The following is a 72,089-nucleotide window of genomic DNA, read 5'->3' as shown; positions in this document are numbered from 1 at the left end:
GATCAGAGGTGTACAACTGTACCCACAAAACACAGCCCCACGACACATTCCCGTGCGCCGACATGCCACCACGACATGCCGGAAAGAGGCCGTTACAGGACCCTTCGCATAACCCCCTCTAACCGATCGCACCACACCTTAGGGCTCGCCCCTGTCCCCAGCAAGCAACGGGCAGCTCCCCTTTCGTGCCGCGGTGAATCCGGAAGCCGATCAACCGGACACCCCAGCCGACCCAACTCCATCACACCCACCCTCGCCTGGGTACGTCGGCTAGAGAAAAGCTACACTACAAGCCCAGCCGTTGCCCACGCTGGCTTGTGGTAAGCACGATAAATTCTTCCAGGGTTTCCCGCGAACCGGTTCTTAATCGCCATTGGGCACAACTAGCAAAACCATGCACCCACAGCCCACCATGTAGTGTATTTTAATTAGCCAACACCATTACGGTGGCACTAATCCAAAGCTATTGCCAATAATCAAAGTCTATGCTTTAATGTGATTCCCCTTTTGTGTACTAGTAGAACTAAGCATGGCTAAGCATTTCCTAAAACCAACATCTAGTCATTTTAATACCCGAGTTATCAATGGCATAAGGTAAACAATATATGGCTGAGTAGTAGGACCCATCCCACATGATATTGTAAAACGATGCAATATTTAATAGAAAAGCGGGACATTTGTAAATTGGGTACAATATGATCAATTATAATGCATGACTTGCCTTGCTCTCGCACTGATGAGACCACAGCAAAGTCTTCGAGAAACCGTGGATCGACGAAACGGCCGAAATCTACGCGACAAACAAAGCACACAAGCAAAACATGCTATAAGACTACTGAAACAGTAAACAAAACCATTTTTAATGGATTCTACACATTTTTATGAATTTACTGAGACTTGAATGGACTTAAACGGAGCTCGGATGAATTAGATATGAATTTTAGAAGATTATCTGTGTTTTTACTATTAAAGAAAAGTCCTTAATGAATTATTGCGCAATAAAGCATCCCAGGGCTGACGTCAGCACAAGGAGGGGTGGCACCGACACGCGGGACCCGCGGGTCAGTGACTCAAGGAGAGAGAGGGGCGGCTGGCAAGCGGGCCCCACCGACCGCGGCTCCAAAAAAAAGGGGGAGGGGGCGGCGTTTACCGGGCTCGGCTCGGCTCCAAGCCGGCCGGCCGGTTAGGCGAGCGGCGGCGGCAAGCGGCCACCGACGGCGGCGACCGGCGAGAAGACGGCGGCGGCCGGCGACGCGGGCGACGGCGTATCGCGGTGACGCGCATGCGGGGAGAAGCGGCGCGCGCGAGAGGAAGAGAAGGGGAGGGAGTTCTCACCGGGGTTCGGCCGGCACGGGAGGAGACGACGACGAACGGCGATGATGAGCGACCGGAGGGCGACGTCGAACGGCGGCCGAGCTCCAGGACACCCTAAGAGAGGAAATGAGAGAGGTTAGAGGAAGAGAGGGTGTCCACGGCGAGCGAGAGCCATGGCCGACGGCGGCGGCTATGGAAGGGCTCACCGGCACGCGACGAACAACGGCCTCTGATGGTGGAATTCGATGGAGGAGGGGTGGACGAGGTAGCCCTTGTCTGTGTGAACCCGAAGATGACGACGGTGCGGCTCGGCGGCGGCGGGTGTAGCGGCGCGGGAGCGATAGAGGGCACGGGAGGGAGCGGTGGAAAGAGGAAAAAGGTGGAGGGGAGTGGCGGGAAGCTTTATAGGGGCTCGAGAGGGGCGGACACGACCGGGAAACCCCCCGATTTGGCCGGCGATGTGGGGGAGTGGGGAGAGAGAGTTGGGGGGGATTCAAACCGAATCCCGCCCTTGCGGGGCACGCGCGAGAGCGGGAGGAGCGGAGAGGGGGCGATGACGTGGGCGCGGCAAGGGCGGGAAACGGCGGCGGCGCATGCGGTTTTGGCGGTTGCCGGCATGGGCGGCTGGAGGAAGGGGAAAGGGCTGACAGGTGGGCCCCACCTGTCAGCGCCCGAGAGGGAGAGGGAGGCCGGTGAACTTCAGGAGTGGGAGGGAGGAGCGGGCCGGCGCGGAAGAAATGGGCCGGCGGCCCAAGAAAAGAAAAAAAGGAGGGAAAAGAAAAGATAAAAGAGAAAAAGGGTTTTCCCAGGGATTTAATATTGCACTTTGCTTATTTTAATTGGTTAAAATTATTTATTGAGCTCTGAAAATTCCACTAAAAATCCTGTTAGCATATTTTGACATGTAGAATCCAAGAAAAATTTCATATGCTGATTCCGATTATTTTTTGCATTTATTAAATAAGGATTCAACTCTAGGTTAAATTAAATCATTTCTTCGGACGATTTATTTTATGAATTTAAAGAAAGGGAGGGGAACTTCAGGGCGTGACAAAACTCTAACTCAAAACTCAACTCAATTGCTCTCGAAGGCTATACTAGGAAGCCTCACGCTCCCCCTCTATTTATACCCGAGGTAGGCAGCCTAAAGCCACGAACCAAACTTATACTAAGAGTCCTAAACACCTTAGGAAACCCTCTAGTACAAGAAACAAACTTTACATAACCAATCATATCAAATTCGGACTCCTTCCAAATTAGACTCCGCATCCCATACGCACACAATACCTCCATCGTATGCCATATGGAATCTCCATAACCACGTGCATCAACTCTAGCCTAAGTATCCCGCATGATCTCTGACCACCACGGACGTCGTCTTATCCCCAAGCCGACTCCCGGTCCGTCACCGCAAATACTCTCCCAAGGCATCGAGTCACCTACACATGAAATAAACAAAGAAACCATATTCCGACACCAAGCTATCTCCAACTTGACTCATTTGTAGCAAGCAACAGTATTACATACGTATAGTATCCATCTAGAAGCCATAATGATGAAATAATGATGGATATCCAAACAAACAACCCGAAACCGAAACCGACAAAGAGTCGGCCGGTCAGACCGCGGGCTGGCCAGTCTGACTGCGCCAGTCCTTACGTGCGTGTATTATTCCTTGTCCCAGGAGGCAAGGTACACCAAAAGTTGATACATTTCAGAGTTTATCAAGCGGAAGCGTAAATAGTTAATTTATTACATAGGCGGCGAAGGCCCAGCACATAAGAAGACAAACGAAAAACAGCGGAAGACTAGGACGACGACCACAGGCGCTTGACGGCAGGCACGAGCTAGACACCAAAGCCTTCATCATCCAGGGGCTCCTCTTCTGGGTTTGGGAAAAAATTGAGCAAGACTGAGTACAACCACCGTACTCAACAAGACACACCCACAAGTGCAGAATAAATGCAAGGGAGTACAAGGGGGTTATAATATAAAGGGTTAGGGTTTGCAGTAAACAGCATTAAAAGACACTAACTTGGGTACATTGCTCGGCTTGCCCATAACCGAGGGCGCGGCTATTCGAATAGGTTATACTCTGATCAGAGGTGTACATCTTTACCCACAAGACACATCTTCCTCACGTGTAACCACGTGCCACAAACCACCACAGTATACGGACGGAAGACATGACATAGTTTCCAACCCATCCTAGCCATAGACAAGAGTACCGACCCAACCCCACCTACGGCCGGAACCCCCGGGACAGGTAGGCAGGACTGAGCCCCTAGCAGCAGGACACCAGCCCTGTGCCATGACATCTCGACTACCGGGCCGCAGCCCGTGTAGCCTTCATTTGCCCTAGAAATGTCCATCGATCCCCGACTTCGTCCATCTCCATCCGTGTACTTTTGTTTATAACCAGACTGAGCCACAAACTAAGCCTTACCCACTAGACATGTGGAAGTATGGTAGTGCTTTGCAACAGAGGCCCGAAGACCGGTCCTTATATGGCCGAGGTGCTACTATCAAAACCATGCACCCCAAGCCCAGCCTAAAACCATTTTGAGGATTTTGAATAGAGGGGGAGGTGTGAATCCCATTCCACAATAATCCAACCATTCCATAGTGTCCAGGTGATATGAATATTCCCAAAGTCTAGAGTTGTAAAACCACCTAATGTTACCTAATTAAGCGGCGAAGCATCTACCTAGACTCATACTAGTGGTACCATGAGTAGAGTGTCCACTAGTTGGGGTTTTGTTTAATCTAGGGTGAACAAGGTAATAATAACAATAACAATAATAAGGTCATAACAAAGGTAAATAGGCATGGCTAGATAAAACAGTGATAATGTGGGAATTTAAATAAAGTGATAATGCAATAATTTAAATCAAAATAATTTTATAAACTGGGATTCAATATGTTCAAGGATGATGTGACTTGCCTTGCTCGCTTTCCCAAACGTCGGCCTCAACCTCCACGAAGAGCGGATCTTCCGAAGCTGCAGCGTCTACACGACCAACGGAAAAGAAAAGGCTTTTACTCTAATAAACTCCATATAACAAGCAGGAACAAAGCACAAAAATGGGTTCTTCACTTCTTAATGAAAAATTAGAGACTTGAACGGTCCAATTCCGAGTTCAAATGGCCAAGTTATGGCCATTTGATGTTTATATGCTCTTTAAATGAATATTTACGAATTTCTTCATTTAAATTTTTAATTTAAAAAGGGTTTGTTGCGTCAGCCGAGGGGGAGGGGCGCGCGGACCGGGTCCATGGGAGTGGAGCCCACGCGGCAGCTTCACGGTCCACGGTGGACCGGGCGCACCCAGGCTCGCACCGGCCGGCGCCGTGGGCCCCACGTGCAACCGCACCCAAGGGCGCGGGCGGCTGACGACCGGGCCCCACGCGGCAGCCACTCGGCGCGCCCGAGGGCGGCCAAGCCGGCGCGGCCGGTGGGAGGCGGCGCGCCCGTGCCCCTATGGTCGCCGGCGGCGGCCATAGACACGGCGGAGCGGCGGCCGAGAGAGGGGAAGGAAAGGGGGAAACGAGGCGGCGGACCACGGCTCACCCAAGGTTGACGGCGACGACGGAAAAGGCGACCGGAGCGGAGGAAGGCGGCGGCGCTTCTCGGGTGGACGGGGACGGCGGCGCTCCATTGGTTGGCGAGGTCGACGAGGGGGCGGACGGGGACGGCGGCGATGCGGCGAAGCCGGAGGAGGCGACGCCGAGGCAGGAGACGGTCCGGGGCGACGACGGCAGCGGACCGGAGCTCGGCGGCAACGGCGGAGAGAGAGAGCGACGGCGCGAGCTCGAATCCGGCGAGGAGGAAGGGCGGCGAGAGGCGGAAACGAACGGAGGGGGTGCGGGGAGGGTTTAAATAGGGTTGGAAGGGGGAGAGAGCGGCCGGGGTGGAAGGAAATCGGCGCGGCGTTCTCGGGCTCCATCAATGGCGCCGGCGGGATTAGGGGAGGGTTTCCAAACGAATCCAAGGGAGAGAGGGAGGGAAAAATGGGGGTACAGGGAGAGGGAATCACGGGGAATAATTCCCCCCTATTGATTGCACGCGGGGACGACGGGATGCGGCGGATTCGGCGGCGGCGGCGGCGCTTGGCGCGGGCAGAGCGGCGGGAGCGGCGGGAGGTCGGGGATGACGGGTGGGCCCTACCCGTCAGCGAGGGTGGCGGGCGGGCCCACCCGTCAGCGGCGCGCGCGCGGGGAGGGGCCGAGTGGGCCGCGGGGAGAGGAGAGAGAGAGAGGGGGGGAGAGGGATGGGCCGGGCCGGCCCAAGGGAGGGGAGGGGGACTTTTAGGGTTTTTCTTTTTATAAAACCTTTTTAACTTTGTTTATTTCTTAACAATTATTATTTGTGCTCTCAAAATTCCACCAAAATTTATTTACACATTTTAGGCTTTTAGGAAATATACAAAAATCCTCTAAGCCTTATTTGACTTTTACTTTGCACATTTTAATTTTTGGAGGCTTTCACAAGGATTTTAATTATTCTAGGCATAATTTAAAGGATATATTTTAGAGTCGTTTTGGGACGTGACAAACCTACCCCCCTTAAACGGAATCTCGGCCCCGAGATTCGGAAGAACTGGCGAAGAGATCGGGATGGGCTGCCTTCAGCTCGTCTTTACGTTCCCAAGTAGCTTCTTCCTCAGCGTGGTTGCTCCATTGGACCTTGCAAAAACGGATTACCCGGTTCCTGGTCCTGCGCTCCATGGTGTCCAGGATTTTCACTGGCCTCTCCACGTAGGTCAAGTCTTCGCGAACTTCAATTTGCTCTGAATCGGCCTGCTCGGATGGCACTCGAAGACATTTCTTGAGTTGCGACACATGGAACACATCATGCACGTTGTCCAAGGATGCGGGCAGCTCCAACTGGTAAGCGACTTCTCGCGTCGAGCAACAATACGGAAATGACCCACGAACCGAGGTGCGAGCTTCCCTTTCATCCGGAACGTGTGTACGCCCCGCAATGGCGTGACCCGAAGGTACAAAATCGTCCACTGCAAACTCCATGTTACGGCGTCGGTTATCTGCATAACTTTTCTGCCGGGACTGTGCCACCTTTAGATTATCCCGAATGGTTCTGACCTTCGCTTCAGCTTCTCTCAGGATATCAGTCCCAAACACTTGGCTTTCCCCAACTTGGTCCCACAATAGCGGTGTCCGACATTTGCGTCCATACAACGCTTCATAGGGTGCCATTTGTATGCTGGCTTGGTAGCTGTTATTGTAGGAGAACTCAGCATAGGGGAGACTCTTATCCCAGGTCTTCCCAAAATCTAGAACACAGGCACGGAGCATATCTTCTAGGATCTGATTTAGACGCTCGGTCTGTCCATCTGTTTGCGGGTGATACGCGGTGCTGAAATTTAATCGGGTACCCAACTCTTCTTGGAGCTTCTTCCAAAAGTGAGAGGTGAATTGGCTTCCCCTATCAGATACAATTTTCTTAGGAACGCCATGGAGACTCACGATCCTAGCGAAGTAGAGTTCGGCTAGTTTGTTCCCTCCATAGGTGGTCTTCACAGGAATAAACCGAGCTACCTTGGTTAGTCGGTCCACAACTACCCATATAGAATCATATCCGCCTTGGGTTTTTGGAAGTCCGGTGATGAAATCCATCCCAATTTCATCCCATTTCCACTCTGGTACTTGGAGAGGTTGTAGAAGTCCAGCCGGTCGTTGGTGCTCTGCCTTGACACGCTGGCACACATCACAAAGGGCCACGAACTCTGCAATTTCCCGCTTCATACTAACCCACCAGTATTTCTCTTTCAAGTCTAAGTACATCTTCGTACTGCCAGGGTGGATGGAATAAGGACTTTCGTGAGCTTCCTGAAGTATCAGCTGTTTAAGTTCCTTGTCATCCGGAACGCATACCCGATTTCCGTTCCATAGGGTTCCGTGTTCATCCTCTGTGAAACCAGCGGCTTTACCCTGTTTCATATTTTTGAGGATCCCATGCATATCTGGATCATTCTTCTGAGCATCGCGGATTTGATCGAGCAAGGTAGGCTTGGCTTCCAGCGTAGCCAAGGATCCACGACTAACGATGCTTAGGTTCAGGGCTTCCATCTGTTGATTAAGTTCCGGTGGAATGCCACGGACGCCATGAGTGTTGCAATGGCTTTTTCGACTTAGTGCGTCGGCGACCACGTTGGCCTTACCAGGGTGATAGTGGATTCCCACATCATAATCCTTGATGAGCTCTAACCATCTTCTCTGCCGAAGATTCAGATCCGACTGAGTGAAGATGTATTTCAAACTCTTATGATCAGTATATATTTCACAGCGATTCCCAATGAGATAGTGCCGCCAGATCTTTAGAGCATGAACCACAGCGGCTAACTCCAAATCATGGGTAGGGTAGTTGCCTTCATGAGGCCGAAGCTGGCGTGAGGCATAGGCTACCACATGACCTTCCTGCATGAGCACGCACCCTAATCCTTGGCGCGAAGCGTCACAGTACACCAGGAAGTCCTTGCAAGTATCCGGTAAGATCAACACTGGCGAGGAAACCAACTTTTCTTTGAGAGTTTGGAACGCCTTCTCGCATTGCGGGCTCCACACAAATTTTTCTTCTTTCTTCAGCAACTGTGTCATGGGTCGAGCGATTTTGGAGAAGTTCTCGATGAACCTCCGATAGTATCCTGCCAAACCCAAAAAGCTGCGAACCTGAGTGACTGTCTTGGGTTGCTTCCAATCAGTGACAGCGGTCATTGTTTCGGGGTCCACAGCAACTCCTTTAGCGGATATCACGTGCCCTAAGAATTTGACTTCGGACAGCCAGAACTCACACTTGCTAAGCTTGGCATACAATTGATGTTCCCGCAACTTTCCCAACACCAGACGGAGATGCTGCTGATGGTCTTCCTCTGATTGTGAGTACACCAGGATGTCGTCAATAAAGACCACCACAAACTTATCCAAGTATTCCATGAACACTTTGTTCATTAAGTTCATGAAGAAGGCAGGAGCATTGGTCAGACCGAACGACATCACCGTGAATTCATACAGTCCGTATCGAGTGGTGAATGCGGTCTTCGGGATATCTTCTTCACGAATACGCAATTGGTGATATCCGGAACGAAGATCGATTTTAGAAAAGACAGTGGCACCTTTAAGCTGATCGAATAGATCATCGATCCGGGGAAGAGGGTACTTGTTTTTGATAGTAACTTCATTGAGAGCTCTGTAGTCAACACACATCATCTTTGTCTTGTCCTTCTTTTCCACAAAAATCACGGGAGCACCCCAGGGGGAAGTGCTCGGCCGTATATACCCCTTTTCTTTCAACTCTTCCAACTGTTTCTTGACTTCGGCCAGTTCATTTGCTACCATACGGTAGGGTCGCTTGTACAGAGGAGTGGTTCCTGGAGCAAGATCTATCCGGAACTCAATCTCTCGCTTGGGCGGCATACCGGGTAGTTCTTCCGGAAACACATCTCCGAACTCACTGACTATGGGGGTTTCCGTCAGTCCTATCTGATGAAGTTTGGAACTGCTGACAGAGGTTGGGGGTGCAAAGAAAACAATTGGTTGTTCCGGCCCTCGGTACAGAGTGACAGTGCGCCTTGCGCAATCCACTACTCCTTGGAATTGAGCCAACCAATTCATCCCGAGGATCACATCCAAGTTCTTGGTGTCCAGAAGAACCAAATCCGAGGGTAAAGGGATTCCCTGGATTTTTATAGGAACGGCAGGGCTAAAATACTTTGCTGTCATAACCCATCCAGGGGTGGTGATGAGCAGAGGGTTCCTAAGCCTTTCTCCCCCAACTGATTTCTCCCCACGAATGGCACAGATATAAACGAGTGGGAAGCTCCAGAGTCGAACAAAATGGTAGCAGGAATAGAATGAATGAGAAACGTACCAACGATGACGTCCGGAGTCGTCAGCACATCCTCGGCAGTCACGTGGTTCACACGACCCCGAATGACATCCTTACCGCCGTTGTTGGGGCGGGGAGGCGCTTGGCCGTGCTGGCGCCTCGGCTTTGGGCATTTGTCCGCAAAGTGCCAAGGCTCGAAGCAGTTGAAGCACAGACGCTACTGACCTTGAGCGTCTCTGCGGCCTTGTCCAGGCTGCACGGCTGGCGTAGGAGGACGGGGTGCACGGGTCCCTTGCTGACTCTGCTGTTGCTGCGGTTGTGGGACGCGCAGCACGAATTGAGGTCGGGGCGCGGAGCGAGGTTGCTGCTGCTGCTGCGACTGCGAGGAGGATCCCCCTGGGTAGGGATTGGTGTAACGGACCCTTTGGTTAGCCCCCTGTTGATTGCGGAAATTCGCCACGCGACGCTTGTGCGACTCAAGTTCCTTGTGCTTGGCTTCCAAGTGGATGCTCTTGTCCACCAGACGCTGGAAATCCGGATAATCCCCGGAGACCAGACGCACGGACAGCCCAGGGTCCATTCCTGCTAAGAACTTCTCCTGCTTTTCCTCATCTTCTCGAACATCCTCCGGGGCGTACCGGGCCAAGTTGTTAAACTCATGCAAATACTCCATCACGGAGCGGTTGCCTTGCCTCAACTCTCGGAATTCCCTTTTCTTAAGGGCCATGACTCCGGCGGGCACATGGGTCCTCCGGAAAGCGGCGGTGAAGCGGGCCCAAGTAATAGGCTGTCCCTCTGGCTGCGTAGCCTGGAAGTGGTCCCACCATAGAGATGTGGGCCCCTACCGTTGATGGGCCGCAAAGATGACTTTCTCCTCATCGTTGCACTGCACGATGTCTAACTTTTTCCCCACGGCATGCAACCAATCCAAGGCATCCACGGGGTTATTGGAGCTAGAGAAGGTAGGCGGACGGATGTGGAGGAACTCGGCGAGTTTAGAGTGTTGTGGGGGTGGTGGTGGAGGTGGAGCATTATGCTGTGGCGGATTTTAGATGTGATGGAGGAAAGCAGCCATCATGTTGGCCTGCTGGGCGAGGATTTGGGTGAGGATGGAGTTGGTGTCTTGTGGTGGTGGTGGAGGCGGGGGAGGAGGTGGAGGTGGGCTGCCATGGTTGTTGTGGTTGCTGCCTTCGGGGTGACTGCCTTCACCGGTAGCAGCACTTCTCCTGGTTGTCACCATCTGAAAATCCCACACAGAACCAGCAAACAGAGAGAGCTGACTATTAAAACTAACCACCCACGACTACCATAATTCTTTAATTTATTGCTGCTATTAAGTTGGTTCATTAAGGTTCAAGTTGCTTAAGCAAATAAAATAAAGACAGGCTCCGACACAGTTATACCACACACCGGTATAACCATGCCCCACACGACTCTAGCAAAAAAACAAACGAGAAGAACACACGCGCAAGCCTACTAACTGCTCGTCTACTCCTGCGACGGGCCAGGGCAGAAGGTGAGCAGCAGCGCATCCTTCGTGCTACCGACGCTAGAGGCTCCTTCCTCCTGAGGAACCACGGGAGCGGGCTTGGCGCGAGGGGTCTCAACGAAGCAGGTCCACGCCAGGGACTGACAAACGAGCTCAGGCCTGGAGGTACTCTTGCGGACGGTGATCTTCTGGCTGCGGCAGACGCGGCGGCGCTTGGGGCGACAGACCTCTCCCTGGGCGATCTTGAGCTGACACAGCTGCGCCTCCACTGCGTCTAGGTCCTTCTTCAGCTGCAGATTCTCCTGACGCAGCTCCAGGATCTTCATGTTGTTCTCGACCAACCCACGGTGCACCATCTGGTGGAAGTTGATACGGGCCGCGTCGTACGCCTCCACCATGCGCGCCAGGTGCATGATGGTAGCGTCATCCTCCGAGCTAGCATCCCTGAAGGTGGCGTAGTCACGGGCTCCTCTGCGATGGGGGTGGTAGCGGTAGGGCGAGTGCTGCAACTCGTCCGAGTAGCGCTGGTGAAGAGTGCCGATGGCGAAGAGTGCGGCGTTCTGGCAAGCGGCGGGGAAAGAATCTCCACCCGCGGTGACTGCCAACGAGGTCCTCTCGGGTGAGCCAGTGAGGATCACTACTGTGACCTCCCAAGCAGCGTGGGGCTCTGCATCGTCACCCTCCTGCTCCGGGAGTTGCTTGCCCTAGTAGTCCACTCCATGTGGATACCCCAGGACAACGCACATGCCCCGCAGCTCCAAAATGAAGCCAGTCAGGTCCAGACCACGACGGTTGATGCTGCCGGCCATCTACAAACAAAAACAAAAGAGAGAAGCAACATTTTAAAGATCAGATTTTGACGATAAATGAAGCAGCAGGACAGAGAGAGACTAGAGGATTTTCACAAATAAGGAAGGGCTTTTATTTCGAAAATATTGCTAAGGCTTGAGATCTAAGGCTCGTCCTAGGGCCAAGGAGGCTCTGATACCAACTTGTCACGACCGGAAATAACCCAACGGGCGTTCCTTACGTGCGTGTATTATTCCTTGTCCCAAGAGGCAAGGTACACCAAAAGTTGATACATTTCAGAGTTTATCAAGCGGAAGCGTAAATAGTTAATTTATTACATGGGCGGCGAAGGACCAGCACACAAGAAGACAAACGAAAAACAGCGGAAGACTAGGACGACGACCACAGGCGCTTGACGGCAGGCACGAGCTAGACACCAAAGCCTTCATCATCTAGGGGCTCCTCTTTTGGGTTTGAGAAAAAATTGAGCAAGACTGAGTACAACCACCGTACTCAACAAGACACACCCACAAGTGCAGAATAAATGCAAGGGAGTACAAGGGGGTTATAATATAAAGGGTTAGGGTTTGCAGTAAACAGCATTAAAAGACACTTAGTTGCTCAAAGCTATTTTGTAAATACGATCCTAGAGCTATACAAGATTATTAATCAAGGCCGTGAACCCACACGAACCTGCCTTAACCCAAGGCCTACGATGATTCAGATCGAACTGGCAAGCCGACCCTGGGTCCCAGCTCGTCCCAAGCCAACCCAGGCCAACCAATCCACATGTTAGTTGTTAAGCAGGTTTTAAGAATTAAAACACTAACTTGGGTACATTGCTCGGCTTGCCCATAACGGAGGGCGCGGCTATTCGAATAGGTTATACTCTGATCAGAGGTGTACATCGTTACCCACAAGACACATCTTCCTTACGTGTAACCACGTGCCACATACCACCACGGTATACGGACGGAAGACGTGACATAGTTTCCAACCCATCCTAGCCATAGACAAGAGTACCGACCCAACCCCACCTACGGTCGGAACCCTCGGGACAGCTAGGCAGGACTGAGCCCCTAGTAGCAGGACACCGGCCCTGTGCCATGACATCTCGACTACCGGGCCGCAGCCCGTGTAGCCTTCATTTGCCCTAGAGATGTCCATCGATCCCCGACTTCGTCCATCTCCATCCGTGTACTTTTGTTTATAACTAGACTGAGCCACAAACTAAGCCTTACCCACTAGACTTGTGGAAGTACGGTAGTGCTTTGCAACAGAGGCCCGAAGACCGGTCCTTATATGGCCGAGGTGCTACTATCAAAACCATGCACCCCAAGCCCAGCCTAAAACCATTTTGAGGATTTTGAATAGAGGGGGAGGTGTGAATCCCATTCCACAATAATCCAACCATTCCATAGTGTCCAGGTGATATGAATATTCCCAAAGTCTAGAGTTGTAAAACCACCTAATGTTACCTAATTAAGCGGCGAAGCATCTACCTAGACTCATACTAGTGGTACCATGAGTAGAGTGTCCACTAGTTGGGGTTTTGTTTAATCTAGGGTGAACAAGGTAATAATAACAATAACAATAATAAGGTCATAACAAAGGTAAATAGGCATGGCTAGATAAAACAGTGATAACGCGGGAATTTATACGCTCTTTAAATGAATATTTACGAATTTCTTCATTTAAATTTTTAATTTAAAAAGGGTTTATTGCGTCAGCCGAGGAGGAGGGGCGCGCGGACAAGGTCCACGGGAGGGGCTCCACGCGGCAGCCTCACGGTCCACGGTGGACCGGGCGCACCCGGGCTCGCACCGGCCGGCGCCGTGGGCCCTACGCGTGAGCCGCACCCAAGGTCGCGGGCGGCTGACGACCGGGCCCCATGCGGCAGCCACTCGGCGCGCCCGAGGGCGGCCAAGCCGGCGCGGCCGGCGGGAGGCGGCGCGCCCGCGCCCCTATGGTCGCCGGCGGCGGCCATAGACACGGCGGAGCGGCGGCCGAGAGAGAGGAGGGAAAGGGGGAAACGAGGCGGTGGTCCACGGCTCACCCAAGGTCGACGGCGACGACGGAAAAGGCGACCGGAGCGGAGGAAGGCGGCGCTTCTCGGGTGGACGGAGACGGCGGCGCTCCGGTGGTCGGCGAGCTCGATGAGGGGGTGGACGGGGACGGCGGCGAAGCCGGAGGAGGCGAAGCAGGGGCGGGAGACGGTCCGGGGCGACGACGGCGGCGGACCAGAGCTCGGCGGCGACAGCGGAGAGAGAGAGCGACGGCGCGAGCTCGAATCCGGCGAGGAGGAAGGGCGGCAAGATGCGGAAACAAACGGAGGGGGTGCGGGGAGGGTTTAAATAAGGTTGGAAGGGGGAGAGAGCGGCCGGGGAGGAAGGAAACTGGCGCGGCGTTCTCGGGCTCCATCAATGGCGCCGGCGGGATTAGGGAAGGGTTTCCAAATGAATCCAAGGGAGAGAGGGAGGGAGAAATGGGGGGAAAGGAAGAGGGAAACACGGGGAATAATTCCCCCCTATTGATTGCGCGCGGGGACGACGGGATGCGGCGGATTCGGCGGCGGCGGCGGCGCTTGGCGCGGGCGGAGCGGCGGGAGCGGCGGGAGGTCGGGGATGACGGGTGGGCCCCACCCGTTAGCGAGGGTGGCGGGCGGGCCCGCCCGTCAGCGGCGCGCGCGCGGGGAGGGGCCGAGTGGGCCGTGTAAAATCCTTTTTAACTTTGTTTATTTCTTAACAATTATTATTTGTGCTCTGAAAATTCCACTAAAATTTATTTACACATTTTAGGCTTTTAGGAAATATACAAAAATCCTCTAAGCCTTATTTGACTTTTACTTTGCATATTTTAATTTTTGGAGGCTTTCACAAGGATTTTAATTATTCTAGGCATAATTTAAAGGATATATTTTAGAGTCGTTTTGGGACGTGACATGCGCGCATACCGCCGGCCTGACCGGCACACAATGCCCGGTCTGACCGATCACATAAAATGACAGCACCTATAATTCACCTGTAAATCCAATCATCTCCAAAACCACTTCGTAAATAAATTCCAAATATCAAAACCAATAATCTCCGATGCCAATTGTTCATCACAAAATAATAATCAAAAACACCTTTGATTTTACAGTGAATATATAATTGATACCTGTACGTACTATTCAAATTTAAACTTTAACCACTTATTTCCTTTTTAAAATAATTTAGAAACATTAAAATATGTGATATTCTCGAAGTATGTAGTAACATCATAAATATATATACCATACAATATTCAATTATTATAATATAGCCATTCAGATTTGCTTTGAGGTGGATGAGAGAGCTCGGGAATAGTTATCTAAGCTTACTTATCCTAAGACTGCATACAACCATTTTAGATTTACACCCTACCAAATAATTATAGTACACTACTGGAGAAGAGGTGGTGTTTGGAGGGTCGGCCGATTTCCACAATAGTCCCGGTTCCAAAACGAACTGGGACTAAAGTGGCTTATTAGTCCCGGTTTGTAACACCAACCGGGACTAAAGATGACAGGGCATGTCAGACCTCTGTCGGGGGGCTTGGGATATTTAGTCCCGATTTGTATTACCAACCGGGACTAAAGATCATCTCTTTAGTCCCGGTTGGTAATACAAACCGGGACTAAAGTGATTTGAGATCTTTATATCCGGTTGGTGTTACCAACCGGAACTAAAGTTGCACAGCTTTATATACCCCTTCTTCCTCCTCCAGCCCGAGTCATTGCTTCAAAATTAAGCTTTGAGGGAGGGAGGTGCTGCCAAAATTTTAAGAGAATTTTTTGGTGGTAATATACAAATTTGAGGTTTTCAAAAGGTTAGCAACTTCATCCTACTATTTGTTTTGCTTAGCATTTACATTTGGAGCTATTTTTTTTTACATATTTTTCCCTCTAGAAAATGTGATGGAAGATGATGACAGAGAAAGTGTGTGTAGGGAATAAAGAAGATATGCAACTTGTTTATCTAGAATATTATAAATACTTGTTTGAATAATTACATATAGTTTTGTATGAAAATATAAAACTAAGCTAATTTAAAATTAAAATAAGAAAAACATATTAAATATTTGTTTATAATGTAATTAAAACATGAATAATATGTACAATGGATTTAATAATAATGATTGTATGAATAATTATATTCAATTATTGTATTATTATTTAATTACCTTGTAAATATTGGATTTTATATATTTACGATTTATATGTATTTCATATAGATGGATCGGCAATGGATGTACGCGGATCGGCGGTCGAAAGAGTTTATTGACGGCGTACAATATTTTTTGGGTGTGGCCAATGATAACAAGCATAACGGTTTTATAAGCTGTCCATGCAACAAGTGCAAAAACCAGAAGGAGTATTCCACCACACGAACTATTCATGCCCACCTGTTACAGTCGGGGTTCATGCGTAGCTACAATTGTTGGACCTCGCACGGAGAGGTTGGGGTTGCAATGGAAGAAGATGAAGTAGAAGATGAGAACATTCCGAACTGGGTTCAGTATGGCGGATTTGAAGAAAACACAATGGGCGAGGCGGAGCTGGATGTTGAAGGGAATGACGGTGCTGATGAACTTGGTCAAATATTGCGGGACTTATAGGAGGAATGTGAAAGTGAAAAGGAGGTGCAGAAACTGGAGTGCATGTTAGCGGACCACAAAACAGCGTTGTACCCAGGTTGCGAGAAGGGCTACAAAAAGTTGAGTACCATCCTAGAATTCTTGCAATGGAAGGCTAAAAATGGTGTGAGTGACAAGGCATTCGGCGAGTTATTGAAACTCGTAAAGAACATTCTTCCGGAGGGGAACGAATTGCCCGAAAGTACGTACGAAGCTAAGAAGACAGTCTGCCCTCTAGGTCTGGAAGTACAGAAGATACACGTGTGTCCGAACGACTGTATCCTGTATCGCGGTGAGTACGAAAACCTGGAAGCATGCCCTTTTTGCAAAGCACTACGATACAAGATAAGACGAGATGATCCAGGTGAAGTTGACGGACAGCCTTTGAAGAAGAGAATTCCTGCCAAGGTGATGTGGTATTTCTCTACAATACCAAGGCTGAAGCGGTTTTTCAGGAAAAAATCACATGCTAGAATGATGCGGTGGCACACAGAAGAACGTAAACAGGATGGGATGCTGAGACACCCCGCTGACGGGTCGCAGTGGCGAAATATCGACAGAATATTTAAAGACTTTGGCGAGGATGCACGAAACGTGAGGTTCGGTTTAAGCATGGATGGAATGAATCCGTTTGGAGAGATGAGCAGTGGCCATAGCACCTGGCCAGTCACCATGAGCATCTACAATCTTCCCCCTTGGCTATGCATGAAGCGGAAGTACATCATGATGCCAATTATTATTCAAGGCTCGAAGCAACCTAGTAACGACATTGATGTGTACCTAAGACCATTGGTTGAAGATCTAAAAGTGTTGTGGAGGAAAGAGGGCGTCCCTGTGTGGGATGAGGACAAGCAGGAGCAATTTAACCTACGAGCGTTGCTATTTGTTACAATTAACGATTGGCCTGCACTTAGTAACCTATCCGGACAATCAAACAAGGGGTACAACGCTTGCACTCACTGTATGGATGAAATTGAAAGTACGTATCTGAAGCATTGCAGGAATGTTGTGTAGATGTGCCATCGTCGATTCCTTGCTGCAAACCACCCTGTACGGAAAAAAGGCAAGCACTTCGAACAGAAGGCAGACCATCGTACTAAGCCTAAACATCGCAACGGGAAAGCAGTGTTCGAAATGGCGAAGGATCTGAAAGTAGTATTTGGAAAGGGGCCTGGTAGCCAATTTATAGAGAGCGAAGATGGTCACGCGGCGATGTAGAAGAAGAACTCTATTTTTTGGGAGCTAACCTATTGGGAGGTCTTGGACGTTCGCCACGCAATCGACGTGATGCACCTCACTAAGAACTTTTGTGTAAACCTACTGGGCTTCTTAGGTGTATATGGGAAGTCCAAAGATACACTCGAAGCACGCAATGATCTCAAGCATATGGAACAACGCGAGGGCCTTCTTCCGGAACCAAATGAGAAAGGAAGCCATTACTTGAGTCCGGCGAGCTACACCCTGAGCAAGGAAGAGAAGGAGAGTATGTTTCAATGCCTAGAGAGCATCAAGGTACCATCCGGATACTACTCGAATGTAAAGAGAATAATAAGCACGAAGGATAAGAAGTTCACAAACCTAAAGTCTCATGACTGTCACGTGCTTATGACACAGCTGCTTCCTGTTATAATTCGTGGTATCCTTCCTGATAATGTGCGGGCAACAATAATGAAGCTTTGTGCTTTCATGAACGCAATTTCACAGAAAGTCATCGATCCAGAAAGTTTAGCCGCCCTTCAGCAGGACGTGGAGCAATGCCTTGTCAGCTTTGAGTTGATCTTTCCACCGTCATTCTTCAATATAATGACGCATCTTCTGTGCCACCTTGTAAAAGAGATCAGTATTCTCGGCCTTGTGTACCTACACAACATGTTTCCTTTCGAGAGGTACATGGGCGTTCTAAAGAAGTACGTTCGTAACCGTTCTCGTCCGGAAGCAAGCATCGCAAAGGGGTATGGAACAGAGGAGGTCATTGAGTTCTGCATAGATTTTATTGAAGACCTCGAGCCAATCGGGGTACCCGAATCAATCTATGAGGGGAGACTACGGGGAAAGGGCACACTTGAAAGGAGAGCAATTATGACTGTAGACAACGATTTATTCCGTAAAGCACATTTCACGGTTTTGCAACAATCTTCATTGGTTGCTCCTTACATCGATGAGCACCTGGCGATTGTTCGCTCAGAAAACAGTGGCAAGTCCGATGCCTGGATTACACGCCATCATATTGATACTTTCCCCGCTTGGCTGCGAGAACACCTCCTGGGCAACGAGACGATTGACCGACAACTTGCCTTCTTGGCTAGGGCACCCTCCGGCTCGGTAACTACATTCCAAGGTTATGATATCAACGGATACACTTTTTACACAAGAGCCCAAGACAAAAAGAGCACGAACCAGAACAGTGGTGTTCATATCGATGCCATAGGACACGATGGTCCAACTAGCACGTATTACGGTGTCATCGACAACATATGGGAACTAGAGTATGGACCCCTGAAGGTCCCTCTGTTTCGGTGCCAATGGGTTAGGCTGACTGGTGGAGGCGTAACGATTGATGACAACGGTTGACCTAAACAAGGTTGGATACTCAGATGAACTATTCGTTCTAGTCAATGATGTAACGCAAGTTTTTTACGTGAAGGACATGGATAGCAAACCAAAGAAGGGGAAAGGGCCCGATGAGCCAAGACGCCACATTGTTCTCCCAGGCAAGAGGAAAATCGTTGGAGTCAAGGATAAGACTGACAAAAATTACGATCTGTTTGAGGGGCAACCTCCGTTTGCAGTGGCGGTTGACCCAAGCATCGTACTATCAAAGGAGGACACGCCGTACTCACGCAACGATCATAGCGAAGGAAGCATAGTGAGGAGAAAGTACGTGAGGAAGACAGTGACATAGGTTGTTTGATGGAAGATGTAAATTATTTGTATTGTATTGAAGGTCGAACAATTTGGATCAATATATCATTCTCAACTGCTTAATTTGTAGTGTATTACTATTTTTCAACCATTTAAATAGGTCATATGATATTTATAAATGGTTACTTCCATTTATTTACACTTTGAATACAATTAATTCGGCAATATGTTATTTATAAATGATTATTGGTATTTATTTACACTTTGAAAACAATTAAGTAGGCCATATCTTAATTATAAATGATAATTTCTATTTATTTACACTTTGAATAGAATTTAATTGGCCTTATGTTAATTATAAATGATTATTTCTATTTATTTATACTTTGAGACCATTTACTTAGGTATTATGTTAATTATATATGTTTATTTCTATTTATTAAAATTTTGAAAACATTTAATTCGGCCATACGTAAATTACATACGATTTTTGGTATTTATTTGGACTTTGAAACCATATAAATCGGCCATGTGCTAATTATATTGCATTTATTGGTATTTATTTCGACTTGTAAACAATTTAAAAAGGCAATAACTTGGTTTTGTGCAAAATCTTTAGTCCCGGTTATTAACAGTAGCCGGGACCAATATAAATTTTGGAATAGCGGGAAAAAATCTTTCGTCCCGGTTCGTGGCTTCAACCGGGACTAAAGATATCTTTAGTCCCGGTTGGTAGTAACAACCGGGAGGAAAGATTTGTTCTTTACTCCTGGTTGTTACTACCAACCGGGACTAAAGATATCTTTAGTCCCGGTTGAAGCCACAAACCGGGATGAAAGATGACCGGGTATAAATATCCACTGCATCGTCTTCCCCGCGCCGCACTTAGACTTCTCCCCACGATCCATCTTCTTCCTCGCGCGCCATCACCATCCGAGACGCCGCCGCCGCCTCCACCGTCGTCGTCGTCGTGCTCGCCGCGCTCAGCCGCCCTCGCCAACGCCACCGGCAGCGTCACGTCCCTCAAGGTAAGGTCCGCAAATCATGCGCCTCCGATCTCGCATTCTCTCTCTCTCTCGATCTTGACACGCGCCGGCCGACCGGACCTCGCCGCCATCGTCGTCGCCAGCACCATCGTCCTTGGCCATCGCCGTCGCCGACTCCACCGCCGCCACCGCGCGCCGACTCCACCGCCGGCCGCGCGCCGACTCCACCTCCACCGCCGCCACCTCGCGCCAAATCCACTGCCGCTGACGCTGCCGCGCCCCGACTCCACCGCCGCCAACCGCATCGGCCTGCACAGCCGCCGCTGCGCGCCGTCGACGCCGCCAACGCCGTCACCGCCGCCGACACCGCCGCCGCCGACACAGCTTCAATGAAAACACTAACGGTCGAACGTTTGAACGAGAACGTTTTAGCGAACGACGACATATTAACGAGAACAATGACTTAACGACTTAGCGACTTAGCGACTTTGATGAACGACGACTTAGCGACTTAGCGACTTAACGAGATGGACGACTTAGCGACTTAGCGAGAACGACGTCTTAGCGAGTTAGCGACTTAGCGACTTTCACGAACGACGACTTAGCGACTTTGACGAACGACGACTTAGTGACTTAGCGACTTAGCGAGAACAACGTCTTAGCGACTTAACGACTTAACGAGAACGATGACTTAGTGAATTATACATGTATACTTGTAGGGTTTAGATGTATGACCTATACATGTTGATGTGCATGACCTCACTGTCTTTTTTTCATTGCACGCACAGATGGCAGACCGCGATGACGAACAAATCCTGTTAGACATGATCGCAGAGGGCAGCAGTCAGTACTGGGTGGATGAGGAGGGGAACGAGGATCCCAACCAATACCTGAACGAGGAGGGCAACGATGAGGGTAACCTGGAGGCTAATCAGGAGGGGACCGAGGAGGGGACTAATAGTCAACCGTCGGCCGGACAGAAGAGGCCACGCGGGAAAAGAGGTCCCGCGAAGAAGCTGGAGGGAAGGCACATCGTTACTGAGATTGCCCCAGACGGCGATCCTGTAGCCCCGGCGGGTATAGGACGAAAGTTTGTAAATCATTGTGGTTGGGTCGTGAGAGACAACGTCCCCATCAGCATAGTGTACTGGCGTCGAACCAGGTCACGCGGGGATGAAGATAGCTTTCTCCCTGACACAGAGAAGGACATGTTGTGGACCACCATGCTGGAGACATTCACGATCCCTGAGGCAGATCGTCCCAGATGCAAAGAATGGACCCTGAAGAAAATGGCAGAACTATTCTAGAGCTACAAATCAGATCTGTACAAGAGATACATCCTCAAGGGCTTGACACCTGATTTCAATGTGCATAACAAGCTAAGGGATCACTGGGATGCGTTTGTGGCATACAAGACTGGAGCGCAAGGGCAAGCATGTAACATCCTGAAAATTCCTGACAATAAAAATCACTAAAATTTCGAACTTTTTAAAACTTTTGCATCATGCTGGTTGTAATGATTGTTATGGCTTGCCAAACCGTAAATGATCACAAAGAAAGTAAAGAAAAGATCTACATTTAAGCAAGAGATATAATTTACGAGAATATATTTAACCCTACAAATATCTATGCACAAGATATTAAAATCAAATAAAAGAAAAGTTATCATTAAGCTATTTCATCAAATATTAAAATATTTGAATAATGTAGGTGGGTGCCATAATATAAGTACACATGAAATAATAATTATTCGCATAAACGAAGCTCTTTATATGAAATAGAATTATGGGAGTATTTAATTCGATATGTAGATCAATATTGCACCAAGTTCCAAATTGCATTTAGGGATTGAAATTTAATAGATTAAACCCCTCCATACAAAATAAACTAACATCTAAATAAATTGAGCTAATGTGCTACTATGTTAACAATGGTCTCATTAAAAAATTATAGAATCTTTAATAAGTCTTAAATATTGGACAATATTAATTTTGGACAAATTCATATTTGGACACTTAATAGGAGCACTCAAATGCACTGGTGAAAATACAAATTTAATTTGCAACTTTTCTCAATTTATAAATCAACCAAAGCCCTAAACGTTGGAAAATAGGAAAAATTAGAAAAATATATAATAAAAATAAAATATGGGTAATATTAATCTATGGTAAATCCTTTGGTTAGAATAACATGAATATTGGGTAAACTCCATTTGTGTGAAAATTAGGGTTTATAGAACAAGATTTGAAAAGGAAATCAATCAAATAGGCAAAATAGGAAAAAGTCACTATTCATTAGCCCCTAGGTGTTTGATGTGGTCCCCTAGCCCTTCCCCCTCCTCTGCCACACCGCGCCTAGCCGTCCTCGCGCCCCGCGCCGCCGTGGGCCGTCACCGTCGCCGTCGCCTCACTCCGCCGCGCGCCGTCGCGCCGCCTCGCGCCCCGCGCCGCCGTCGCCGTCGCGTTCCGTCGCCGCTCCCGCGCCGCGCGCTGTCGCCGTCCATCGCCGCCGACGTCCCGTCGCTGCGAACCTGTCCCGTCGGCCCCACACCCCGGCCCCGCCACGCGCCTGTCCCGCCGCCGTCGCGTCGCCATCGCCGTGCGCCACGAGCCGTCGCCGTCGCGCTGCCATGCCCTCGAGCCCCGCGCCCTGTCGCTGCCGCGCCGCTCGACAGTCGCCGTCAGCCTCGCGCCCCGAGCCGCCGCGCGCCGTCGCCGTCGTCTCGCCCGTCCCATCGCTATCAGGCCGACCACCTCTCCCCACGCCTATATAAACCCCTCCCCGGCTGCCCATTGCTTCCCACACTACCCTCACCACCTCCCCTCCCTTTTCCCTCTCTTTCCCATCCCCGGCGTCGCCGCCTCTTTGGAAGCCACCGCCGCCGCTGAGCTGACGCGCCCCGCCGCCGTGCTGCGCCTCGTTGCCGCACCGTGCCCCGCCGTCGACCCCGCCGCCGGTCCGGTGAGCCTCCCCCTCCCCCACCGCTTGTCGTCGCGCCGCGCCGTCCGCTGGTTCCAGCCGAGCCACGAGAGAGAGAGGAAGCAGAGAGGTAGCAGAGAGAGAAGAGAATAGAGAAGAGAGGTTAGAGTGGGCCCCACGTGATTAGTAAATAGTAATCCCCTTCTTAATCTTTATTAGTTAAGTATATTACATGTAGGTCCGGGTGGTTAGAAATCTGATTATGGAAAGTTTATAGTTTCGAGTCTATGACATGTGGGCTCCACTTGTCATTAGCTCATCCTATTTCCCTTTCGAAAATTAATTCGGTAGAAAATAAAGTAAAGGTTTGACCCCACGTGTCAGCAGCTGTTAGAGTTAAGAACAGACTTCGGATGAAAAATAAATCATTTATGAACAGTAGCTTTTCACAATTTCTCGGATTAATTCAAATTTGAATCTTTACACTAGCATAACTTATTCATTTTAACTCGGATTTGAGTGAAACTTGAACCTAAATTCATCTAAATTCATAATCTTTCCAATGATATATAAATCACTATTTAATAAAATATATTTATAATTATAAATTAATTAATATCAAATTATTAGATAATAGTTAACCTAAATAGTGTGCCAATAAATAAAAATGGATATTGTACAGTAGCATAATTATCTTTAATACGTCTTGTCACTGTAGCAACCACATAAATTAGTTATAATCAATCCTTCAAATTAATGGGTGTATAGGAAAATATTAGTGCCATTTACTAGTCTATGTCCAAATATAACTAAATCCATGACTTATAAATTATTTACATAAAGTTTAGCCTCATATTTTGTAACTAAGATATAAACACACATAGATGAATCCTTAACTTGTTTAGGAGAGTAATCACAGAGCTAGTTGTATTTGGACCACTTAAAAATTAGTCGATACAATGTCATGTGAAGTAGAATATATATATATAGTCGGTTGATATCCATTAGTTAACCAAACAGAGCCATCTTAAAATCAACATGTATTGTATAGCTTACATTAAAAAGCAACTACTCAAATATATGATCCAATAATAAGATATTGTTGCTTACACATATACTATACATCCCATTATAGTTGTACGGTATAGTATTAATTTGCGTATTGCATATATTAAATTAGAGGGAGTATATGACAAACATGTATATTAATAAATACTAGTTATAAATCTTGACCTCATATAATTATAATTATAGTTCAACTGTAAATTAGGATTATTCATTGTAAAATTATGTGAAGGGATAATCTGTAACCATAATATGATTAACCTAAACAACTCTAACATACAAAGCATGGATAATTATTAACCTTTTATAATTTATTGTGACAAGTAAAATATGTTCATAATTAAAGTAAAGCCTCCATCAATTAAATAATAATACAAATGATTCATTATTTGATTGATCCTAAATCCATCTAACAATAGAACCTCTGGTATGTAACCGTGCTATTTAGATAGATGCATATATAGCCATAATCCTTCCATAGCCATTTGATAGACTAAACCACCGATTAGCCAAATATATATGTATACCATAAATGCTATGTTGGTTAACTCCTAAATAGACCGCGATGACAGTAGAAAGATTAAGAAACTTTAGCCCTTAGCATGATTGGAATCCATTAGCAAACACGAATAGTACATTTTGTTGCGCATATTTGATTGTTGTTTGAATATTGGTTTTTCTCGCGTATTATCGACCTTGTGTATCGGTTAGTCGTGAGGCAACGTCTGCAACTTCCAGGAGGTGAAGGTTGATCAAGATTATATCAATAATAAGGATTATTCTGAGCAGGCAAGTCATCACTATTCCTTGAACATGTTGATCCCAATTGCGAAATTGTTTTGTTTACAAATAAAATTGCATGCAATGATGAACATCCTACTTGTGATTATGCCATGCCTTGATTATTGTTTACCCCTTATTCCTTCGTAACCATGTTTACGTATGAGTCCCTAGTCAATTATGACAATTACTTAGAAATGCTATTCTAGAATCATGCATACTCATATTTATCAAATGCTATATGCTTGGGCAATTACCTTTGGGAAGGTAATTGAGATGCGGCATGTGGAGACATGAGCGCCACATTGCCATGAAATTGATGACATGATTTGTGAAAGGAAAATAAAGTGAAAACAACTGTTTTCGACTGGGGCGGACGGAGGATTTGGGTGGTATCTGGAAAAGGCTAGTACCGTTCCCGGTCAATTAAGGACCGAGCCATGAAGTTAAGCATGAAACGACCCCCGTACAACCGCACTTCTCGTATGGGTATAGACCTAGCGGATTAGATAGCCGAGCGGAGGCAGTATCCCTGCATAGATGGTTCACCTCTGAGTGAGGCAGGTGCGCTACGGTGGGACAGCCGTTGAGGTAAGGCTGAGAGGCGTGCCCTACATCGGTGTCGCCATTGGTAGGACTGCCATGAGTGTGTGAGAGAGAAACTAACTTAATGAGAGTGTGAGACTTCTCTTTCCCGGGAGCGCCAGAACTCCTCTCACTGCTAGAAACATGGATGCCTAGAGTGCATGAGGATTTAAGTTCATGGAGCGGGTATTGCCAATGCTGGGACGAGGCGCGTGACGCGTCTCATGTGTTGGGACGAGGCTCATGTGTTGGGCAGTCGCGGAGTGCGGGTAAAGTGTACATCCACTGCAGTGTGAGTAAACTAAATCTATTCGAATAGCCGTGCTCACGGTTATTGAGCACCGGGACGTGTATTACACTTGGCTAGACTCAAAATTCTTAACTTGTGTGGGATGGGATATTGCATGATGATTTTTATGCTATTGGAGTCACTTCCTGAGAGGAGGGAAGGTGGACGTCCTCAGAAAACCATGACGACTCAATGGCGGGAAGCTATCCTTGGGATCACAATGGATGGTGGACAGAACCGTCGTTGTTTAATATGAACACTGGTATTAAAACTTGATCAGTCTATGCTAGGTCTTAGGCTTGTGAAAAGAATTGCAAAACTAGCTTTATACAAAAGAACCTGAAGCCATTCCTTGAAATACCCTCTATCATATGCATTGTTGTTGTGGTGGCTTGCTGAGTACGGTTGGTACTCACCCTTGCTATTTATATATCTTTTAGGAGAGTGTTGAAGAGAAGCCCTTGTCGGTATGCTTGCGCATCCAACAAGATGATCGGAGTGCGGTCTTGTTCTAGGTCTCGTTCCCCAGTAGACTGCCTGTGGCATGTTAACCGGGCCCTTATATTATTTTGTCTTCCGCTGTTGTTCTCTGATAGTTATTGGCCTACCTGGCCCTAATGTAAGTATTTAACTCTTTTAGCCTGAATTCATTCGTGATATGTTGTGATCCAACTATGTATGTGTGTACCAACTAGTGATCCAGGGATTGGTACGGATAAACACAGAAGATTTCCAATTTCCAAAATTGGGGATCTACAAAGCACAGATAGAAAAGAACAAAGCCAATGCAGCTAAGAAGAAATGCCATCACCGGCTTGGGTCAGGCGGATATGGAAAGGCAATCCCCAAGTGCGACAAGTTGGAAGCCGACTTGATAACAAGGGGTATCGAGTCGGCCACGGCTAATTGGCCTGAGCGATCAAGGAACTGGTTCTATGCACACGGTGGATCGCTCAATCCAGGTGATGGCTCCCTCAACAACTATCTCTTCTGTCCGGGGTGCAGGCACGACGGAGCCGCGGAGTGGCGACCATCAAGCTTCAGCGGATGCCCTAGAAGATATAGGTCGCATTCCTCCGCACCCCTGGGAGGCTCCTCCCCGAGCTACTCGCACGCTTCTCGCTCAGGGAGAAAAACTAGACATGGTGGAAGAGGAGTCTTCCGACCGGCTGGTGAAGGAGCTCCTAGAAACCCTGGCGAGGGCCAATACGCAGATTCAGGTACGTTTGATGACTACTAATTGGAGTTTGCTGGTCGGGAGGCTTTAACACAGTGTGTGTAGGAGATGATGAAGATTGCCGAGCACCGGCGTCGGCAGTTGGAACGGGCGGGGCCCATAATGGATGATAACAAGTCGCTCCGGGCCTCTGTAGAGGTGCTGGAGGGAAACCTTGCCGTGGCCCGTTCGGAGAATGACGAGATGCGATCTCGTCTTGGTAGAATTGGTGACGAGAACTTCGAGCTCGGCATCAAGCTTGCTAATGCCGAGACCGAGGTCATCCCACTGCGGGAACGCCTCGCTGCTGCTGAAGAGCAGAAAAATGGTAATATTGATGGATAGATATTACCTATACTTTCTGTTGTGTTATCCTTGGCGATTCAGTTTATGCTACCAAGCTGTTGCTGGCCCGGGAAGCAGAGGAGAAGGCCAAGCAGGGGTGGACAGCTGCCGAGGAGGCGAGACAAAAGCTTGCTGACGAGATACAATGTGATTTTAATACCGACTCCTTGTTTGTTGTGGCACTTAGTGCGCTTTGTTTTAGCGTAACTGCTACTGCAGTGCGGAAGGAGAACACGCAAGCTCAATTCCGTCGATTTGAGCTGGATTTAGAGGCCAAGAATGAGAGGCTCAAGGTGCTCATTGACGCCGTGAAGCCGGTGCTGGATTTGATAGATGAAAATCCACCTCCACCTTCACTAGGCGACTTTGGAGCTAACCCAGACTTCATCCTCTACCGGTGCAAGGAGGCGTTGACCAATTTCAAGGCTTTTGTTAAGGCAGCGGCGTGCATAGCAGCGGGGCATGCCCTAGCAGTGGTGCGTTCGCTATATCCAGGCGTGAAACCTTAAGTTGTCGACACTGGATTCGCCGCCGGTACCAGAGACGAAGACATCGAGCGTCTGTTGGGTGAGGTGGCGGAGTTGGCGAAAAAACTAGTCGGCGACCTTGACCTTTTTGGCGACGAGGCGTGGTGATGTACATCTTTTAAGCTTTAATGCTATAATACTTAGTGTATATTTTGGAGAATGATTTGCTTTCTTGGTTGGCCTGTGGTTTTTATAACTAGCTCTGGAGTAGTCTATGCCCATAGCGTGAAGTGGCTGACACTTGTGTAGCGTAGGGGCGACAGACGTAACCAGAGGGTCACTGCCAACCACCCATAACGTTAGGCGTGGCCTATTCACGTGTAGGAGTGAGGTCGGAGACAGGACTTTTTCTAGAAATAAAAGTTAAGGCGTGACCAAGAAGCTAGAGATTGCTGGTTGGTCGTCGGTCGTTGGAGAAAATTGTTTGGAGTATAAAAACGGTATTGAGAAAACTAACTTAGAGAGTAAAACATTGAAAAGCAAAACATCAAGGAAAAATTACTTGAAGGGTGAAACATGTTGTTCTGGGGACGAAAATCTAATAAATCATGAGGAAAATAATAGTGTAATTTTATTAAATTCATAGAAGTTGATACATATCTTGTAGTCATCGGTGCTAAGGATAAAAACACCGCAGTTTGGGATGTCGACTATGTGCCAAGAGTTTGGGATGTCGACTCCTTCAGCTTCACATAGCTGGTAGGATCCTGGTCTGGTGACAGCTTTGACAATGAATGGTCTTTCGCACTTAGAGCCAAGTTTATTGTTGGCGGTCTATAATGCAAAATAATAACGCCAATATTATCATTAAATCCATATAAATTTAAGCCAACCCCAAGACTAGTGATAAGTGCTTTCAACTAATCAATTCCATAAGTTTTGGTGATTTGTGCATTTTCAGGACATAGAATGGATTTAGCTCAATAGAGAGAAGAAAAAGGAGAGAATGCGCTTTCAGACAAAGCGTATTTAAGGAAAGATTAAAGAGAAGCCCAAAATCAAGTTGCGAACTAGGAAGAGTGCCCAACATGTCGGCGACCCTGGCCCATCACATAGCCCACCACGCGAAGGCGGTGCGGAGACGGGCCACTGGTGGGTCGGCCAACCCAGGGGCAGCCGCCCCCCTGGCACTGCCTCTCGCACCGCCCTTTCGCGTGTCGGTTCCTAATTCCTTGGACGTCACGGTCACGCAAGTCACCGCCTTCGAAACCGTCTTTGGCGAACCGACCCTGTACCTCCTTGGGGGCTACTCTACCTCGCCTATATAATGAAGGGCTCTCCACCACCATCAATTCAATTCAATTCAACTCAGATCTAGCTAGCTACTTTGTAATTCTTAGTTCTTAGTTTCTAGAGTAGATTGGAGCTAGGCCAGAGCCTTCATCAGAGGACTTGTACTTGGAGACTCTTGGTATGAATAAGATTATCTGTTCTTCAATTATGCAGTCTTTATTATTATCTTGTTATTATAGCATAGTATATGAATTAAAGCAAAGTCATTATGTTAGTTCTAGTTCATTATGTTCTAGTTCTATTTCATCTAGATCTTCTTCTAGTTCATCTAGTTCTTCGTGTTCTAGTTCATTTTGTTCTTGTTCTAGTTCATCTTCTAGTTCTTCATGCATGTTCTTCGTGTTCTTCCTCTATGTTTCCAATCTAGATCATAATGATTTAATGCTTAATTATCATAGTGTTGATCTGATTAGAACTAGTTTTAATTATAGATGATGGTTTGTTGCTCTCATCAGAGGGGTCTACATTCTAGCTCGTTGATCCGTAGGGTCAGAGTCTTGGGGGAGTGTAGATTGTTTCTTTATATGTAAACGAGGTGCTTAGATATAGAGGGATCGGCAGATACATTTCCTAGTCCACGGGAGAGGGGTGCAGCGGATAGGTGGTGATAGCCCTGTTCATAACTGTATACCCCCACGTTCGGCTAGGGTGGAGGAGTCTAAATTGCTACTCCCTCCGTATTTTAATATACGACGCCGTTGACTTTTTAACTAACGTTTGATCATTCGTCTTATTTAAATTTTTTATGCAAATAAAAAATACTTATGTCATGCTTAAAGAATATTTGATGATAAATTAAGTCACAATAAAATAAATGATAATTACATAAATTTTTTCAATAAGACGAAAGGTCAAACGCTTGTTAAAAAATCAACGGCGTCATACATTAAAATACGGAGGGAGTACTTAGGTTGCTGGCAGACCAGTACTAGTGTAGTCTCCCCTAATCATCTAGAGTTTGCATCTATGACTAATCATATTAACATAGAACAATGCTAATTCATATGAATGATTATATTAGAAGTGCCATGCTCCTGTATACTCTTGTATGTTTTATTTATTTATTATTCTTTCTCTAACCCATAAGTATGCTAGTTAGATGAATTGAATTCACACTATTCATGAACTTCATTTATAACCCCTGCATGAAAAATGTCGTTTACTATGCAAGTATCTATATTTGTTATATCCATATGATTGATGATTATATTAAACAATTATGATGCCTTCCTTTGGGATAAAATAAATAACGATATCCTGAATACTTCCGGATGAAATACTACAATGGCAATTCTGTGCGCTTGCAGACTAAAATCTATAAGGAACAAATTACTATTCTTGGACATTTCTAGTGCAATTGCTGGGAATATATTTATACCTAGTAAAAGTGCTATGAAATGTTTACAAGTATTTCTAGCGCCATTGTTGGGGATAGATCCTAAGTCTATTTCTAGTGATGAGGTTATAAAATACCAACTAGCATTTCTGGCACCGTTGCCGGGGAAGACTGAATTGTTAAATATAATCTCATCATAAAGATATTGCAAATAGAATGCATGTATAGTAGACCATTGTTTATGTAGGATAATCTACACTGTTTTCTTCTTTTTTTTGAATGAAAACAGGAATAGTGTTTAAACCAGATTTGGTCTGTCGGCAAACTTCGTTGACAATCCGGAGAAGCTCTCCATCGACAGATGAATCTATACCCAAAGCACCATCCGCTGCTATCGTCATGGCTGACAAGGAACTCTGCTAGTTCTCCGTTGCGGCTGAAAGGTCCTAATGGCTAGGGGAGGGGGGGGGGTGAATAGCCTATAAAAATTTCTTCAGCAACACTAAACGAGTTGGTTAGAACGATATGAGGCGAAGCGAGTGTTGCACTATCTCTACAAAAAATGCAAGCCTCCTATAACCAAGTTGCTCTAACTATGATCTCTATGTATATCACATAGGGCTAGGTTGCTACTTTACACCTAGGTGAGCAAGCAAGTGCTAAACTAACTACTTTACTCTACACTAAGCTAGCAAGCTACACAAGTATACTATCAAATGTAAATACAAAAGATAGAGAGGTGTACCGTCCGTGGCAAGTGTATACAATGAATCACAGTAAGAATCCCGGGACAAAGAGATGACACAATGATTTATCCCCGAGGTTCCCATGCTTGCTGGCAAAGTACGTCCTCGTTGTAGCGATGCACCCACTTGGTGATTCACGCGCTAATAGGCTTTACACGCCTAACCCGCAACCGGGTGCCGCACAATCAACACAAGATGGGGACCCACAAGCTACAAGCAATCCACTAGAGATGCCTTTCGTGATCTCCCACGGGGAAGGCTCAAGAACCCCTCACAAATCCACCGATCGGAGCCGGAGACAATCACCTTCCTCCGCTCATCGATCCTCGCTGCTCCAAGCCGTCTAGGAGTCGGCAAACTCCAAGAGTAACGAGAAAACCGCAGCGAAACACGATCTCAAGTGCCACTAGATGCAATCACTCAAGCAATGCACTTGGATTCACTCCCAATCTCACAAAGATGTTAGTCAATGATCGAGAATGAGTGGGAGATGCTTGGCTATGCTCACAAGGTTGCTTAGGCAATGAAAATGTGCAAGAGTGTGAGCCCAAGCCGGCCAAGCTCCTTAAATAGGCAGCCCCACGAGATAGAGCCGTGTACTCCTTTTTGGCAGGGAATGCCGCCTGATTGGCACCGCCTGCTTTGGGGGGCTAGCAATCAAAGGCGGCGCTCGCTCGATCCGCACCTCCTCGGTGAACCAAGCGAGACGGCGAGCAGCTTCGCGTGGCGTGGGCGTCGTGTCGTCGAGGGTGGGCGGCACTGGATGCTCCTCCCGTATCGGCCAGAACGGAGGTGAATCCGTCGTTCACCGGGCAGATATGTCCACTTCCTATGAGACCGCCATCGGAATGGCCGGGCGCCCAGGCGATGATGCTCCAGTTGAGGGGCTCACGATGAACGAGGTAGGAAGCTCCTCTAACATAGGCTCAACCCACGCAGGAGGCCCCTCGCACGCGCGCGACTCCACCGCCAGAGGGCAGGGTTCTGGGATTCGGACCGAGTGGGCCGAAACTCGGTGAAATTCGCCCATCTCGGTGGAGCCTGAGACAACACTAAACCGGCCAAAAAAATTCGGCCCAATTTGAATTTTCAACCCAGCCCAAGGTCCAAAACAGCCCTCAAGTATTTGCCCTAGTATAAAAGTGCAAATCTCACACCAAAATACCCTAGTTCACTCGTTCTCCTCCCTGTGCACCTTCCCTGGTGGCGGCTGGTAGAGAGACTAAGACGGAGATGTGGAGCAGCAGCTCCGGCGTCCTCCTCTGTCTCCAGCGTCCTCCTCCGTCTCCCAGCTCCATCTCCTCCTATTCCCCTCCACCATCTTCTCCTTGAGTCCCTAATCCTCATTCCCTCATGGTGGCGTCGTGCGGCAGCGATGGCACCAGTGGTCAAGGCAATGGCGGCGGCAGTCGGACGAGGAACAGGGGCAACGCAACAGCACCAGATGCACGCATTGGTGTTGGTGATGCTACCGATTTGCCACTAGGAGCTGCGGTGCCACGATCTCCACCAGCTTGCCAAGGTAAAGGAACAATGCCCCCTATTTTGTTAGAACTAATGATGTTTGTGTGAAATGTATAGCAAGGCCATGTATGTCTTTGTTGCTTGTCCTTTGGCCAGCATACCTGTTCTGCTCTATATTGCAAGGTCAAAACACATGCAAATCTAGTGTCTTTTGTTGAGCAAAGGTCCTCAGTAGATAATGATAGTTGGCTATAGATGGATATACTTTAGTATAATGGGAGCAGATGCCTTTCTAATTGTAAAAAAAAACAAGATTCTATGCAGTATAGAGTAATGATCTGAAGCCTCAAGAGTCAAGACTAGCAATTTAATTCTATTCATGCTGATGTTTATTTAAAATCTACCCATTCATGCCTTCTTAGTTCTATGCTTGGATAAGCTTGTGAATTTTGCAGCCAAATGAATGAATGATGCACAGAAAGCAGCATAGTTTTGAGTCCATGCTCTATAGCTTGGTTAGCTTATTACTAGTTGAATTAAATTGATACGTGAATTTCCTACCCCTTTTTTTTTGCTAATTTTATGCATCAAATTTTTTTTGGACAGTAGGTCTAGGAAACATTGAAGATGTGTGGAATCATGGCACAAAGCTTGCTGGCCAGGGCTTTAGATGTGGGTATTGTGGGTTCACAAACAAAGGTGGAGGTGCAACCCGACTAAGGGAGCATCTTGGTGGTATAACAGGCGAAGTGAGGTCATGCAACACTGTGCCCCCGAATGTGCGGCATGCAATGAGGGAGGGTCGACAGTTGTCAAGGAAAAGGAAAGAGAGAGAGAACATCAAAAACTCTGCTTGGAGAGAGAGCTTATGCAAGGGCTAAATGGTGGAGAAGAGGTGATTGATCTTGGAAGTGATGAAGAAGGGTAAGTTCAGATGGAAATAAGAAACTCATTGAGAGATAAGAACCTTTCTCGTGCAATAGAAAGAAGGCGTGGGAGTGGGAGTGGTGTCCGTGTTTCTCTTGGTAAAAAGAGTATCACTGCCTACTTTGATAAGGACTTGGCACGCAGCAAAGTATCCTTGCAGCCTAGGATTGACACTGTTCTTTTGGTGGGATCTAGAGAGAAATTGGGCCAAGCTTGGGCAAAGTGGTTCCATGCGAACGACATTGCTGGGTTGAAAGCTGATTGTCCGTACTTCTGTGCTGCAATGAAACTTACTCAACAACTGGGCGCTACAACACAAATTCCTACTGCCAATGGAATTGATGGGGAATATTTGCAAGCAAACTTTGAGGAAGCAGAACATTCTCTTGAACAGTTCAAGCAAGACTGGAAGCAATATGGTGTGACTATTATGTGTGACTCATGGACAGGACCTACCGGCATGGCTATCATCAACTTCATGGTGTACTGTAATGCACGCATGTTCTTCCATAAGTCTATTGATGTATCTGCTCACAAGCAAAGCGCAGGTAAATGTTTCTGCATGATATATCAATGTCTCTCAAGTTTCCTTCCTTTCCTATTAAGTTCTTGCTATGCAATTTGCTGTGGTTATTAAGTTTACGCTATGCAATTAGTTTCAACTATCAGCTACAGATAAAAACTGTATTTACTGCCAATAGATACTAAAATTAATTGTTTCGTTGTCACTTAAGTTGTCTTCCTTTCCCTTTAAATTTCTGCCATGCAGTTAGTTTCAACTATTAAGTCGAAATATAAGTTGTATGTATTACCAATAGATACTAAAAATAATTGTTTTGTTGTCACTTAAGTTGTCTTCCTTTCCCTTTAAATTTCTGCCATGCAATTAGTTTCAACTATTAAGTCGAAATATAAGTTGTACGTATTACCAATAGATACTGAAAATAAATGTTTTGCTGTCATGCAGATTTTATATATGAAGAGATTAGAAAGGTTGTTGTTGAGGAGATTGGCCCTCAACTGGTTGTCCAAATCGTCACAGACAATGGGTCAAACTACAAGAAAGCATGTGAGAGGCTTGTTGCACAGTATAAGCATATCTTTTGGCAACCATGTGCTGCTCACACTATCAACCTCATGCTGAAAGACATTGCTAAGTTTCGGAGGGTTAATAATGTTGTTGCAAGTGCCAAGTTGATATGTAGGTTCTTTTACAACCATAACAGGTTGCATGATGAGATGAAGAGGATGATCGATGGGGAGTTAATAAGGCCCAATGCTACGCGTTTTGGAACTGTGTTCATGTTTCTTCAGAGTTTTCTTGACAAGAAAGACAAGCTCCGAAAATGGATGGTTTCAAAAGATTTGAAAGAAAGTAATTGGACAGATGATGAGAGCTATGACTACACTGAAGCATGCTTGACAAGCAGTACATGGTGGTCAGCACTGGAGTGGGTAGTAGGTGCAGTGAAGCCACTCTATTTGGTGCTGCGATATGCTGATACACAAAAGAATTGTACACTCCCCGGTTTCAAGACAAGAATGATGGCAGCCATACATGCAATGGAAGCTCAGCTTGGTGGAGGGTCACGTCAATTCCAAGCATTCATGAGTAAGGTGACCAAAAGAGTTTGCAAGATGGAAACAAATACACTAATGGTTGCAGGTATTGATCAATCTATTAATAACAAATTAACAATTTACATATGTACTGCACTGGTTATATTTCTAACTTCTCTTTTCCACCATTCACTTGTAGCTGCTGTTCTTGATCCGGATACTCACTATAAGTACAACTTCAGCAAAAATCCTGTATATGCTTTGGCGCTAACAGATGCTTTGGAGAAGATGGCAGAGACACCCGATGATGCCGTTCAGGCAATAAAGAAGTAGTGAATTTTAAGGAGTGCATTGGGAAGTTTAATCGGCATGTGGCACGTGCTGGAGCGTCATCTATGTCCCCAAGTAAGTCTTATCTATCCTATCATAGTTCTATCTTTAAGCACTTTAAGAAAGAGTTGTAATTAAATGCTAGTTCATATGGATTATCTCTTTGCTGTTGAAAAATATCCAGATTAACTAATGTAATAACGTAGATAAATTTTGCATTCATTTTTATGTAGTAATTAGCATATCTTTCTGCAATTAAGTGAGTGATCAAATTACCTTTATCTGTAATGATATTCTTATTTGGCAGGTGCTTGGTGGTTCCAATTTGGAGAAGTTCCTACCTTACAAAAGTATGCATTGCGTATTGTTTCGCAATGTGTGTCATCTAGTGGCTGTGAGAGAAACTGGAGCACTTTTGCATTGGTGCATACGAAGATTAGGAACCGACTAAGCTACAACAAGCTACATAAGCTTGTGTATGTTCATTATAACTTGAAAGTACGTATCCAAGAGAATGAGAGTGGACAACAAAAGGAAGTTGATCCATGTGCTATCATGTTGGATGCTGCAGTATTTGATGAGGAAAATCCAATATGGGACTGGTTAGATAAGTCCACTGATGAAGTAGGCCCTTCTTTGATTGGAATGTATTAGAGCTTTGAGAGGGATTTTGCTGCTGGTGGTAATAGGAAAGGGAGGAGGACAAGAGTGGATGTGGAGGGTGAGGAGATTGAGTTTGAGGAAAGTGAAGATGGGGATGAAGAGGATGAATTTGATGACACCTCATCTGGTGGTGAAGATGATAACAATCATGATGATGGTATTGATGAACTCACTGCTAATAATGATGACAATTGTGATGAGCATATGGGACCTCAACATGGGTTGACCAAGATGAGCTTGTGAGAACATCAACCAGGGTTGATCAAGACATAGAAGCTTCAGCTGGATCTGGACGACTCAAGCGAAAGAAGAGGAGGATCCAGAGCCTCTACATGAGAGAGTAGCAAGTCACTTATGTAAGTTGCATGCCCCATTTATGATTTTGGCTAGTGTTGATTATATCAGTTTCATGCTTAAGTATAATACTCTCTGAAATAATAATATTTGTATCTTCATGAGTTTTTGTTCTTCTGCCAATTTGATTGTGCTTGGTTTGACATGTTTCAGCCATGCTGAGCATATTTTGTACTTGTCATACCATTCTCAACCAGTTGATCCAGTTGATTCACCAAAAAACATTCTTAATATGTTTTATGCATGATGTTCAGGTACAGTCCAGCAACTATGGAGCATTTTTTTGGGGGCATATATGATCATTCGGCGTCATGGTTGGACACCATCAAAGTGAATGGTGCCAGTGACAACTGACATTTGATAGCTGACTTTTGGGTGTATGGCTGTAATTCTTTTGGGTGTATATATGGCTGGACTGTAATTATTTTAGACTTTAGACTCTATGATGGAGTGATGACTAGACTTACGGACTACAATTATGTGGTTATGACCATGAACTTGCTATTAGCAGTATGCATATGCAGTTATGAACTTGGCTTTAGCCTTTAGGACTGCATTATTGCATTTGTAATGAACTTGGAAGTAAAACTGGTACTACTGTTATTCTGGTTATTCTGCTTGTGTGCTGATGCTTGGAGCCTGGATGATCCTTCGATGATTTTAGCTAGTTGTCTGATGATTGTTTTAAAATTTGCATCAATGGTGTTATTCTGCTTATGTGCTGAGGCCGGTATGATCCTTTCTTTTTTCCTCCAGTTTTCAGCTTGTTTGTTTAAAAATTGCAGCAAATTTGGTCAAATTTTGTCCGAAATTTCTGAAATTTCCGAAATTCGTCTGTTTCGGTGAGGCCCGAATTTTTTACGCAAATGAATCCCAGAACCTTGCCAGAGGGTCTTGCTCAGGGAAGCAGCATGCAACCTCAGTGGCAGAGGTCGTGGCGTTGTCGTCGTAGTCTCCCGGCGCCTCCACGCTTACACCTTGCTTCGGAATGCTTCGGCGCCGCCGCTGCCTACATCGTCTTCGTCAGGTTCCGCATGCAAGCGCCCCCCGAGGCATCCTCCGGGGACGGAGGACAACGAGCCACGTGCCGGGAGGCCGGTGAGTTGCCACCACGAGCTGAGAGTCGTGGCGGGCCATTCGCCACCGACGTCGCAGCACGCCTTGGCCGCTTGCAGTCCCTGGCGAGGTGATGGAACTCGTGGCAGTGCAGGCAGCGCCGTGGCAACTGGCAGGTCGCTACTCAGTGCGAGTAGGAAAGGCAGTTCAAGCATCGGCCGAGAAGCTCTACGGAGATCCTCCTGGCGCGCTGAAGCTGCTTCGTGCCGTGGCAAGGCTCCGGCGGGCCAGTCGCCGGTCACGTCTCATGACGGCGGAGGATCTCCCGCCACCCATTGGCGTTGGGGGCAGAGACCCGCACGCGGCGGCTGAGGCGTTGGAGGGCAGGGATGCGGCCCTCGATCGGGCGAGCAGGCATGCCGTGAACTAGCTACGGACGTGGCCGGCTGCGCTTCCGCCGCCTTTGCCCCGGCCCGTGCCGACCAGCCTCCACTACGCTGTGCCCCAGAGTCGTGCAAGAATGCGTCTGACCGCGCGGCGGGGACACAGTGACCGTCTTCACCGGGTGACGAGCGGCGTCCAGGTAGGAGATGGGGTGGATGTCCTCGGAGTTGTCACCATCGGCGTCTGCCCATCGGCGCTGCTTCGTGCGCCCTCGTGACTTAGGGTAGAACGGAGTTGCATCCGGCAACAGCAGGGGTGAGCAAGGGCACGCACCCGCGGACCTAGACAGCCCGGAGAGGTCGACGGCGACGGTGGCGCCAACCACCGGTAGAGGAGCCGCATCCTCTTCAACCTCGTCGGATGTCGATGATGATCAGCGACTCATCCTCTAGGGGTAGAACGGCGGTGGGACAGCCCTCCGGCTCCGCGACTGGCGACGGCGCAGGTTGCGAGGGAGTGGCAGCTGTCGCAGGTGCCGGGGGCAGGAGCGGCTGCCCGGCGGCCACCAACTGCGACAACATCGAGGAGGAGGCGGAGGCAGCGCCAACGGAGGCCGCATGCAGCAGCGCCAGCTAGAGGGCAGAGCTCCCGTTGTCTGCTGCCGGCGAGTCTCGAGGTCTGGCACGTGGGCCACCAGATCCGGCAGGGGAGGGAGCAGGGTCCACCGGTGCCTAGGTGGAGGCCAGCGGCAACGGGGAGCCCGCCTCAGACTTGGCCCTGGATCCCGATCTGGGCATGGGGCTCACATCTTCGCCGACGGCAGGCCGGCGAGGGGAAGGGGGCGTGGAGGTGGTGGCGGACGGCGAGATGACTAGGGTGGCGGCCGGCGGCGACGGCGGTGGCAGACCCCGAAACCCTAGGGTTAGGGTGGCCACGCCATGGGAAGCAGGGGCCTCAGCGCCAGGGGTAGGAAAGGGAGGGGATGGGGAGGAAGATGGGGAGGAGGAGGGGGCAGGGGTGCCGGTGCCTGGGCGGCGACCGACGCCACGGCGGTGTCGGGGGAGGGGGCGTCACGGTGGGGGCGTCGGGGTCAGGGGAGGGAATGTTTCCAAGTCGTCCCCTTGGAATACAAGTGACAAAAACCATTTTTCTATTAAATACTTTTCATTTACCAACCAATCACCATTAATCACGTTAATGGTAGTGTCTGATTAGGGAAAAAAATGAGGCTACATATGTCTTTTATATTCTCTCTTAAGTTATCTTAAAATTCCTAAAATGCACTGTATTACAGGACAGAGGGAGTAGGTAATAAATCCAGGAAAGAATATGTGCTGACAGGACATACATATATATATATATATATACATATATATATATATACATATATATACATATATATACATATATATACATATATATACATATATATATATATACATATATATACATATATATATACATATATATATATATACATATATATATACATATATATATATATATATATATATATATATATATATATATATATATACCCTACGTCCCAAAAAGAAAAGCCTTTTAGGTCTGTCCAGCTTCAAAGCTGAAATGCCCTTTTTTTCTTTTAAAGACGGAGGGAGTATATATACGAGAGATCGATGCAAGAAAAGAATCGATCTCTTTACTCTTTGCTTCCCTGGCAAGAAACGTATAAACGGAAAGAACGTTGATCGAGTAACTTCTCTGCTCTTACAAGATGGCTATATGGTTATTGAAGATGTACATGTAGAAGCCACACATTTCAGAGACCAGAATAAGTCAGAAGCATACTTGGGGCGCACGTTTAATTTTGCAAGAAGTAACCGAAGCATCCACCGATTCCGAGGTATGCCTGCAAGTCTGAAACAATATTTTAAATTAGTCATTGAAAATGTGCCTGCTTTGATCATCGTACTCACAAATCACGGTCATTAAGCTCATTGAACCAAAGCAATCAGATCCGGGGCGACGTACGTACAGAGTAGTACGTGATGCATGTTGTCAGGTGATCTGCATGCAGTGAGATCTTGCGAGATCGGCTAGTAGCAAGCTGCAGGGGCGGGCTCAGGATTTCAATTTTGGGTATTCGAAATAGGGGGAGAGATTTTTTTTTCACAACCCAAAGTCTAATAGTTGTATAATATATAGCGGTGCAAGCATAATTTTCTAAAGTCAGATTTTTAGAATTGGTCATAAATTGAATATGTTTAGCATATGAAAGTACTAAACTACTAATTATCAAAATATATCATTAACCTTGGGAACATTCTTCCTCTTCATGTTCTCTTCTTTGCAGCGGCTATTTCCAAAAAAAGCCTTTATATTAACCGTTGGAACATTCTTCGTCTTCATGTTTTAGACCTACAAATCAACAATATGGTCTTTCAGTTTAAATACTAACCATGCTAACTTTGTTAAATATGTGTACTGCACTTTAAGTACTCGCAAATCACTGAATCAAGCTTCACAAATCAGTTAATCAAGTTTCAAAGTTCAATTGTTCAAATATATGCAATCAACCAACCATCCCTGGATTCAAATGGAAAAAGTAATCCTAAATCCTAATCCAAAATCACAGGATTCACAGTACTACATTCAGCTTCCAATCTAGGTTCTGCAGAGAAAGTTACAAGTTAAAAGTGACTGCTTTGCACTATCCGTTGTCTGACAAGTGAACATGAGATACTGTCATACTGGAGAGAACCAATCAACCAAAATTTGTTAGTTATCTCGGGACGCTGGGACAGGGACGGAGATCTGGTCGGTGGATGGTGGCGTGGTGCGCCGGCGCTGGGCCCGGGCAGCTGGGCGGCATCGTGGCGTGGGGCAGCGCGGACCGCAGGGCGGCGGAGCGGTATTGGCGCACGGCGCGTCGGCGGCGGACCGGCAGACGGCAACAGCGGCGTCGATGCGGGCGCATCCTCCCGCTGGGGCGCTGGGCGCTGGCGGCGCCTCTGCTCCCGTCGTGAGAGAGAGAAGTGGTGAACAGGGGGAGAATCTAACGGGGAGGGGAAGAGTTAGGGTTAATTATAGTTTGGGCTTTTTTTTTGCTATTGGGCCAATGGGCCTCAAATAATGAGGAGAGGAGGAACGTGGGATGATGTCAGGCTTTTTAGTTTGGGCTTCTTGGGATGAATAAGCCTCTTTTCTATTTTTTCTATATATACATATGATGAAATATGGACTTCATATATGTAATCTTTTGTCAAAAAAATCTTGGGTATTCATTTGAATACCATAAATCATAGTGGGCCCGCCCCAAGCAGCGCAGGCGTGACGAACAAGACGCATTGAGGGCGGGTGGCCGGTGAGCAGGCGACACAACGAGTGCGGGGGACTGACGACGATCATCGTGCACGTGTAGAGGAAAGGTGATGCACGGTAATTTTGTTGTGTTGTTGGCCATGGCTCTGACCTGCCGTTGTGAAGAAGAACCACCCCCACCTCCGGTTTAAGACCGACCTAATGCGGGTATCTACATCTGATCATTTTTGTAAACTTATTAATTCGGTAGTTCAACACAATGCAGGAAATTACATGAGAATAATTGCATAAGTAATATCTCTCTCGTTTCAACCACTTCACATAATTACATACTAGTACAACCCAAACCCAGCCCCCCGCGCTGAATGGCCAGACGTTGTCAAACCTACACCTCACTCGAATACGTATGTGGTTATGGAGCTAATGACCGTATTGCATCGATTTAGCAAGCTTAATGACCATGATTTGTGGTTTTCTGAGTACGATGACCAAGGTAGACAAGTACAAGTAGATGCATTTTACTCATTGTACAATACCAATGAATTGAAGTATGTATGTATTATCTTTTGGTTGATAGTGTCAAGAGCAGTGGCTGGAACAGGACAAAAATGACACGAGGCACACCATCTATGAATAGTCATCAAGTAAATCTTTTGTAAGGTATGACAATTTTTGTTTCAGAATTTTTTAATTATATAGCACCAAAAATCTCGTGTTTTGAAAAACAGGACCGAAAGGTTTGGTTCATTGTAGTATCAGCATGGAAACATTTGTAAGCCTCTCTTTTAAGCGTTTTGCAGTTATGTCCACCAAACCCTCAAAAAATAAAAAGAAAAAAAAGGCCCCGATTTACTTCTTTCAAGTTGTCTCGAGCTATTCCTGGCAGTAAATATCTTGCATCTTAAAAGCTCATATCCGGGCTTCGTATTTACATAGAATTAGTACCTGTTACTATTTTTACAACTAAAATCATTTTAAAAAGTATACTAATATATAGCAAACATCAAATTGATCTATCGAAAGTACGTATAGTTTTTTTATTAACAGAGTAGATAGATGTTCACGTACATGTACGCACACTTACCCGTATGAATGCACACATACACAACCTACCTGTATGAACGCCTAAGGGAGACTGGTCCCGCAGATCTTGAAATCTACAAAAGTCACCACAGCCACCTTACTCTCAATTGGTACATCTCCTACCATTGAAACAATTCAGTGATAAATGAGACACACTGCACGTCAAACCTAGGATAACCCTGCACGTCAAACCTAGGATAACCCTGCCTTACTGAGACGCACCAGTTGTGAGTCTGCTAATGAAGCAGATGCCCCTTGGCCCATGCCATCCAACCTAGCTAGTCCTTGCGCTGCCTGGCCTCCCTCAGGTCTAGCACGTGCCAGGGGGGGCTGGGCGAAAGCGAGTGGTCCATGATTCACTGGTGGTATCAGAGGGAAATCTAAGCATGAGTATCGTGAGTATGTCCGACAAGTCAACCTCCAAAGGGAGGGCCACTGTGGGGGGTATGACCTCGGGTACCCACGGTGCACCGGTTGGGCCTCGATCTCCGGAGACGGCCCGGCTTATAAGCGTGCAGACGGCGTCATCAGCATGGCCCAGCCTACGGGCATACCACCTTGTGGGACAAGGCGCGGATCGCTGCACCCTGCGAGACACCCGGAGGATATCCCTGAAGGCACGCGATTTGATAGGATAGACCCTGGGAAATTTGTAACCGATCGGTACTTGCCGATCGGAAGTGATACCGTATCAATCTGTAACCCTACCCCCCCAGCTATATAAGGCGGGTAGGGAGTTCCCTCATTTCCAACTTCATCCCATACGATAGCCAATACTATAAGTAGATACACAAGAGTAGGGTGTTACACCTCGCCGGTGCCCCGAACCTGTATAAACTCTTGTGTCTCTACCGCCCTCATGTTCTTGTTCTCGCGCACCTCTCGTTACAAATCTACCATTGTGGGACACCCCTCGGTGGACTACCGAGCAAGTTTTGTCGACAGTTGGCACGCCAGGTAGGGGTGTGCATCTGATCTACATCGAGCAAGATGGTATGTGTTTCCAGTTCAGTTTTCTCCCCTACTCCCAGCCAGATCTTCACTGTTGGAGCGATGACATAGATCATCAACGCCAACGGGAATGGGGAGGTCATTGAGCTCCCACCCGCTGCACCAGCAATTTCACCAGCTCCAACACCGGCCTCGGTAGCTCTTGTGCCGGCCCCACCGACTTCGCTGATCTCTGCATCAGCACCGCCGACTTCTCCGATCTCGTCGCCGGTGCTGCCGAGCTCTTCGGCCCTCGCTCTGGCGATAGTTATTTCACCAGATCTAATCTCGGGACAGGCCTTGAGATCGCCATCGCCGACAACTCGCTGACCCTTCCCCCGCTATAAGGGGTGGACGATCTCTAACGATGATCTGATTTCATCCATTGACCGCGTTGGGGAAAAGCTCGCCGAATGCCTCGCCATCGCCGAGTCGGCATCTGCCCCCTCATCAAAGCACGTCGAGCGGCGCCAAGCTCCGCCTAGATCCATTCTGGCCGGTCCGAGCTCACTCCCCTTCGGGCTCATCAACTCCGCTGCCGTTCACCAAGCAGACATCGCCGACCTGGCGGCAATCTCTACGATGGAGACACGCTCGCCGACCTCTCTTCCCCAACGATCAACATGATGCAGATCTGGGAATTCCGTGGAGAGTCCCTCTACAACATACTAGAGGAATCCACGAGCCTCGAATCCCAGGGTTCGACAACAACTGCGCCTATGGACTCCTGCAACTTCCCTACCAGACCACCCAGGTTTGGTGGAGAGATCATCACCGTTAGCGTGGACGAGCCTGTACCCGTCCTCGAAACCGAGCAAGAGCGCATCGCTCGCGAGGCAAGAAACGCCAATCGGCAAACTCACTGGAACAATGAAGCCACCCTCCGCCAAGCCGAACAAGATCTGGAGCAAGCGGAACGGGGCAAACCCGACTCACAGGGTCGATCACGACCTGTACGCCGCAACCTCTCCCAGGAGTTTCTCCGCATCGACGGCGAAGATATTTACCAAACTCCGAGCGCCAACTTAGCCGTCACCGCCCACGAGCTCGCCAGAATGGGCAATTCGCCCGTAGTCGCCAAGATTGCCGCAATGGTCAAAGTGGCCCATTGTCAGGTCAATGAAATCTGAGGAGCCCCTTCCTTCGGCACGGCCTCCAACTGACAATCCGCCGCAAGCCACCACTCCAACCAACGTCGTCCGGGCAATGTGCTCTTCACCCCAGAGACGTCGGTGGCGATGAATAAGTCGACCAGGGGCGCGACTCTAGAGATCATATCAATAACAGATGAGATGTCCGCCGCCATATCGATGACCGTCGCAATGGGCGCCATAGGGATGAGCTCAGCCACCGCAATAACTACGACGATGAGTTCGGCAACCCGGTGGCAGCCCTTCGACCTCTCAGGGGCACCGCCGATGGCGTGGCGGAAGAAGACACCGACGGCCCGCCTGCATTTACCCGTGAGCTCCGCACCTTGATTTGGCCCCATAGGTTCAAGATCACCGGGGTCGAGCCATATGACGGACGCATGAACCCGACGCAATGGTTACAAACCTACGCCACAGCCGTTCATGCCGCCGGAGGCGACAACAAACTGATGGCAAACTATTTTCCCGTAATGCTCACACCCGCGGTGATGGGCTGGCTCACCGGCCTCGCCTAGGACTCCATCAGATCTTGGGACGAGCTCAAGAAGGCCCTCATCGACAACTACATGGCCATTTGTGTTTGCCCGGGCTCGAAGCATGACCTCGCCCGAGTGTACCTGAAACCGGGCGACACTCTCCGCTCCATCATCAGGCATTTCTCTATGGTCTGGAACACGATCGCTAACATCGCCGAGGTCGAGGTCATCACCGCCTTCACCATGGGCATCCACGATCGCGACCTCCGAGCCAAGTTCAACCGTAAACCTCCTTCGACAATTGAGGAGATGCTCAAACGGGCAAACGAATACGCCGACGCCGAGGAGGCCGTGATTCGCCGAACCGAAGACACCAGAAACAGGCTGCCCCCTCACCCTCCTCGCCGCGATGATGATCACCACGACAACAATCGGTGAGATAACGATCATGGTCTCGATGACGACCGCCGAGACAGGCCTGAGGGATCCAGATCCCAGTTCCGGAGACGCCGACCCGATCACGTCATGACTACGTCAGAGCAGCCTCGCTCCAAGCGCTCCTATGACGATACCTATCAGAAGGTCCTCGACGGGCCATGCCCCGTGCACAAGAACGCCAAGCATAGGATGCGCGACTGCATCCTGCTCTCCAAAACTTTCAGTGAACAAAAGGGCAAGGACAAGAACAACGGTAACTGGGACAATCGGCCACCACCCGACGGCGACGCCCCCCTTTGAAGACCACGAGCTGGAGGTGAACACCATCTTTCAGTGGCTACCACTGATGACTAAGGAAATTGATTACAACTCTGACACCATCTACGTCCTTTTTGGCCATCAGCCCCAACAGCTCTTTCACCTGATCGAACTTATCATCTTGCGGTGGATCCACCCAGCGAGTTGTCGAAACGGGGAGAGTATCGATGTCTTCAGACAGACTGTCATCAGCGTTCTCAATGTAGAACCACTTCTCCTTCCAAGACTTCACCGACGTATTTAAACGGAGATCTAGATACTGCTTGTACTTGCCCTCCCTCAACCCAAAGTATACACCGCCTACTATGCGTTGCGCGCCGCTAGCAGCAGTGGACTTCAACTGGTAGAACCAGCGGAATAGGTGGAAATGGGGTTCAATCCCAGGAATGACTCACAAAAATATACAAAGATTGCAACCTGCAGCACGCTATTCGGTGACAGCTTGCACAGAACTATCCCGTACCAGGCAAGAAGACCCTAGAACCATCTACTTGCCGTTAACCCTAACCCGCGGGAGAAGGACTAGAAGACGACCAGCTCACCAGGTTTCGGCTTTGGATACGCGTCCTTGCCCGGCACGCGCCACTGCGCCATCGCCTAGTCTGGTAGCACGCTGTCGATGACCAGGTCCTCCAGCTCTGCCTGTGTAGTGGTCAATGGCTACCACTCCTTTCAGAACGCCACTAGCACCGTCGCATCCCTCACTGCCTTCGACACCTTGCATGGAGCCATCGATTGCTCTCAGGGGTGCGGATCTGGATCTAGGGCTGCGGATTTGGAAGAGGAGGGTGGAAACCTCGCCGCCGACGGCTGCAATCACCGATTGAGGATGAGTGCGGATGGAAGTAGAAGAGTGTGGAATGGCTCGCCCCACTCCGCCCACTGCTTTTATACCCGCTAGGTTTTTTTGGGGAACCGCGCCGCGTCTCTTCGAACCCTTCGCGCATCAACCGGGCTGTGGCCCATCAGATATCCGGCCCATTTAGCAACGCAATTGTTTGCTACACTCGGGGACTGCTTGCTAGCACAGTCAGTATCTCAGGTTCTGAATTTTCTTAACCCTGTCGCCACGTGTCTACACCACCTACCAACTGGCTCAGGGACTACATGGCTACATGTCATTTGGCGATGACATTTTCTCATTTCTTCAACCCTGCTACAAGACTTCTATGGCGTCTTCCAGCAGGCTCGGGGACTAAGTGGGCACACTTCACCTTGTGGTGAAATGAGTTTTTTTTCTCGACTATACTCAGGGACTAAGTGGGCACACTTCACCTTGCGGTGAGCGTACTAACTTCTGTCGCCCAGAGCTTGTGGAACATTGCTCGTGATAAGGTATTGATCACTCACAAGTGGGCACAGTTGTGTCAAATTAAATTTCTCGCAAATTTGTGTTTTCAATTTTGAGCACCTTACAACCATCGGACTAGACGTCAACCAAAGCTAAGACCGGCGTGTCCACTCTTGGAGCTCAGACATAGCGCCACATACCTCACCGACCTCTCCAAATAGCTCGGACGACCTATGGCATTACTCGCCGACCTCTCCAACAGCTTGGACGACCTGTGGTACTGTTCGCCGACCTCTCCAGCAGCTCAGACGACCTACTGCACTGCTCGCCGACCTCTCCGACGGCTCGGAAACCCTGCCACGGTACTTGCCGAGCTTGTTGAAGGCTTGGTGTCTCCATCGTACCGTATGTTGAACTCCGTCGACTTGCTGCCGCAGGCGTCATGGCTTACGGTGCTGATCTTGCCCGATGGTAACAAGGCGCTCGGGGACTAGCTGTGGGGGGGTATGAACCCGGGTACCCACGGCGCACCAGTTGGGCCTTGATCTCCGGAGACGGCACAGCCCATAAGCGCGCAGACGGCGTCATCAGCATGGCCCGGCCTGCGGGCATACCACCTTGTGGGGACAAGGTGCGGATCGCTGCACCCAACGAAACACCCGAAGGATATCTCTGAGGGCACGCGATCTGATAGGATAGACCCTGGGAAATTTGTAACCGATCGGGACTTGCCGATCGGAAGTGATACCATATCAATCTGTAACCCTACCCCCCAGCTATATAAGGCGGGTAGGGAGTTCCCTCATTTCCAACTTCATCCCATACGATAGCCAAAACTATAAGCAGATACACAGGAGTAGGGTGTTACACCTCGCCGGTGGCCCTAACCTGTATAAACTCTTGTGTCACTGCCACCCTCTTGTTGTTGGTCTCGCGCACCTCTCAATACAAATCTACCATCGTGGGACACCCCTCGGTGGACTGCCGAGCAAGTTTTGTCGACAACCACCCCTCCTTGGTCCAAGGTACTAAGAGCAGCTCCAACGTGTGTACTAAGGTGGTGCTAGGAGGAGAGAGGAAAGAGAAAACATGGTGCAATACATTGGAAGGGTGGTGCTAGCTTAGCACTCTTTGGTACATGTTGCCTTTTCTAGCACCCGGTGCAAAGAAGAGACAGGAGAGAGAAACGAAGATTGAGAAGAGATGTGGAGGTTGGGGGAGAGTAGGTTATTCCTTGCGGGTCCCGTTTAAGCAATGCTAGTAGATAGTACACATTGGAGCAAAATAGAACAAGCAAGCTTCACTTGACATGGCAGAGCATAGCACCACAGTGGGTGCAATACATTAAAGTTGCCCTAATATCCATTACACCATACGATGCAGTGGGGGTCTAGTTCCTACACTCCAACGTACTGGTCATCTCTGCCACAATCGCTGATTACAAGGTGAAGAAGGTCCTCGTGGACTTGGGTAGCTCTGTGGATGTCCTCTTCATGCACTCCTTCGATCAACTCCACCTCTAAGGATGCAGGCGGGTACCCGCATAGCACCGCATATAGGCCATTTTTTGTGGGTATTCGCATAACCCTGAAAAGTTTGGCCTATATGCGGGTTCGCGGATATACCCACGCTCATCCCTATCCACATCACCTATAGCCAACTCAGCCTGGTGACCCAACTTCTCCAAGGCTTCAGCGGAAGCACATCGTCTACTTAGGGAGGATCGATGTCACAGTCAACTTTGTCCATGGCCCAAGGGCTCGCGGTGAGGTCGTCACTTTAGATGTGGTCGACAACACCTACAAGTACAATGTCATCTTCGGCAGGCGACCCTCAACCGCTTATGTGCTGTCCCCACCACAACTACCTCTGCATGAAAATCCTAGGATCGAAGGGGCTCATCATGATCTGAGGGGACTAGACACTCACCCGGAAGATTGAATATTGGCCGTTGTCAGATCAACATCATGTACACGCCCCTCAGCAACGCAGATATAGGGAGAAAACAAGTCTACCCCTTCGCGATGGGTTCCTATAGTGAAACTAGAGGAGAAGTGAAGAGTGTCATCCTCTGCGATGAGGGACCTAAGAAGGTAGTGCAGGTTGGCATGGGCTGAACCGCGCCTTCAAGTCCAAGGTCATCGACCTGCGCCGCGATCAAAATGACATCTTCGCCTGGACCACCAAGGACCTCATGGGAGTCAATCACGGCATCATTGAACATAACCTCAACATTGACCCCATTACCTGCGCCTATGCACAACACCCTAGGGAGATGTACAGAGAATGACACAACATGACCAATGTTGGGGGAGAGAAAAGTTCCCTCCCTTGCTGCCTCCGCCCTAAAGGAACCTCCGCAGCTATGCCGGAGCTTTATCCTGGGCAGGCATTACCAATACTTAACATGTAGGTTTAAGAATCAGAGGCCCAGCCTTATTTGTGGCGTTGAAGGTAGTAGGGCATCGATGCGAAGGAAGGGAAGCTATCATGGAAGGAAGCTCCGAGGCGGAGGATGTAGTGGGGGAAGCAAGAGCGTTGCGCGGAGGAGACAGGGCAGAGGTAGCATTGCATCAGGGTTTCCCCATAGAGACTTAGTCATATAGAAAAAGGGGGGCAAACCATGTAAAAGGTCAAGAGGGTGGGCGCGTCTGTCATGTATAAAAGACCCTAGAGGGGAGGAATAAATGTAAGCAAGTTGGACTTAGGAAACCTTTGTTTCAACAATGGCACCGTCCGTGATTGAACAGACTCACGACCATGTTGGCCATCACAGGAGGCTCTAACAGCGAGCCGGACACCAAGAAACACGCACCAACTTCGCTAGAAGAATCAACCACCTCGCATCCCCCCAATCATCCGCACCAAGTGGTCCTCGGTGCAAATCTCCTTCTCTAAGGAAGATGTCCGTCGCTTCAAGTACCCTCACGCCGACGCCTTCATTACCACAATGACCATAGCAAGATCTAAGGTCCATCGCATCCTAGTCGATGGTGGAAGCTCTGCTGACATTCTCCTTCTCAACGTTTTCGATGCCATGAAGATTAACCGGAGCCACCTTTAACCCTCCAAGGCCTCGTTAGTTGGGTTTGGGGATCAACAAGTTCACTCTATCGAACAAATCTCCCTACCAATCACTTTTGAAGATCACAACAACAGAAGAACGAAGGACATCAAATTCGATGTCATCGACATGGCCTTCCCTATAGCGCTATCTTCGGCAGACCGACAATCAATGTGTTCGAGGCTATTGTCCACCATGGTTACCTCCTTATATAGGGCTAGAGGTGGTACAGTGGGCTAATGAATAGGAGAAAACCCCCTTGCTATGCTACAGTAGGAGTACAGGTTGCGGTAGAGGTCGCCGGGACACCAGCCACAACATTCGGTCCGGATTGGCCCCAACCTATGAGCACTAGGACCAAAGGATCTTCATGGGGTGCCGAACTGGCCCACGTGCCTGGTGATGGAGGCCCCCTGGGTGACCAGAGGTGACCAGGAGCGGAGGCTGCCCTAGCGGGCCAAGAGAGACATGGACAGTGGACTCCTAGCGCGGACACATGGGGTCGACCCGTGGGTGCTGCCTCACTTCTGGAGCAGTCAAGAGGGAGGGAGAGAGAGAGAGAAGTGCGATGAGGCAGGGCACTGTGCCCCGTCCCATCGGTCTTATCTCCGCTATGATAAGTAGGGATTACGTAGTTGACACAATCCTACTAGCGGCGGGCGTGACGTAAATGTGGTGGTTGGCATCCGACGCGACCGGCTTCGAGGAGAAGGCTTGGCCCGATAGGCGGGGCCTATGACATTGGTCCGAGGTACCCCCGGAGGCCACCCTAGGACTTAGCCGAAAATGATGGTGCTCAAGGTACGGACCTCGGGATGTTCGAGCCTGTGACCTCGGGGTCGCCCGAGCTCGGGCCCTACTTGGCTATGTGCTCTACCTCGATCGGGGGAGAACAACATCCTGAGGTGAAGCTTGGGACTTAGCTGTTGGAAGGCTTCTATCCTAGGGGGCACCTCAGAGGATGCAGCCAAGTGGTGATGATGTGGCGCTTGGTCGCGATGGTCTGGGTCTAATCAGTCGGCCAGAGGCTTGATGCCGTCCTCGGGGATTGATGTCGGACTGACACTGGGCCAGCAAAAGTGCTGACAGGGGGGACCATGGTTCCCAGGGCGTTGACAGGTGTCATGGCATCCGGTGGCTAAAGGACCACCGAACTAGAAAAATATATGAACTGATTAATCACCAAACTCGAAAAATATATGAGCTGATTAGCTATCAGTTTGCGAGGGGGGCGTCATAGCATCCGGTGGCAAAAGGATCATCAAACTAGAAAAATATATGAGCTGATTAATCACCGAAGTAGAAAAATATATGAGCTGATTAACTATTATGTTTCGGAGAGCAGTTGGAAAGGAATCAGGAATCAAAAGCATAGAAATTGAAACACAATAGTGGCAATTATTTTCTCCCATCGAGGGGGATCAACCACATGAGATTCCACTCTAAAAAAAAATACGTTCTTTAAGATTAAATGATGGGTTCAACTAAAAAAAAAAGCTGATTTTCAACATTAAAAAATTAAATTAAGTCTCAAAGTGCATGATTTTAAAATGATGCTAGAATTATTTTTATAAATAATGAAAAATCAGATTTTCTTTGAAAACATTATTATTATTTGATAAGCAAATTCATGCTAACAATATATGTACGTTTGATGCAATCTGCAGGGCTCCAGGTCTAATGGAAGAACATCAGCTGATACAAAATCTTATGGGCAATGGAGACTCTACTACAACTATGGAATGAGTGGGAAATCCACTTGTTAGTGCTCTTGAGCTTCACACTGCAAATATTCCTTTTCTTTGCTGGCAGTCTCCGGCCGCGTAATACAAATACGTTTGTTAGGCTTTCCTTGTGGTTTGCCTATTTGGGAGCGGACTTTGTAGCTGTCTATACCCTTGGATTTCTCTCACGGCAGCAGGGGAATGATACTGGGAAGGGCACATTAAGGGAGACCCACCAATTGGCATTCTTTTGGGCACCCTTCCTCCTAGTCCATCTTGGTGGGCAGGACACCATCACTGCCTTTGCCATTGAGGACAACAATTTATGGTTGAGACATTTGTTGAATCTCACAGCCCATGTTATGCTAGCCTCATATGTCTTCTGGAAGTCAATAGGCTGGCACAAGTTGCAACTTCTAATCCCAGGAATCTTTATGTTTGTTTCCGGAATAATCAAATATGGGGAAAGGACATATGCTCTCAAGTGTGGGAGCCTAAAAAACACCGAGGGACTTACTGCCCGAGGAAATGAAATCCAGCCACCTGAACTGAATCGGGATAACATGTACTTCGGCGTTGTTGGTTTCGCTCTGCGTTCGGCACCAGTTGTCCGTAATTTCTTTGCAGGGTGCAACATAGTACAATTTATGGCAGCCCATATAGATTATATGAGTACATTTGGTGAGCTTGATGGACGCCAGCTGTTACTGAAAATTGAGATTGGGATGATGTACGGTGACCTTTACAGTAAGGCCATGGTCCTTCGGAAAAGGATATGCCTGATATCGGTGCCTCTCTCAGATATCTGCTTTGGTTGCTTTTGTGCTCTTTATTGTAAGCAACAAGCAGAGATACAGTGGAGCAGACATTGCAGTCACCTATGTGCTATTTATTGGAGGATTTTTGGTTGAATTTTGTGCATTAGCAGTTGTTATTATGTCACCATGGACTTGGGGATGGTTGGAATCCCGAAAGTGCCATAAGCTCGCACGCATGTGCTGGTTTCTTCTCTCCTATAATATTAGAAAGCTGGAAAAAAGAATGCTGTGGCCTAACTCTATCGGGCAGTACAATATTCTGAACTATGTAGGCCTTGACCAGTCTTGGTTTTCCAGACAAACGAAGATGTTGATCAGAATGACGGCAAAGATGATTGGAGCTGGAAAGGAAAGGCACTTGATGATTAGCAAGTTACTAGATTCCAAGAGCATCCAAGTGGACAAGGAGATCATGCAGGGTGTTACACTGTATGTTGATGGCATGCGTTCTGAATTAAATGATTTATCAGGCAGGCCATATCAGCAATGGCCTAATCTTCATCCAGTATTGGAAAAATTGCGAGCGCTGTCTCTTGATGATTTTGGATTAGTCATTGTCTTCCTGCATGCACTGACGGAGGTACACTTGCGTACATATTATGATCCTCCAGGCAACATGGATGCATTGGTTGGCGTCTGTCGTAAGCTATCCAACTACATGCTATACCTTCTGGTTACCCATCCTGAAATGCTACCGGTCACTGGCAGTGTGGAGACCACGCTGGAATTCTTCGTTAGCAAGGTTACTGAATACGGAGACAGCGGCAAGGACGCCAATCTGCGAGGAACCCGTAAGCTGCTTGAAGATCTAATGGATTTACATATTATCCAGCCAAACGAAGATACGCTGCAGGAGATTAGAGACCTCTGGCTAAGGCTACTCTTGTATGCTGCGGGCAAGTCCCGGGGAGACACGCACGCGGCGCAGCTAGCCGTAGGAGGAGAGCTGCTCACCTTCGCTTGGTTGCTCATGGCACACCTTGAAATCGGGGATCCCTGGCCTTCCAGGATTGAACTTGGTGATGCAACTGGTACCCTGGGGCCGGACATAGCCTATGTCTTCCCGAAGAAATATAGCAGCTAGCGCTCTGCGGCACACCAAAGAATTTACATTTGAAATTATGTATTTGTTTTACAAGTCTTGTGCAAGTTATTAATTTTAGTGGTTCTCTGTCCATGGTACATATAAAACTGTGAGTATTGTAATAATAAACCAGCCTGTGTAGAGAGGCTAAAAACACTACTTTTCTATTATCAAAAGTTGTGAATATTAATTTAACATGCCTATCATATATAGCCTATTTATGTGTGTGCAATCTCAAGCTACCATGATCAGATTCGAATAAATGTAATTAACATTTCCAGGGACTACAGTCGTCCATCCACTTAGTATATATATAGTAGTGGTCCATGTAATTCAACAAAATTACGTTAAGTTTTTCCGGGCAGTCCTGTAATTCTTAGACAGACCCTCTAAAGACATTTATGTAATTATTATGCCATTAAATTTTTCTGAAATAGTAGGAGTCGTACGTCTAATGACAGATCGGACACCATGGCTTCAGTACAACCACAACCTCTTCATCCCAACCGTTCCGTTCCACTCCCCCCATCCTCTTCTTAACACTTCTTCTTCCGTGTTTATCTTTTTTTCGGGGGGAAGAGGGCTTTATTAATAACTAATATGATTGCTTCATGTAACCAATTCATCCACTGATGATATACCCATATCCACTAGACAACATTATACTGATTCGTATATATTTTTCTTATACCATCAGTAACAAGGTGGTCAATTTATAATATGTACAAATATTACATTTGATAATCAAGGTCGTAGTCCATTGAATATGTATAAATAGTATAATACTAGTACATATGATCCATGGAGTTGGAATCTCAAGACCACATCTCTTGAACCCCACCTATGTTTCACTTGTGATACAACATTTGGCAACTCTTTTTGAAAAAAAAAAGGGTAATAACCACTAATAGAGTCACTGTAAGAATGCTTCCTTGTTCTTTAATATATTCATGTCACTTTTAGTTCAGCTGCCTCAACGGAACTGATTCTTTATCGAGAACATCCCGGTTGGACAACGTCACACTAATGTGCACTTTTCCCCCATTGCATCAGTAGTGAGGCAGTTCATTAAATTTGTACAAATAGTACATCTAACATGTGAAGTTGAAAATCCAATGAATTGTATCAGTAATCCAACTGCATTGGATTTTTAACTTCACAAGTGGGATGTACTATTTCTACAAATTCAATAGGTATTCTTATCAGCGATGTGCATATATTTATGTTCCAGAGCATCAGTAATGAGGCAGTCCATTAAACTTTTAGAAATAGTACATCGACATTTGCGGTTGGATTACTGATACGATTCATTGAACTCCCAACTCCATTTGTTAGATATAGTACTATTTCTATCTCATTACCTCCTCATTGATGTGTGTGTGTTCATATCATTAGTGATGAGACAGTTCATCAAATATATGTAAAAATAGTACATGGAACATGTGGAAGTTGGAACCTTAAGGGTATGTTTAGCTCGCGAAAAAAATTTTTTTGGATATCACATCGGATGTTTGACCGGATGTTGGAAGGGATTTTCGGACACGAATGAAAAACTAATTTCAGAACTCGCCTGGAAACCGCGAGACGAATTTATTAAGCCTAATTAATCCGTCATTAGTACATGTGAGTTACTGTTGCACTTATGGCTAATCATGGACTAATTAGGCTCAAAAGATCCGTCTCGCGATTTCCATCCATACTGTGCAATTAGTTTTTAATTTTATCTATATTTAATGTTCCATGCATATCTCCAAAGATTCGATGTGACGTTTTTGGGAAAAAAAAAATTTGGTAGCTAAACAAGGCCTAAGACGATGGCTTAAGCCCGATTTACATTTTACGTGGCAGAGTCTCTATGAAAATGCTTCTTTACTCTTTTATATCAGCTTTAGTTCATCTGCTTCAACGCAACTGATTCTATATCGAGAACAGCCCAGTGGACAGCATCACACTTATGTGCTTTTTTTTTTCCTATTGCATCAGTAATGAGACAGCTCATTGAATTTGTACAAGTAGTGCATCTGACATGTAAAGTTGGAAGTCCAATGAACTGTATCAGTAATCCAACAGCATTAGATTTCTAACTTCACGTGACTGATGTACTATTTCTACATATTCTACATATTCTCCTCAACGATGTGTATATATTTATGTTCCAGGGCATTGGTAATGAGGCAGTCCATTAAACTTTTAGAAATAGTACACCTACATTTGCGAATGGATTACTGATACGATTCATTGAACTCCTAACTCCATGTGTCAGATATAGTACTATTTCTATCTCATTATCTCCTCGGTGATGTGTGTGTTCATATCATTAGAGATGAGATAGTCCATCAAATATATATAGAAACAGTAAATCGAATATATATGTGGGAGTTGGAACGAGTTGGAACTTAAGACAATGGCTTAAGCCCCATTTATATTTTACTTGGCAAAGCTCCATGAGAGTTCTTTACTCTTTTGTGCCAGCTTGGCTGCTTTTTCTTGGAACTTATTCTAAGCTAATACTCCCTCTAAAAAAAATAGCAACATAGTACTCGACAAGACAAGTACCTACAAATCTTGCAAGACATTTTTATCTAGATTTGTAATACTAAAATATAAGTATCTCATTAATCTAAAAAACCGATTGTAGGGTCTAGACCCTGGCTTCTCATTGTGCCACGTGGTGCTACCATGATCCAGGGTTACGTCGCTATAATCATGCCACGTGGCCCTCCTCACCCTTCCACAGCTCTACTTGTTCCCAAAAAGGTTACCAAAACAGAGCGTTCCGGAGAAACCGTCGTTGCCCTCAGCGGGACAAGGGAATATTTGCCGGAATGACCGAAGGAGGTCATTCAATGTAATTAAGATAGGAAGAAAAATGTTACAAGAAAAGTTTTACATCGACAGCTGGCTGTCGAGGAAGGATGTGCACCAGAGCACACGCCCCTAACCATGTGCCAACCGCCCAAACACACGCTACAGAGAGGGAAGCCAAGCACCGAACCGGCCATCGCTATGCGAGACCGATCGCCACCGGGCCAACAACACCACCACGACACGAATACTCTAAAACGACGCCCTCACGAGGGTTGCGATGCCGAAAGACGCCGTCGTCATCCGTCCAAGGAACTAGACAAGGTTTTCACCCAGAGCTCCTTGCCGAGGGAGGATGGGTACCTCAACAGTGCCCTCAAGAGGGTTACCACGCCTGAAGGCGAAGTCACTGTTGGCCCAAAGAAATTGGGCTAAGCTTTCGCTCGGAACCCCCTACCGCCGTGGTCCGTCGCCCAATCCGAAACCACCATCTAAACATCGGCGGCATATTGCTTCCGCCACACTTGACCAACGCCCCTCGCCGGCCAGCTTCCAGTCCTGCCAACGACAGGACTGCCACCACACAGCACCGACGCCCCGCCATCGACTGACTTCAACGAACCTCCATCCCTGAGAGCTGGCCTAGGACCCTTCCGATCCACCACCCGCCAGTCTCCTCGCCAAATCTGGCCAAAGGAGAACCCGGGAATGGGTGGCATTGCTTCAGCAACCTGGGCTTCCCCGTTGACAAGCTGCCGTCTCAATCCAACTTAGAAACTCCCCACAAAAAAGGGGAGGAGCTCCAAGAAGGGCGAGGGTGCCGACCGGCAGCGAGGAAGACGACCCACTGCCGCCAGCTCCCTTTGCACTACCATCTAGGCCTGCGCCGACGCCTGAAACGCTGCCGCTCCGGCTCCGGCGCCACCTTTGTCCGGCCTCCTTACCTCACCTAGCCACGCATAGGCCACCACGGCGACGAGGGAGCTCAGCCGCATTGCTCAGCGCTGGTGATAGCCACCCCACACACGCCTGGCCGTACGCGTGCTGCCGGCCGCCGCAGCGCCTCCACCACGGTGCTGGCCTCCGCAGCCGCCAGCCTCCGCCGTCGCCGGCCAGCCACCTCCGCACGAGCTCCGCCGCTGCACAGCGGAAGCCACCTCCGCACGCCTCCGTCGGCCGCCGTCGCCGCGAGCTGCCACCACCTCCGCTCGCCGGCCGCAGCCGACGCGCTGCCCGCCTCCACTGGCAGCCGGACGCAGAGCACCGTCATCAGCCACATCCGCGCCCGGGGGTGTCGGATCCGTCTCCGGCGTGCCCGGATCCGTCGCAGCCACCTCCATCGACCGCCGCCTCCGTCGACCACCGCCCCGTCGACACTGCTCCGTCTCCAACGCTGAGGAAGGGCTCCCCGAGGATGTTCTCCCCGCCGCCACCTTCCCAGCCGGCCGCGCGGTTTCCGGCGGCTGGCTCCGGCGGTGGCGAGGCGGCGGCGCGGGCGGCTAGGGTTTTCTCCCCCGAGCCGCCCGTGTGCGTGAGGGCGACGCGAGGGTCACGCAACGGGTCACGCAGCGGGACAAGGGAATAACCAAGCGTTTTGATGGTTAGGTACATTTTCTATTTGTTATTCATCTTGAGATAAATCCGGGAATCATCCATGTGAAAAAAATCAATAAAAAACGAAAAACTTTGAACAACACATCTGACATCTCCACCCTTCGCAACCAAAATATTTTCCATGTGTACAATCCTCATTGATCAAGATAAATCTAAAAATTGTTAATGAGGAAAAAATACAAAAATGAAGTTGGACAAACGAAAAAAAAAAGAAAGAGAGAAAATCGAGCACACAGCCACACACAGAGAAAAAAAAACGGAAAGTACCAGCTCGTCCTCTCCAACCCCCTTAGAGCTAGCTGCACCTCCCAAACTAGGCGGGCGAATCCTCCAATCCTCCTCCCCGCGCAGATCTAATCGGGTTGATTTGGAACGCCGAGGAGAGTTCGCTCCAGTGAGCTCAAAGAAAGCTCCCAATGCAGCTGCCCTCCTGCTTTTACATATAGATCTCAACAAAAGAAGGGAGTAGACAGACAGATAGAAAGGAGATGGAAGGGCCAGGAACCGGGGCGCATGGAGGCCCGGCAGCGAGGGCGCGTTTGCACGACCACGGAATCAGAAGTCCGCCGGCTACGCGTGAGAGCCTTCGAGGGGACTCAAGAGAATAGGATTTTTTTTCCTTTTCTTTTTATGGCTTTTTCACCTTGGTGATTTCTAGAAGAGCCTGAAGGATAGATGTACGCTGGTCGGTTGGTTAGAACTACTCCATTTATTACTACCTTTGATTTTTTTTTCTTTGCAAGATCTTCAAAAAATATTTGTAACGTTAATTCTACAGGGCTTGGAAAAAGAAATAGAGGGATAAAATGCGATATGGGTCTAATGAGCTGTTGCGTTAGAGATATTTAACTATTTACTATTTTTACAAGTGACAATTAATAATTTGCCACTATGCTCAGATGTCATAGTCACATAAGGGTCCATATGTTATAAACTGCGAGTGGCAAATTTTTAATTGCCACATCTTAAGATGACAAATAGTTAAATGACCCGTTGCGTTATTTTTGTATTATTCATATGACATAACTTATAATTAAATGGTAACGACCTAATATATCTTTCGATGCAATTTACTATAAATTATTACCACGATTGATCGATTGAAAAAAATAAATAAATTACAAAAAAGTTTGAAAAAATTTAACTTAGATATGAACATACTATATTAAACAATCCGGAAGAGTAAATTTTCTGTATACCCTTGTCACCCGATCCCTTATGTCGACGTTTGATGTCGCGGTACTGGTATTTGCATAGTATGGGGATCGTCGGTGCTAGGATATATGCGAGACTGAGGTAAAAGAGATGGGGACGAGGAATTTTATACAGGTTCGGGCCCCTGAAGTGTCAGGTAATAAACCTACATCCTGTTGGCCGGAGCCGGTGTTGCTCTTTATTCACCATAATCACACCAGTACAATATGTGGGGTAGTCTATCTAACTATTGTCGACGTGGCGATCTGAAGATCTGACTCGTAGTCGACAACAGGGTAGTCTTCCTCCTCGAGTTCGTGCCTGGCGAGATCAAAGATAACGCTTTCGTCACTCCTGACAGTATCCGGAGACACCGTAGGGGACTAGCCGTGCTTATCCCTGAAGTCGATATCCAGCGGCTTGTCTTGGCGTACGTTGGCTTGTATGCTGTGGCTTCTGTTGTTCCGTATATTATGGTGGGTGTGTTGATTGAGGTGGTCGTCTGTGTCGATTCCCCCCCTCTCCTCCTAGGGGGTCTTGTGTTTATATCCATAGGTGTCCCCTTGTCCAAGTAGAACTAGGGAAACCAATATGGATACAATCCGAGTAGTCCTTGTCGTTTCCATGTAGAACTCTAGTTGTCTTTCCTTATCCGGAACTCCCTCCATATCTGAAGTCAGTTTCTGTATAGGACATGGTATGTGGTGGGTCCTGCCGACATTTAGTCAACTACTATTAGGTATATGGTATCCATAACCCTGACAGTAGCCCCTGACTTCAATGCAAATGAACGAGTTCATATTCTCAACCGCAGACTTTGGAGGAACTGTTATCGAGCTCACGTGAACGTTTTCGGTGAGTTTAGAGATAACGTTAGACTTCCTTTATCAGCCTCGTGCGGGCACCGAAAGGGTTTGTCTAAGTCAATCTCTGATGTCGACCAAGAAAGTACAGAGCGCACGACTAAGTCTCTCGTCTTGCTGTAATCGAGAATTTGGATTGAAGTCAAGAAATTTTATCTCGGCGGGTACACCATCTCTTCATTCTGTATTCCTTGTCGAGATCCAGCAACCGTTCTCGAGTTGATCGAGAAGGCGTAGAGTCTGCGACGGAGCCTTGTCAACATTTGTCGTACTCACCTTAGTCGATCTTGGTGTAGAACCATAGAGACATGGAGTCTTCGATAATATCAAATAGAATTTTCCTGAAATCAATACTCAGAAAAGAATATTAGATAGAAATAGACCCCGAGCGAATGCTCAAAGGGTGACATGTTATAATATGATAGACTAGTGAATTGAATGTACAGACCAGTGTTTTATATATGAGCGTCTTCTCTCTTACCGACTCGGATCAGTCAGTTTGTAGAGTCATACACTCTCCCTAGCCCCCAGCCTTGTCGTCGGAGAATCGTTCTCGGAGGATAAGGCTCTTGGACCCTTGACCTGCCTTGGTTGAACAAGCACTGATCCTAGCCCCCAGCCATGAAGTTGGAAAACTCAATTTCCGATTACACGGCTTGGTTAATACGCACGGCGAGAACTCTTACACGACCAGATCTTACATGGTCTTTCGTCTCTGAAGGATCCGACAAGGCCTTATCGGCTCTAGGCGTCCCCAGCCGAAGTTCCCTCAGGTTCCTCGGAGGCCTTGTCAAGACGGCGTAAAGGGACATTAGGATAGGTTTCAACGCTAGGTGTCATCTGGGTAAGGGATCTCTGGGTAAAACCGTTGGCGATCTTGTGCACCTGATATCAACTTTGTTGAAGCAGGGGTAATGGGAGAATCGCTACACCCTTGGTCGAGGACCAGGCAGTAGTCGTAACTCGACCACTTGAAGTGGAAATTGTGGGAGAAACGCTACATCGATGGTCGAGGGCCAGGTAGTAGTCGTGACTCGACCACTTGAAGTGGAAATAGTGGGAGAAACGCTACATCGCTGGTCGAGGGCCAGGCAGTAGTCGTGACTCGACCACTTCAAGTGGAAGCAGTGGGAGAAACGCTACATCGCTGGTCGAGGACCAGTCAGTAGTCGTCACTCGACCACTTAAAGTGGAAGCAGTGGGAGAAACGCTACATCGCTGGTCGAGGACCAAGCAGTAGTCGTAACTCGACCACTAGAAGCAAATGCACGAGAGATCACTACGATTAACTGGTTGAGAACCAGTGAGTAGGTGTCTCTCGATCATTTGGAGTCGTGCTACAAGGACCGCTACGCTGCCGTAGTCATACCTCGACCATCTGAAGTTAAGGTGCGAGAGATTGCTACGTACTGGTTCGAGAACCAGCGAGCGAGTAGAATTATCTCTCGAACACCAATGGAAGTTGCGGTGCGAGAGATTGCTACGTACTGGTGCGAGAACCAGCGAGCGAGTAGAATTATCTCTCGAACACCAATGGAAGTTGCGGTGGGAGAGATTGCTACGTGCTGGTGCGAGAACCAGTGAGCGTGTAGAATTATCTCTCGAACACCAATGGAAGTTGCGGTGCGAGAGATTGCTACGTACTGGTGTGAGAACCAGCGAGCGAGTAGAATTATCTCTCAAACACCAATGGAAGTTGCGGTGCGAGCGATTGCTACGTACTGGTGTGAGAACCAGCGAGCGTGTAAAATTCTCTCGAATACCAATGGAAGTTGCGGTGTGAGAGATTGCTACGTGCTGGTGTGAGAACCAGCGAGCGTGTAGGATTATCTCTCGAGCACCAATGGAAGTTGCGGTGTGAGAGATTGCTACGTGCTGGTGTGAGAACCAGCGAGCGTGTAGAATTATCTCTCGAACGCCAATGGAGGTACTAGAGTTGGTTTATTACATGTGTATCTCATGTGGCCAGCATGACTCACATACCAAACTTATAGCATATCCGGATGTCCATTCACAATCATGTCGGGTGATCAAGCCGACGGCGTCCGCGAGGAATTATCCGTTAACAACCTTTTCTCGAGTAGTCCAGCGATGGCCGGCGCAATGAGATAGGTCGTCGGTCTTCGTTGGCAGGTTGGGTGCGATAACTCCGCATTTGTCGAGAATGTTCTTGATAATGGAGTGTACTCGACCATAACCTACTCGAGTGCTCAATTGTTCCTGAAAAATATTTTCTAGAAGGAAAGATATATAGCACATAATATCGAGTATATACTAAAAACTGCATAGATCTTCTAATATTATTAGGATATAACGAGCAGATGTAATTATCAGGCATTATGTAAACCGTAAACAAGCATAATTTATATATAAGAGGACAGAGTGAGCCCCCAGCGTTAGACCGTAGTTGGCCTATCGTCGGAAGTACCCGCACAACAGATATAGTATAAAAAACATGCTCCAGGAAAACATAATAAATTATTTATCTGACAATATAATATAGATTGAAAAAATAGGTACGATAAATTATATATAAAATATCGCGTAGCTTTGTAGATATATACCGGATGTATATACAGAATTAGTAGATCAACACTGTGAATTAATCTACTGAATACCTTTCGTGTGTCCGAATAGCATACATATATGTATATGCCATATGGATATGTCTGTCGGCTGATCTGTTCCTGTACGTATTCCATATATATGCATGCGTGATGAACAGGATCGAGACTCGGACTCGGTCAACAATAATGTATTCACGCGTATACAGGAAATTAAGAAGCACTGTCACAGCCTGAATTTCTGTTTCAGGATTTATAAATTATTTAATAAATTATTAATAGAATTTATATTAAATGTTCATTAATTTACAAGTGAAGTTAAATGTGGGAAATAAAATTTCCTAAATATAAAGCATGGATGGATTTAATTTTTATTAAATTCTCCATGATTAATTATACTCTCTGGAATTTTCTCGGATTTTTTAAAGCTCAATTATTAATTTTAATAATACAAAGAACATTTCAGTAATCATTTAAATAATAAATTAATCATTAAATGATCTGGTTTTAATATTGTTAAATACTTCGATTGTCCAAGTATGTTCAAGATTTTTCTTGGAATTATTTGAGCATTGGAAGTATTTTTAACAATTGAAAGATCATCTCATTGGTTAATTTATTTGGAAAAGCAATAAAATCTTCCTTCCTAGTCTTGGGCCCTTTTCAACCTATTCCCTCCTATTCTCTCTCCCTTCCTCTCAGCCCTGCAGAAAAGTCTGCTCCTCTCTCTCGCTACAGTGTTGTCTTCAACCCCTGGACAGAGCCGACTGTCTCCAGCCCGTGCACAGTTGCCGCCGCCTCCTCCTTCCAAATCCGGCCTCTCCGTTGCTCCTTTTTCCAAATTAGTCGTGGGAATGGAATCCTCTCAATCTCCTCTTCCTTTTCCCTAAGAAAACCTAAAATGTTTCTATGGAAATCCTTTCCAATTTCGCGGATCAATCTTTCCTTTTTCCGGCGAGGATCCTAAACTTTCCCGAGTTTTTCTCCTCGATGTGGGCTCGATCCCAGGCTCCCATGGCTATATATAGAGCCCCCTCCCTCCCCTCTTTCGGCCGCCATCTCTCCCTCTCTCCGCAATCGCTGGAATCGCCCTCCCCGCGCTCTCCTTCTCTCTCCAAGCACCGGCGCCGCTTTAGCCGCCGTGCACCGTCGCCTAGGCCGTCGCCCTCCTGTGCCGCCAGCTCCATCGGCTCCACAAGATCGAGCTCTACCCCATCCACCGGTTCCCCACCGCCGAGTCTAGCTGGAAGTCGCTGTCACCGTGAAGGCCGAGTTCGCCGCCTCGGTTTGATCTCCGGCCGAGCCTCCTCGCTGTTGCGGTCGTCGCCGGTTCACCCCGAGGTCGTCGTCGGCATCGCAGCGCCAAGCCGAAGCCCATCCACCCCTCTGTTTCCGCTGCTCGTCGCCGGAAAGCCGTCACCGTCGTTGACCCGTACCTCGCCATCGTCCCGATCTCGTCACCAGCCATCTCCTTCGCTGTTCGTCGCTGCGTAAGTGTTGGTAAGCATCGCCGTTGCCTCCTCTTTCTCCCGGTGCCCTCCGTTTGCATTATTGTGTCGTGGTTCACCGGCAACTGCCGCTCCTATGCCATTCACCGGTGTAGTTTATCCCTAGGGTCTTAATTCCATCTAATTTAATCCGTGGTTTGTCTAGCGTTGTCGTCTCCGTGTGTTGCTGCCGGAACGTTGTCATCATCCCTTACTCTCCGATTGCTTTGGTTCGGTGAGACTTCTATCTGTTCCCTCTTTTTAGTGGCATATTATTTCTTTTTAATATATGTCATCTACTAAATATAATCTAATCTTTTCCGGAGGTTGCTTTAATCTTTTATCTCAGTTATAAATCATTTGTAAATTATTTAATTAATTTGGAATAGTCTTTTTTAATAGGTTTAATTGGAATTAAATCTTGTAAAATTCATAACTAATTCATATGAAGTCAGAATGAGGCTGTTCAAGTCTCATAATTCATCTAAAATTATGATCTACATGTTTGTTTACTTTTATGTACTGTTTATTTTGAGTTTCTTAGTGTTTTCCTCGTTTTGCGTGTTAGCTTGTCGTTTCCGTCGTTGCAAAGGTTCGTGAGTGCGTCGGAAGTGTTCAAGAAGACTAATTGAAGACCGAATATTGCAAGGCAAGTCACACAGATCCCAAACACAATTCCTTTGAGCATGTTGATCCTATATTTAAATTCTCTATTTATTTCAACTGTGCATTTATTTTCGAATGTCACTAGGTGGCGTGAACCTGTTCCTTTGTTATGGCCAATTTGCATTGATTACCCTATTTCTTGATTACCTCGGGTTATAATTTGACTAGTTGGATTTATATATTGGTTCAACTAGATGTATTAGATATAATTGCTTAGCCATGCTTAGAAACATTAGCACACGATTGGGATAACTAATGTTTCACTATTACTTAATGATGGATATTTAATGGTAGCTCATGATGGTTAATCGTGATTGGTTAATTAATTAATGTGCCAACTAAAACTTGATAATGGTGGGTTGTGAGCACATGGTTTTGATGGTCGTGCTCATGACAATTAAGGACCTGTTCACGAGTTTCGGTTGTGAAACATTAACCGTGCCAACCACAAGCCAGCATGGGCAACGGCTTTACCTTTTGTGTAGCATAGTTCATTGCGGGGCACCAGACTGAGAAGTGGCGGAGATAAGCCCACGGGGGTCGCTGAGGAGTCCATGCCTTGTTTTATAAGGGGGTGATTATGATCCAGGAATGGTGCGCTGTGGTGGATTGTGTTGTACGAGGGGTACTGTCACAGCTCCTTTCCGAGGTACCGTGGTGGTATTGAGGCGCATGGTGACATGTTGTGGGGCTGTGTCTTGTGGGTATAGTGGTACACCTCTGGCGAGAGTAAAACTATTTGAATAGCCGTGCCCGCAGTTATGGGCGGGTCTAACAATGTTTTTCGTGATTAGTCTCACACTTCTCACCATAATAAATGATGCTATAACTGGTAATAATTTGATTAGCTCCTGGTTTAGAATGGTATATTTCTGGTTTGGAGATAGATCTGTACAGCCGGGTATGGTTGTTCAGGATGGTTGGGCCTGTGCAGCATGGGTGTGCTGTTCAGTGATTAATTAATATTGATGATTAATTACTCTACTGTTTTACTACTCTTAAATGTTTGCTAAATGCTGCTTTTGCAAATGAGCCCTATATTACGCCATTCTTTGGTATCCTTGTGCACTTGCATATTTGCTGTGTGGCTTGCTGAGTATGTCATATGCTCACCTTGCAATAATCAATCAACCTCAATTGAAGAAAAAGGATCCAAAAGGAGAAGACGTTTGGTTTATACCCCAGTTGAGCTGCATGTGGGAGTGGAGCTGAAGCCATCGCTAGACCGTTAATTCCGCTGTTGTTTTCTTTTCTTTTGTAAGTATGTAATGTTATTATTATAATGGATTTGTATATTAAATTTTCAGTTTGTGTACCTCGGCTGATTCCTGGACGAGGGTTTTATGCACAAATAAGTTCGGAAATTACTAGTGAATTTTCGGGCGTGACAAGCACCAACCAAACATACGATTAGTAGGAAACCGAGATAATACCGACGTACTTAGGAATAGAACTAAGGTTAGAACGGTAAACCTGGTTGTTGTTGTAGTAGTTGAATTTTGGCATGTAGTCAGCACGAAATGAATGCTCATATCCGACAATATTGAACCGTTATCCTTCATGGCGACGATATCTTGGAGCTTGATCGATCTCGCCGGATCGAATAGTTGATGACGATTATTCCAGTCTCGTCGGGAGAGATGTATTCTGGCCGGGTGGATCTCCTCACAGCCGAAGTCGTCGAGTAGCTTCTTGACGGAGAATCCATCTCTTAGACCCATCTCGTCGAAATCCTGAAGCACCAAAATCCCCCTACCTGGCGCGCCACTGTCGACGTTTGATGTCGCGGTTCTGGTATTTGCATAGTATGGGGATCGTCGGTGCTAGGATATATGCGAGACTGAGCTAAAAGGGATGGGGACGAGGATTTTTATACAGGTTCAGGCCCTGAAGTGTCAGGTAATAACCCTACATCCTGTTGGCCGGAGCCGGTGTTGCTCTTTATTCACCATAATCACACCAGTACAATATGCGGGGTAGCCTATCTAACTGTTGTCGACGTGGCGGTCTAAAGATCTAACTCGTAGTCGACAACAGGGTAGTCTTCCTCCTCGAGTTCGTGCCCGGCGAGATCAGAGATAGCGCTTTCGTCACTCCTGACAGTATCCGGAGACACCGTAGGGGACTAGCCGTGCTTATCCCTGAAGTCGATATCCGGCGGCTTGTCTTGGCGTACATTGGCTTGTATGTTGTGGCTTCTGTTGTTCCATATATTATGGTGGGTGTATTGATTGAGGTGGTCGTCTGTGTCGATTCCCCCCTCTCCTCCTAGGGGGTCTTGTGTTTATACCCATAGGTGTCCCCTTGTCCAAGTAGAACTAGGGAAACCAATATGGATACAATCCGAGTAGTCCTTGTCGTTTCCATGTAGAACTCTAGTTGTCTTTCCTTATCCGGAACTCCCTCCATATCTGAAGTCAGTTTCTGTATAGGACATGGTATGTGGTGGGTCCTGCCGACATTTAGTCAACTACTATTAGGTATGTGGTATCCATAACCCTGACACCTTCTATACCCCTGAAATTTTAACTTGAACCCTTCCATGCCCCTACCGTTATATTTTCCTCCATTTCACTGTTAAGATTGGTTGCAAATGTCTTTTAAGCCCTTGATGATTTAGGTTTGAATATAAACTTAAAAAATGATTGAAAATTTTGTTTGAGTGCACAATATGTGCATTTTATGAAACTAATGAGACCAAATAATTAGTGCAGAAAATTTTGACATAAATTTTAAAAATAAAACAAATATAGTAAATTAGAATTTTAATTTGAAATTTTGATAGGACAATTATTTTTTTATCGGGAGCATTCATAAAAAAAAATATCATGACTATTGGTAGTCCTATCTTTGTATGAATGCTCCTCATTTTTATGACTTTTTAAAAATAAAATAAATACATATTTTTTTATTTCATTATTTGAAATTAAATTTTGTTATAAATAATGTATCGCACAACAAACTCAAAGCTATAATAGTTTCATGCAACAAACTTTTATATTTTCAATAATGTAATTTATAAATTTCTATGTTCATTCAAAGGGTAAAATGGTTATTTTTATAGAAATTAGACGATCAACTGACGAGAGGGACATAGAAGGGATTAAAATCAAATTTTAGTGGTATACAATAAAGTAAGCAATATTAAGAGATATAGAAGGGATTAGCTAAAATTTCAGAGTTATATAAGGGATTTCCGGAACTATAAATATGTTGTTCCTAATGTTCCTAAGTATTCTACATACACCGGCTATGGAACATAGAGAGCGTGCCAACCGGCACGCTATTTTCTAGTATTATATTGTTATATTTTGTAATGGATGAAGTTCCTACAAGGTGATCTATGATCTTGTTCTGATATATGATACGTACGCACTTGTACTGTGCCAGCTAGTTGGATATTCTAATATCCTTGTTACACAACCAAATCAATCTCCTATATATAGATGCATTTTAATTGAATATATATGGATCTTAAATATGTGCTCTAACTTAAACTGGGTGGGCAGGTTCTACCACAAGTGACGTAGCAATTCCGTTTCCAAAAACCAATCGTACGTGATGATCGCTCATCAGGAATAGAAATATATAATCCTGGGCCAATTTAAACCGGAGCAACCGCCCTTCGTTTCAGCCAATAGTGGGCTTGCTTTGACGTTGGATTGATCTCCACCAACACGGGCTGAGTAAGATTCTCTTTTATTGGCTTACGATGCCTAGTGTGGGCTGGGCTGCGTAAGATCGTTTTCTTATAGGCTTATGATGGCTGGTGTGCTGCCTCTGATGGAATATATAGGAAAAAAAGTATATCGAAGGTCCCTCACCTTGTCATGGAGTTATAAAATCGTCTTCCAACCACAAAACCAGATATATGACGTCTCTCAACTTACAAAACCGTTCACTTTAGGTCCTTCGATGGTTTTGACCCGATTTTTTCCGACGTGGCGGCTGAGTTAGCGTAGGAACCACGTGGACCCCACATGTCAGGATGCCACATCATCACCCTCTCTCCCACTTTTCTCCTCTCTGAGCAGGCCGGCGAGTGGGTGGGGAGGAGGTCGCTAGGGCGAGGCGGGAGAGGAGGTCCGGAGACAGCGGTGGCGATGCGGGAGAAAGTGGAAGGCGGCGACGGTGGAAGCACGGGGACCTCACAGCACACGCTGACGCTGACGGCCTGTTAACGACCAAATTTGGTAATCTGAGTATCGGAAATGAAGATTAGATCAAAGCGGAATCCAAGTTCAAGATCGTTTCGGAAATAGAGCAAGAATCGGCTGGAGTCCAAATCAGCTACGACCAGGATTGGCACAGTTCGAGTCGGACATGGTTAGCCGATTGAGCCGATTCCAGCAATGCGACTCGGTGTATGTCATCGGGTTGAGTTAATGTGCTTCACACGGATTGCCACACTCGGATTGAGTCCTGATAGGCAATTGTATCTATTAATTAGGATATTTTATGTAATTTCCTTAGAGATAAGTTTAGGCAAAAGTCTGCCGCAAAAACTTATGGTATTTTAGAGTTCGTTAGAGATAAGAGTCGTGTCCGACAAGAACATATTTTGTAATCTCGGGTATACATAGACCACGAGCCCCATGTAATAAAACAACACACGTTCAATAACAATCTCGGCGCATCGCCACCCTTTTACTTTCTTTTTGTTTCGCTGCTCTCGGGTTGAGCTGTATCGGTTTCGATCTTCAACTAGAGGTACGACTTGTTATGGTGGCTTGCATTCTCAGGATTAGTGCTTCCATCATTATGATACTCTAATCTTGTTTATGTAAGTTGTCGAGTTATCATATATTCTATATAATCCTCGGCAATATCGTTATCTAACCTTCAGTCGGCTAACATCTATTGCTAGAAGGCAGCCGACTAGGTTAAATATCGACGTTGACTTAGATTGTATAGGATATCCACCACTCTATGAAACTTCCAACGGCTTGATTGTCTAGATATTGTCTTTCTTTTCATACTTATGGATGCATTAGTTAGGTTTGACCTCATAAGTCGTGCTTAGAATTATAATCTCTAGCCTGTTTTTGGTTGCTGATTAGAGTAGTGTCGGGGTTTCAGCCGATCTTACCTGATTTAGCCTTATGATTTATACGCTTAATCGATATACTAGATCCGCCCTTTATGTTAAGATCCTATTGTATTTAGGAGTATCAAACTTTATGTTTGATATGTTTTACTTGCTTTAATATCTTAATATAAAGTGGTATCAGAGTATTAGCCGGTACACGCTAGATCTATCTGATCGGCTATGCTGTAAACGTTTATAATCTCGTTGTTAATATATATTTCGATCTAAGTGATTTATACTGTCTCAGCATGGCGACCGATTTATCCCAATCACCTGATTTAAGTATATATCGACATAAAGATTATATACTGCTAACATCTACAGCCGATCGAGTAGATTTAGTTTTAAGTCACTTATTCACAATTGCTGATCGATTCACATATGACATCGGCTCCTAGATAAACGATATGTCATCGGCAGCTGGCCGATCGGCTATCGTTTATGGATTTAACCGCGGTTTCCTTGTCTTTATTTCTTGTTGATTGCAGGATCAAATCAACTGGCACGCTCACGAACCTAGAAGGCAAGCTTTTTGGACCTGCACTGGAGTTAAGCAGATCTCCCAGGCCTCGTGTTTTTGCATCAACACGCTTTTGGCACGCTTGGTGGGACACGAGTTTTCAACAACTTCTTCTCGATGGCCGAAAAACCACCACCATCGCCGGGAACAGGAATCAAACCTCCCGTGAACAAAACGGGAACCAAAAATCCATCAGCTGAAGTGAACCCTACCAACATTGTTCCAATTACATTGGATAGGCTCACGGCTGAACAAAGGGGTGAACTTGAACAGATGATGAGTAACGTAAAGGATCACTTCATGAATTCTTTTCAAGAAACCCGCAGAGGAACTATCGTCCAGAAGTATAAGCTGAAGGTAGTTGCAGCTGATGAAGTTAGCTCTAGTTCATCTCAAGGTGACAAAGGTGCTGCAGTTGGGTCAGGCGATAAAGGTGACGTCCCTCAAGATGGTTCTGTCGAAGACCTTGGTGCAGATGGGAACCAGGTGCCATTGCAGTTTAATAACTTTCAAGATCGGATCGACTACGCTGTGCAGCATGCTTTGATTAATCAATCTGGAGTGTTGGTTAATACTTTAACAAACATGGTGAAGACTGTTGTCGATGGTTCAATAGCCGAACACCAAGCCTCGGGGCCAGTATATCTACCAGGTGGTGTTTTTCCAAACTACAGGCCTTTGGTAACAGCAAATTAATAGAATGTTTCCAATACACCGCCAGTTCAGCCGACGACTTCAGTTGCAACCACTGCACAAGCTGCAACGTCATCGGCATTAAGACAGGTGGTTAATCCTAGATTGCTGACCAGAGAACAGCCACAACATGCTGGGCAAAATGTCAATCGGCTGACTCAGGAGCAAGTTGCTGCAATGTTTCTACCAAATCTGCCAATAGCCGACCTAGCACAGCCGTTGTCGACTCAGCAAGCACAACAGAGGCAGCAGACAGTTCAGCCGAGTCTACAGCAAAATGTGCAACATGCGTCGGCAAGGTTGAGAACACCTGACAATCGGCCAGGACAACATATTGTGAACCAAGTTATTCCTGAACACTTGATCCATAATTTACAGGCCGACCAATCAGTTGTACCTCAGGTTATTCCTGAACATTTGGTGCGTAATATTCAGCCAAACTTCTAGAATTATCCAGGGGGTAATTTGAACTATCAATATCAGCCTCCGTCACCTCATGTTCAGTATCAGCAGGCAGAATCGCCTCAGCCTCAGTTTGCTCCTCAATTTAATTAGTTCGAGCCGGTACAGCAGCAGACACAAGGGGTACCTCAGCAAAGGCCATGGGCTGATATGATTGCAGATGTGATGAGGGAGCAGTTTGAGCTTAAACCAAAGGATACTGGGAACTTGTATCGGCATCCTTACCCTGAGTGGTTTGAAAGGGTCTCATTGCCTAACCGATACAAGGTACTGGATTTCTCAAAATTCTCAGGGCAGGACAATGTTTCAACTTATGAACATGTCAGCCGATTCTTGGCTCAATGTGGTGAGGCATCAGCTGTTGACGCCTCGAGGGTTAGGTTGTTTCCTTTGTCTTTATCTGGATCGGCATTCACATGGTTCTCTTCTCTGCCATATTATTCTGTTAATAGTTGGGCCGATCTAGAGAAGCAGTTTCATAGCTATTTTTACAGTGGAATTCATGAGATGAAACTGTCTGATTTAACAGCAATCAAGCAAATGCATGATGAATCTGTGCAGGATTACATTCAGAGATTCAGGGAGATGAGGAATAGGTGTTACAGCTTGTCCTTGGCAGATTCTCAGCT

General features: G+C 47.0%; 1 protein-coding gene and 1 pseudogene across 1 annotated transcript; both read left to right on the top strand.

The window, feature by feature from the left end:
- The first annotated feature begins 32,396 nt into the window (after window positions 1–32,396).
- LOC127755722 (uncharacterized) lies at window positions 32,397–35,327 on the top strand (annotated as a pseudogene).
- Window positions 35,328–39,470: 4,143 nt separating this feature from the next.
- On the top strand, window positions 39,471–53,586 carry LOC127755204 (uncharacterized). The gene is made up of 3 exons (XM_052280862.1): window positions 39,471–39,648; window positions 41,644–41,726; window positions 51,545–53,586. Exon 3 carries the CDS (start codon window positions 52,538–52,540, stop codon window positions 53,501–53,503), a length of 966 nt encoding a protein of 321 aa, XP_052136822.1. The 5' UTR covers window positions 39,471–39,648; window positions 41,644–41,726; window positions 51,545–52,537; the 3' UTR covers window positions 53,504–53,586.
- Window positions 53,587–72,089: the final 18,503 nt, after the last annotated feature.

Source organism: Oryza glaberrima, chromosome 11 (genome assembly GCF_000147395.1).
Source record: "Oryza glaberrima chromosome 11, OglaRS2, whole genome shotgun sequence".
Classification (NCBI taxonomy): Eukaryota; Viridiplantae; Streptophyta; class Magnoliopsida; order Poales; family Poaceae; genus Oryza; species Oryza glaberrima.
This window is presented reverse-complemented; position numbering and strand designations above follow the sequence as displayed.

Excerpts from the sequence above, each read along its gene's own strand:
- LOC127755204 (XM_052280862.1), top strand. The coding sequence starts at position 52,538 with ATGTCACCATGGACTTGGGGATGGTTGGAATCCCGAAAGTGCCATAAG.